General features: G+C 38.7%; 4 protein-coding genes and 1 pseudogene across 14 annotated transcripts; 3 read left to right on the forward strand and 2 right to left on the reverse strand.

Moving 5' to 3' along the window:
- Positions 1-11,666: 11,666 nt before the first annotated feature.
- Positions 11,667-18,671, forward strand: LOC142609385 (protein SIEL). Of its 6 annotated transcripts, none has more exons than XM_075780961.1 (10): positions 11,667-12,336; positions 12,873-12,950; positions 13,651-13,884; positions 14,406-14,597; positions 14,685-14,825; positions 14,914-15,003; positions 15,590-16,134; positions 16,632-17,361; positions 17,438-17,955; positions 18,089-18,671. In XM_075780961.1, the coding sequence occupies exons 1-9, from the start codon at positions 11,707-11,709 to the stop codon at positions 17,501-17,503; spliced, it is 2,706 nt and encodes a 901-aa protein (XP_075637076.1). In that variant the 5' UTR covers positions 11,667-11,706; the 3' UTR covers positions 17,504-17,955; positions 18,089-18,671. The 6 variants fall into 6 exon arrangements, with proteins under 6 accessions (XP_075637076.1, XP_075637075.1, XP_075637072.1 ...); XM_075780960.1 differs by having other exon boundaries at positions 16,632-17,034; positions 17,134-17,955; positions 18,089-18,669; XM_075780957.1 differs by having other exon boundaries at positions 16,632-17,955; positions 18,089-18,291; positions 18,389-18,667.
- Positions 18,672-19,089: 418 nt separating this feature from the next.
- LOC142609659 (uncharacterized) lies at positions 19,090-27,606 on the reverse strand. Of its 6 annotated transcripts, none has more exons than XM_075781311.1 (11): positions 27,373-27,597; positions 26,006-26,157; positions 24,670-24,851; positions 23,856-24,560; positions 23,675-23,752; positions 21,892-22,318; positions 21,605-21,804; positions 21,345-21,421; positions 20,815-20,916; positions 20,014-20,200; positions 19,090-19,486 (listed from the first exon to the last, which is right to left on the reverse strand). In XM_075781311.1, the coding sequence occupies exons 2-11, from the start codon at positions 26,154-26,156 to the stop codon at positions 19,397-19,399; spliced, it is 2,199 nt and encodes a 732-aa protein (XP_075637426.1). In that variant the 5' UTR covers position 26,157; positions 27,373-27,597; the 3' UTR covers positions 19,090-19,396. The 6 variants fall into 6 exon arrangements, 5 of the variants coding, with proteins under 5 accessions (XP_075637426.1, XP_075637427.1, XP_075637424.1 ...); XM_075781312.1 differs by having other exon boundaries at positions 23,856-24,380; positions 26,006-26,164; XM_075781309.1 differs by having other exon boundaries at positions 26,006-26,164.
- A 6,288-nt stretch (positions 27,607-33,894) lies between these two features.
- Positions 33,895-37,078, reverse strand: LOC142610007 (putative FBD-associated F-box protein At3g50710; annotated as a pseudogene).
- A 3,969-nt stretch (positions 37,079-41,047) lies between these two features.
- On the forward strand, positions 41,048-46,184 carry LOC142608836 (uncharacterized). Its single transcript, XM_075780500.1, has 5 exons — positions 41,048-41,317; positions 44,180-44,467; positions 44,675-45,120; positions 45,502-45,632; positions 45,802-46,184. The coding sequence occupies exons 1-5, from the start codon at positions 41,048-41,050 to the stop codon at positions 46,182-46,184; spliced, it is 1,518 nt and encodes a 505-aa protein (XP_075636615.1).
- Positions 46,185-66,828: 20,644 nt separating this feature from the next.
- On the forward strand, positions 66,829-67,866 carry LOC142608838 (uncharacterized). The gene has a single exon (XM_075780501.1). It carries the CDS (start codon positions 66,829-66,831, stop codon positions 67,864-67,866), a length of 1,038 nt encoding a protein of 345 aa, XP_075636616.1.
- The last annotated feature ends 4,223 nt before the right edge of the window (positions 67,867-72,089 follow it).

The following is a 72,089-nucleotide window of genomic DNA, read 5'->3' on the forward strand; positions in this document are numbered from 1 at the left end:
TAAATGGGTCGGGTTTGGGTTGAGGCATTTGGTTGAATACTCCTACCTCGACACGTCATAAACCCGACACGCTAACCCAAATTGACATCCATTATACATGTATGTATTACATGTCATGAAACGCTACTAAACTTTATTGTAATTCAAAATTATCAAGATGATTCCAATGATATGAGTAAATTTTTTTATAATTAAGTTTGGGTATTGGACCATCATATTACTGTGCTAGTAACAATATTGGGCAATTCATGGAAAAGTTTAATAAAAAATATATGATTTTATATATTTATCTAAAAGAATGATGTTTTTTTTTTTGGTCTTATCTTTTAATTAAAAAAATACTTGAAAAAAAATGAAAGTTATCAATACACATTTATTTGATTGTTTATGTATTTAAAATATTAAATATGAATTTTATAATTATGTTAGTTATTAATAGATACTGTGATTTTATTTTTAAATGGAATTTTAATAAATATATAAATATAATAGTTATTAATTAATAGTGTAGGGATAAAGGGTCCATAAGTGTATATTGGGTCGTGGACCTTGTCCGAGGATAAGAAGACGATAGGGAAGAAGTGCGAATCAAAGTGCCATAGACAAACTATGACTAGGAAGGCTTGGGAAGGTAATCCAAGGATGAATGCCTTCTTGGCTAAGCATGGAAAAGGTCAGAAGGTTCGATCTACCATTAAGAGCAACGCTTTGGAAGATTCTACTGGTAAAGATAAACATCAAGGGAGTATAGGACAAAGGGGAGCTAAGAAATGTCTAAGGGAAAGCTGCTACCACCGCATTGAATGCTCTGCAACTACCCCTCTGGCCGCATTAATATGGAAGTGATACCGGAACAATGGTAGTCAGCCTTACAGCTACCCCCAAAGACTTCAAGAAGGTGCTGATGGGACAAAGATAAAAGCCAACAGCTTGCCCTACACGTGGAAGGTGAAGATGAAGAAAAACAGGGTATATAATGAAGAAAGAGGTCCCTTATGTGAAGGACCGGAGATTTGAGAGAAAAAATATTGTAGCAACAATAACTGGATTTGTAACAAATTTCAAAAGATATATATACAAGAACTAGTCTCCTCGGATTGTGCCGATGACGATTTTCTTTAAGGCAAAACCAGTTTTTTTTTTTTTTTTTTTTTCTTGTCATCTAGGCTCACTATAATCACTATCTAATTTATTAAAGCCTAATTTTTTAGCCCACTCTCTACAAATTTATTGTATAAGGTTCTTTGGGCCTAGATCCTTTTCCTTTTGGGCTTAGGCACCAAACTTGGTCCTTACAAATAGTTTCATATTATAATTGTGTTTGTATATGTAACTATTTATTCTATCATTTAAAGAAAAGATGATATTGCGAAATTTCTAATTGAGGCGTTTTTTTGGAGAAGAATTGAAGCTTTAAATATAAAATAAATAAAATATATATATATATATATTAAGGTCTTTTATCTTAACTTTTTATTGATATGTAAAATTGCCAGGCTTTAAAAACTCATTTTGTAAAAATACTAAAATATTATGAGGTCAACAAGAAGTCAAACATTTTTAAATTTATATATGTTATACTTATAGATTACTAACTGACCTTAAAGTTGAGGAAAAAAATTAATTTTAATTTTTTTTAAATTAAAAATTGTTAAAAAATACTAAATAGCAATTACCATAAAACAAAATTAATATGCTCAAACCTTACTGCTGAAAACTGAAAACACTATAGCAAAATAATTTTTAAATGTATGAATAGTGCTGTGAAACTAATTTTTAATAAAAAGTTATTGAATAATGATATTTGTGAATCTCATAAATAGTGTACAGGACCCACTGGTGTGACATAACAGCCACATAATGCGCTTCTAAAAAAAAAAAAAAAAAAAAAAAAAGAAAGAAGAAAACGCAACCTCACCGAAAAGGCGAAAACGACTCCAAAATTGCAATTTGCAATTTTCCAATCTAAAATGCATCACTTGCGGTCCAGTTACCTCAACAAGCCGATTCCTTTGGTGGTCCTCATCATGGACCACACATTATTAATCATTTAAATTGTGCCGTGGTAGTTAGCTTTCTAAATTCTAACGCATGAGAAAGTTTAGACTTTATAGTTGTAATAAATTTTATACAAGCTAGGTGACGTAGCTGATTTTTTTTTTTAGAGAGTTTTATGGTATCCGCTCCTGATGATAAAGAACTATCATTAGACCAAGACACCAATCAATTTTTGGTATAGGCGGGGATTGAACCCCAGATCTCCTATACAACCATCAGATATTTTACTAACAAATTGTTAATAGTAAGTAAAAGAAAAGTAATGTTAGTGGTGAATTTAAATACGAATTAGTAAAATTTTATCGACTATATAATAATAACATTGCTATTGAAATTACGGTAATAACTAGCAACTTCTGTTGATTTAAAACTTAGATATAATATATCAGGTTTTAAAATAAAATTCAAACACAATTGAATTTAATTGTCATTAAAAAATTAAGGGTAAATTATAAATTACACCCCTAAAGTTAGGGGGTGATTAAATTTTACACCCTAAAATTTTAGAATTTGAATTTTACCCCCTAAAGTTTGGTGATGTTTGGATTTTACATCTTAATGTCTTAGAATTTTGATTTTACTCCTATATTTTAGGAGTGTTTGGATTTTACTTTCTAAAGTTTTGGGGTGTTTGGAATTCACACCCTAAAGTTTTAGAATTTGAGGGTATAAATTCTAAAAATTATAAACTTTAGAGAGTAAAATTCAATTTTTGAAACGTCTGGGTGTAAAATCCAAACATTCCAAATTTCCGAGGGTAAATCCAAAATTTAAAATTTTAAGGTATAAAATCTAATCATTAGGGGTGTAATTTACGATTTACCTAAAAATTAAATACTTTGATAAATCTAATATGTTACCCTTGAAAATTTATATTTAAGTTTTGCCTTTTTGGGCGATGTTGAGGGTAGATATTGGGTTATAGACAGAACCTTGTAGTTTTGTTTTGTTTTTTGGTTGGGTGTGACAGGTGAGACAGACATTTTTTGGGTGGATGAAGTTATTTTCTGCATTGAATCGTTGAATTGGATCCACCATGGACCGATGAAAAAGTCTTAAAGTTCGCGCGTCTAATTTGTATGTGGTTGTACTTTTACTTTTTTGCTTTCGTTTGTTCAAAAAGACTTTCAGCTCATCCAAAAAAAAAAAAAAAATGGTTTGCACTTTGGCCCATCCCACGTTAATTAATGCAGTTTAAGTTTACTTTTCTTAAAAGGATTATCACGGGTACTTTTGTTGTACTATATTTTTGAACACAAAGCATTTCAAAAAAAAAGTTAGAGCTAAGTTAAATTTTTTTGTAATTTAGTGATATGGTCCAATTTTCACGCTAACAAAGAATTTGGATTCGAATTCTCCTTTAAAGACAAAAAATGTGTAATCTATTTTAAAGAAGTTGGTTAGGTAAAAAAATCAGCATGACAAAGAGATGTACAAAGGTGCAAAAATGCCCAACTTTTCATGTTCTTTGAATGTAAGTTCTTGGTTGTTTATTGATGGAAATTCTGTCCAATTCACTTGTTTAACGTTCTTGTCCGATGTGTTTTTAGTTCTTTGATTCTTTCCCTTTTTAGAGAATGAGAATGTGCTTTAGCAACAACATCAACATGCGAGTTTGACATCATTCAATTCAATAAATAAATTTTTTTTACCCCAAGAGTCTTATAATATAACTTAATTGGTTGATACTTTCTAATGCTTTTAATGAAAATATCTAGAATTCAAACCCCTTTCTAAAAAAAATACCTTCACAAAAATGTCAAATATAATTTTGTGGTTATGAAAAAGGGCTCAAGTATAATTTTGAATATAAACATAAGTAAAGTAGGTGGAGGTGGTTTGATTTGCTCTATGGGGCTATATTTAGTGGCTTAATGGTAGACAAAGTCCATCAATCTGCCTCACTCTACACAACTTTTACATTTCATTATTTCAATGTTAAAATAATATCACATTGCACTCTTTGTGCAGTGGTCAATTTATAAATATAAGTATTTGCGGGTTGTAGGGGTAAGAGTCGAGGTTTAAGTCTCCGAGAGGGAACATCACACACATAAACACTTAGATTAAAAGATTAGGCTAATGTAAAATTTCTATTTTATATAAAAAAATGCTAAAACAATTAATGTTTATTGGATCATTAAAAGGAGTTCGAATCCTTTTTAATTAATAGGAAAAAGGATGTCCAATGGTCGATGTCATTTTCTGTGCATTTAAAAACCCATCATACTTTAGCAAATTTTTTTTTTAAAAAAATCGACCTAATAATTTAGTTGCTTCCCCACTACTGCAGAAGCAATATTATACCCACCACTTCAGGTTAGCCATCTCTCAATTTGATTGGAAATTTACGACAACAATGGCTGTTCCCATCTTCTTATGCCTGACCCACCCTCCACCAGTTGTCTGACAGGGACTTCCTTCTGGACCTGCTTCCACATTCACCTCAAAGGCTCAAATGTGTTACGAATGCTCAATGTGTGAACAAAAGGGAAAACGAAAGATTGATTTGTGTTTTCTTTTCCTCACCTAATACCATACTTCATGTTTATTTTTCCCCTCCCCTTTTTTTCTTAAAAAAAAGTAAAAAGGAAATATGAAAAATTGTTTTATGTTTTCTTTCCTCACCTAATTCCATACGTTTTTTTTTTCTTAAAACAAAGATGGTAAAGGAGTAAGGTAGGGGCAATTAGGGGCTTCCATCTCAATCCAATTTCCTATAAAGATGAAAAGGATCTTCTCTATTTGAAATGGTTCAATTTCATAGTTTAAATTTAATTTTACACATTTGAAAGTATTCATAGTTACACACAACTATATTATTTAAAATTTTCAAATGACGTGATAGTCTGTCTGTATACTGTTAAATCCAAAAAAAAAAAAAAAAAAAAAAACCATAACTATGAAATTGATGAAATAGACAGTGCTTGAAATGTGGAGGATCTTATTCCCACTTCAAGGTAGGGAAAACTTGCCCTAGGTACGATGGGGGCAAGACAAGTTTGAAGTATTTTTATATTCTTAAGGAGGCGACTTTAACATTAATGTAAGTATAAATGAAAGTGAAAGGGGAAGGACATTCATGAAATTGCAAAAGAGAAGGGGGAAAAAAAAGAAGCAATTAAGGGGATGATAAATAAAATATGTAAAAAATAATAATAATTAGGATATGTGCAAGGCAAGCAAAACCCATCCGAGCCTCATAATCTCTTGAGGAATACCCAATGAACCCTCATTATCTTTTACGTTATGTTTGGAAGTTTTGAGAGAGAGAGGAGAGTAGAGGGAAGGAGAATAGTGGAGAAGAGAATAGAGGAGAATGGTTATCCTCTACTTTGTTTGGATGTTTTTAAAATTAAGGGGCAAAGGAATAATTAGTCTTTTCATTTGTAATTTTGTTAATATAGTAAGGATAAATTTGGTAATTCATTTGGTCAAGCATTTTTATGCTCCACTCTCCCTCCAAATCTCTTCAATTTGGGAGAATTAAAAATGAGGGGTTAGAAGTAGTTCAAATCCCTCCAAATCCCTTCCCTTCCTTCCTTAAAAAACATCCAAATAAGGTAATTGAATTACTCTCCCTCCCTCTACTATACTCCCCATTCTTCTCCTAACATTCAAACATAGTATTAGGCATGATTTATTAGCGTATAGAGAATTTTTACCCCTTTTTTTAGCCGGAAAAAATAATATTATTATAAAAATGTTGCTATTAATAAATATGAATAGGTACATAGTGTTACATTTTTAAAAATTGTTTATATTCTTTCTTATTTAATAAAATGAGATTTCAACTAATGTTGCACCATATACACCTTGGATTCATGAAAAATTGAAACAAATTTTGGAAAAAATATTATTTTACACGTTAAGATTATGGTCGTTTTTAAATAAGTCTATTCACTGTGAAAGCTTGCAATTTACACCAATGAATATTACAGATATATCAATGTGTCCATGTCAATAATCAGTCATAATTTTGTTGTTAAACCGCAAAATAAAGAAGAAGAACAATTTCATTTCAAACGAAAAATAATAAAAACAACAATATTGTGCTTAGGTAAGTTAACAACAAAAACGTTATGGACTTGGATAAAAGGAATACATCGACATAATTATAATAGTTGAATGAGTAAATTCTAATCTTTAAAATATGAGAACCGGTTTAAAAGTAACCTCAGATTTTTTTTTTTGAGAGATAAGTAACCTCAGATTTTTTTTTTGAGAAAAAAGTAACCTTGGATTTAGATGGAGTAAATTAATTTTAACCTTAATTTTTCATAATAAAACATACACTATCCATTTCAGGACATCAATCACGAAGGAAAAAAAAGTTTACAAGATATAATAATTATCCAATGGATTATTATTTAAATTTGGCCCTTGGCATATTATTTAAGCAATTAACCAATTGACATTATGATTATGGAATATGGATGGCTTTTCCTTATACCGTGGGGAGGTCTAAGCCCAACCGTTCCAAATGGGATAGGAATAATATCTTCCCCGATGTGATGAATAAGTGGGACAGGAACAGGGCAGAATAACCTAACTCGAAGGTAGGGCAAGACTAGATTTTAGTTTCTTCTATTTGTGTTTGGCTGAGAAGAAAAAAAATTGGATAGAAAATAAAGTTTGTATAAATTTACTCATATAACCCTATTAGATTTATAATAAAAAAATACACATTAATTTTTTTATTAAAAAATTGTGCATGTATGACACTTCATTGTTTTTTTTTTTTTAAGTACAGGAAATCAAAACAAATTAGGGCAAATTAGGGAAAATAAAAGGATGAAAAAAAGAAGAAGATGAACACCAAAAAAAAAAAAAAGAAGATTGTTGCCCAAGGGACAAAGGAAAGTGACAAGAGCCATATAAGTCCAGGTTGCAAGGGGGACAATTTTGAAAAAAATAGAAGAAGAAGAAGAAAAAATAGGAAGAAAAGCCAAAAAGAAACTGACATGATCATTGCACGTGAAAAATTTGTTCACACTAGAAGTCCTATGTTTTCACTCCATTTTTCTTCCAGTTTTAGGGAGATTATATTTTGGTGGGTTCAAGGATAAAATGCTTAGGCCCATTAGTTTTCTCTCTCACTTTCTCTCCTAACTAAATTATCATATTTTTTCCACTTTTTTCTCTCCCTCTTTCCATTTTCCTTAAAATTCAGCCAGCCAAACACGGAATCTTATCAATTGTCCTTCTCACATTTGTCTTTCCTTGTGTGGGGCTTTATTAATTTTTGTCTTTATTTTTTACTTTTGTGCTAGGATTTTCCAATTAAGCACAAACTCTTTTGAATGAATGAACATCACTAGCGTAGAGTGAGTTATACGGCAAGAAACACACACATGCACCTGATGTGGGACAACACCCAGTGATTTTGGTTGTGGTTGTGGTTGTGGTTGTGGCGTGTGAGTTTAAGGTTTATTGAAAAAATCATTAGGCGTTGTTCCACATCGGGTGCGTGTGTGTGTCGCTCCGCGTAACTAACTGTTGGCATGCAGTTTAAGGTTTATGGTGCGTGTGTGTGTGTGAGTTTAAGATTTTAAAAAAAAAGGAATGGACATCACTAGTTCAATACACGGGATTGGGGATTCATGCCCAATGAAACTAATGGATGACTATGTATGACATCAAATCAATAAACTTCACTGCACATTGTTGGGATTCCATATTCCAACAAATGTAGTGACTCTTTCAAAATAACAATACGTCCTAAGCATAAAATGCTTAAAAGCAATAGTTTATTGACTCTTTCTAACATCGTCTATTATGCTCCCAAACAAATCAACACGCATTTGTGGCCACCAACCAATATGGTCTTATTGGAACTATCCTTCCCCCAAATTGAATCCTCAAATTTTCTTGAGTTTTTATTTAGCCGTAAGATATGTGATATTTAAAAATTAAATAAATACCACCTCATTGCATTTTTAACTAAAAGTTAAAGGATTAATTGGGCGAGAATCATGTCCCATAAAAGTTCTGGTCCTTCTGGATTCTTGATTTGGAGTGACTGTAGGAAAGTGGGTTGGTGGGAATGAGAACATGAATTTGAGTTCGGCAACAACATGACAGTGATGCAACACAATATTTGTTCGATAGGAGGCAGGTTTTGAGGATGTGGAACCCGCCGCTCAGCATGTGATTCGTGCTTTCCATAATCTTCTGTTAGTTTACTCCACCTTTTAGTACTTTAATCGGGTTTTAATGCTCAATCCTCCCCTAATCCCTCTAAAGAGCATCGCTTTATTTTAATGCTAAAGCTGCTTTCCAACTACCGTAATTAGCAATAGTCCTTCTTCCCAACAATTTTGAAGAGTAAAGTATACTTGCACTTCTTCTCACCCAAATATATATATATATATATATAACTTAAAAATTGTAAAGTTTAAAAAATTGTACATAAACAAAATAAGGGTAAATTACAACTTACTTATGGTTTGACTAAAATTTAAATTGCCTACTTGAGGTTTGAAATTTGACACTTTACCTAGGGGTGGCAAAATTGGACATGACCCATTAACTCACACGACACAAAATTAGTAAGTTATGGGTTGAGGCTTAATGGATTCGTGTCATATTCCGGTTGATACGGCTGATCCGTTTAATAAATAGGTTGGGTTAGTGTCTATCACATGGAACCCGTTTGACCCATTTAATTAAATGACATTTTACCAATATACCCTTCAAACCCTAGGTATATAAACTTATTAATTGTTGTGGTTTATTTTCTTTGACATATATGATTCATTATATGTAATATTGAGATATGCTTTAATTTTGAATTATTATTTGTGATGTAGTTACTTTTTAGTTCTAAATTTTATATTAAAATATTTATTTATTTGGTTTTAAATAATTCATTTCAATTTGTTTAATACTAAAATTATTATTATTATTATAATAATAATTATTATTATTATTTATTTTGATAAAATCTGATAAACAGGTCAACATGATTGACTCGTTTAATAAATGAGTTGTGTTAGGGTTGAGGAATCCTGACCCGTTTAATAAATATCTTGAGTTAGGATTGACTCATGTAGTCTAATACTCATGACTCAACATGACACGAACCTGACACGTAAATACGAATTGCCACCCCTAACTTTACCCACTTGAGGTTTGACCAAAATGTAGCCTATCTGTGACTTGAAATCTCATTATGCAAGTATTTCGCTGAATTTTTTTTTTTATCTTATTTGATTTTGTATTTTTGTGTTTTTTTTTTGTGTTTTTGGAGGAGAAATATAAAAGTTGAGTAAAATTACATATTTAGCCATATTTTTAGCAGAAGTGGGTTATGAAACTTTAATTAAGTTAACCTCAAGTGGATAAAATATCAAATTTCAAATAACAGGTAAGCAACTTAAGTTTTGGCCAAACTGTAAATTGTAATTTACCCACAAAATTAACTAAATATTAAATGAAAAAGCTAGTGACAAACAGACATTCACCATGCTAACTAGTTGGTCTATGTAAGAAGTTGCATTGTCTTGGGTTCACTCAAGTTAACTTCCATTCCAGTAGAGTAAGCTTTTTCACTAGTATAAATGGGAGAGGCATTTGAGCTTAAGGATCATCTCATCCTGCCCTTATAACTATCCAGTTTTTCATTTTCAAAACCCATCTTATCATCTTCTTCACCTAAATAATTAAGAGCATTACCAAAAGCCTTTGTTTTCAGTCATAGTAGGATCATGTTTGAAGTAACTCCTGCTTGTAGCATGAGAATTGTACTAATCAATTATCAAACCCCATAAGCATGCATCACTCAAAGTCATGTCCCCATTCTCTAGATACTATCATCCTCAAATTGTCTACAACTGTAGTTTCACCTTACTTTTATCATTTTGTTGTATGTTGGATTTAAATATTGACTTTTTTGCTACTCTACGATTGTCTGGGTTACTTTTCCTGCTTAATTAATTACACTTCATAATTTTGTCAGTTATATTACTCATGAGTTTGATTACATGTCGTGAATCTTGCTTTTAGTATTATTAAACTGCACGCTCGAGGTACTAAATTAGTCTAAGTCGCACTCAACCTGTCAAATCTTGTATTAGTGTTTCGCTTTAATTGATTTAGTGTGAGTTTGGATACTGCTTAAAACAAAAAACAAAAAATAATAAAAAATATATATTTTGGTTACTGTTTACATAAACAGTGCATTGTTCATTTGCCTTGGTGATGTTCACACGGTTTATGGCTTTAAGCAACATCATTAGTAATATTGAAAGTGCTATTATTACTATAAGCACTTCATCATTAGTATTATTGTTGCTATACTTTTGTACATCATCATTAGTATGATTTTTGCTATACTTTTGTTGAGTCACATATAATTTGGATTGTTTAAGTCTGTTCAGTCCACTTCCATCCATTTCGGTCCATTTGGTCCAATTCTGTCAATTTCGGTCAACTTAGATCTAATTCAGTCCACTTTAGTCCATTTACTCTATTGTAGTCCACTTTGTTCCATTTGTTTTATTTTAGTCCATTTTGATCTATTTAGTCATAACATTTGTATCCATTTACCTTGTAATAAAAATTGTATACATTCATAACACTTTTTGGATTTCCAATATTTTTGAATAGGGAAAAAATGTTATTTATTTATAGCGCATATGAGAATTCTTGTGCATAGCTCATATTAACAACTAGTTCAAATAAAAGCCGAAATAAGTTGGATTCATATCCTCTAGATTTCCTAAGGTACTCTACTAAATAGATTTCCTTAAATCTTAACTATTCTTTAATGATTTAATTGTCTAAATTTTACCATGTAAGTATTCTACTAATAATAATATTAATTGTTTTGTTTGTAACATTATTATATTATTTTAAGAGTATTATTAGTGGAATGCTGATATGGTAAAATCTAGACTTTTAAATCATAAGAGAATTTTTAGGATTAAAGAAATTTATTAGTAAAGTACCCTAAAAAATCTAGAGGCAAATACATTTAGGGTGTGTTTGGATATTGCTTATTTTGCTGAAATTGAAAACTTATTACTGAAATTACTATAGATAAAGGTAAAAGTTAGTTGAAACAGTACAGTGAGGCTCATAAAAAATACCAAAAAGTACAGTAGGACCCATGAATAGTAGCAAAAATAAGCTGAATAGTAAAATAAGTTGGCTTTGACTAATGTTAGGGGCAATTAAAATTTACAAACGACCTGTTAGTTTTGAAATGCAAATTAATGAGATATCAATCACACAAGTTCACGCGTCAATTTTGTAAATCTTTTCCCAATAAGTGTGCGTTTAGCTCCAGCTTAAAAATCCAACTTATTTTACTATCCAACTTAAAAATTTTTGGTACTATTCATGAGTTTCTCTGTACTATTTCAGCTAATTTTTATCTTTATGTACAGTACTTTTAGTAAAAAGTTTTCAATTTTAACAAAATAAGTGGATCCTAAACAGACCATAAAATTTGCATTTTGTTGTCCTAAACTTACCATTACTCAAGTGAGCAAGCTACTCACTAAACGACTTGTAGCATAGCTGTTTTATTTGTGACTATTGTTCGCGCTTAAACTCTACCAAACAGTAACCTATTTCAGTTTCAGTTTCAATTTTCAAACCAAAACTCCATAGCCTCTCTCTCTCTCTCTCTCTCAAATCTCAATGGAAGAACTCGTACCGAGCTCGTCTGAATCTCTCTCTCCTCAAACCCTAGCTTCCTTCAGATCCCTCATCCTCAACCCCTCCACTCCTCAATCCAAAATCTCCTCCATCTTCGAAACCCTAACTCGCTCTCTCCAACTCACTCCCGACTCACTCGTTCTCAACCTCCTCTCCGAACTCGCTTCCCGCCACTCCAACCTCTCGCACCTCGTCTTCGACTCGGTCCGCTCCCACTCGCTCCTCTCCTCCGAGTCGACTCGCCTCGCCGCGGAGTCACTCGACGCGCTCGCCTCAATATCAAACACCGAGCCAACACTGTCTTCCGCCATAGACGAGCTCGACGATCGGTTATTCGTTTCCCTCTGCTTCGGTCCCTCAGTGTCCGTACGATCCTGGCTTCTCAGAAATGCAGAGAGGTTCAGAATTAGTCCGTATGTGTTGCTTACTCTGTTTCTAGGGTTTACAAAGGATCCGTACCCTTACGTGAGGAAAATCGCTCTGGATGGACTCGTCGGTGTGAGCCAGTCCGGTATGATCGAAGATCGCAGTATGATCAACGGTTGTTATTGCCGTGCAATTGAGCTTCTCGGTGATATGGAAGATCAAGTGAGATCGGCTGCGATTCGTGCGGTGAGATATTAGTCACTGAATACTCTTATGTTTTGATTTTTTTGTTCAATTTCTTCATTAATATATGTGTATACTGATTTTTTTTTTTTTTTGCTTGAAATGTGAGTTGGTTTTGCGTTCAATGAAATTTGAGAAAGTTATGGTCTTTGAATAGGCATTTTGATATTACTAATTAAAAATGCTCTCAATTTGAACTATTGTTATGGCACATTTTGGAGTTGTACAAATTGATTGAAATTTACAATGTATTAATGTTTTATCTATAACAGTTAATGCTTGGGTACTATTTGAGTTACACTGAGATTATTTAGGATTTTGTATATGGTGAACTAGTTGAAATTTTTGGTTCATTAGCTCATATTATAGGGAAAAGGAAGCAGTATTCTTTTGAGTTTAACCAATGAGAACTAGAGCGCAAGGGCTTATATGTTATTTGTTGAATGGGATTGGTGAAATGGTTGGTTTTTTATATTGTAATATGTTAGACTTGTGGATGAGTTTAATGCTAATGGAGTTTTTCTACTTTGTTGATCCAGGTCAGTGCTTGGGGTCTGATACTTGTAGCATCCAACCCAGAGACAAAACTGTACTGGTCAGATGACTTATTTGTCAAGGTATTGATAAAAAATTTTGTCGTATAATTTATATTATGTTGCGCGTTTCTGCTAATGCAATACATTTGATCGTGTTATTGTTCCTGATGGATCAACGTGTGAATGCTTATGTAACTTTGTTGTAAGTAATTATGTTTTGTGGGATTACTTAACTGTCTTTGTTCATTGTGCTGCAGTAGTTTTATTGTTGCATCTTAAACAAATTGGACTTAATGGTTTGCTAATTTGGTTTTCTCAAAATAGATCAATTTGCAATTCCAGCTTTTGTTTCCATCAAGTAACCTTGTAAAAGTTTGAAGAAACAAAGTCTACTTGTGTTGAGGCAGGTAGACAGGAAGGAACTGTCCATGGTGCTTGTGTAACCTGATCCCGTTTTATAGCATAGGTGCTTGAGTTTTGTCTTAGGCATCTCAGGAGTTTAACTGTATTGTATGATAGATGCTCTTTCTGTCTCTTCTTTCTTAGATTTCTTAATAACTATCCACACCCTTGCAATTTTGATAGTTGCACTAATCTGATTGAGTCAAATTTTATCTAGGAGATCTTCACGGAAATATATTGCACCCTTACCTTCTACGGGTGAATGATAGGACATCCCCTTCCTGTCATTTTGTCTCAATGTGAGTGTACTTTTGTCCAATTATTGAAGCATTCTGTGGAGTTCTTACCATGATATCCTATTCATTGTTTATGCTCGCAGCTCTGTTCTATGGGACGAGATATGAGCATGGAGGTTCGGGTTGAAGCTTTTAATGCCCTTGGGAAGATAAATGTGGTATCTGAGGATATTCTTTTGCAAACCTTATCTAAGAGAGTCCTAGCGATCACAAAGGAAAAGAGATCCCTTGGGCAGTGCCCTGCTGAACAATTTGAAATATTGGCATCCAATGTAGCTGGAGTTTTGGTGCATGGGCTTGAGGATGAATTCTATGAGGTAACTTTTGTTGCCTGAGTTGTTGCACTCTACTCTTTCTATTATGTAGAACTGTGGATGTGGTGTTAATATAGGGGCATCTTTTTTATTTTTAAATCAACATAACCTCAGACCCTATCTTCCTTCTATAGATGCTTTTGTGGCCACTTGCCATGCTATTATGATTTGTGACACCGTTGTCATGTGTGTGTGTTTTTATAATAAATTGATTTTGTTGCCAATGTGCTCTCTGATTGGGTTGGATTCTTCTTTTTACATTTTGTGCAATTATTCTCACCATATGAATATATCTTTTTTTAAGGTAGATAGTGGGGGAGAATATATCTGTTTTTTAGATACATTACTTTTGAAATTATGAGATGATTTCCAGATATATTACTTTAGGAAACTTGTGATATGTGTCAATAGTTTTCTGGCCCAAGCATAGAGATCTTGTTTAAATTTTCTGTTCTATATGGATTAGATCCACTTTCTCTTATGAGTTTTCTTTTGTTATGCTGCTGTTTGTGCTAAATCTGAAGGTTAGAAAGTCTGTCTGTCATTCCTTGCGCACACTTACCATCATCTCTGCTGAGTTTGCTGGTGAAGCATTAAACTTGTTAATGGATGTACTAAATGATGATTCAATGTTTGTCCGGTTAGAAGCATTGGAAACTATGCTGCATATGGCAACCTATGGCCATCTAAAGGTGCAAGGAACGCACATGCACATGGTGAATTTCTGATCCTTCACGACATCCCTGATTAGATTTCCAATTATACTCATATACTATTCTGATCATGTGTATAATGTGTTGCAGTTTCTTGGCACTCTACTGGACAGTAATACGCTCATAAGATCTGCTACTAGGAGAATACTTAAACTGGTGAAGCTGCCAAATATAGAATTGTTTAGATTATCTTTTGATAGCCTCATTGAAAATTTGGAAAAACATCCGCAGGTTTGCTTTGCTGGACTTGTCAAATTTCCATTTTTTCCCCATTCCCTTTTCTGTTATCTCTGGACTGATTCATATCACTTCTTCACAGGATGAAGCTGACATATTCTCTGTTTTGTTTCACACTGGTTGTAATCATGGGAAGTTTGTTGTCTCCACTATCAATGAAGCTTCGGAGGAGGTTAGCATTGTTTTGAATCTTCTTCTGCTGAATTTTTTATCTAGATATTCATGACCATCTGTGCCCCAAGTGGGGTTTTATTTTATTATTATTTTTTTGGGGGGGGGGGGGTGGTGGTGGGTGAGTGGGGAGAGCAGGTGTCTGAACTAAAAACTTAATCATTTTCTGGCAAAGTATTTTAAAAAAACACAGCAATTTTTATCATGTTATACTTTTCCATGCTGAGTACTACTGAAAAGTCCTCTCAGTCAGGTCATTATTATGTCTTATTGGGTTTGAAGTGTGGAATACAACATATTCCATTATTTGTTTTAGTAAAATATGAAAAATTAAGTTAGATAAAGATGGCATTAAACAGCAATGGAAGTAAGCCTAGAATCACAGTTCAAATCTTTCTAGTTTGATCTCGCATTCTTTTTATTATCATTTCTGTTTTCAAGTTTGTTTCTAATCATCAATGGTTTGAATTTCTCAAATGTGTCTTTTTTTGGGGGTAAACCCCTTTTTAGCTCAGCTGCAGACTTTGGTATCTATGAGATAAATTTATTGATTTTTTAATCATAATCCGTCTTTCCTTTTACTTCAGATAGACCAAGCTTCTGAAGGTAAGTTGGGCTTTGACAGCACAAGGGTGGCTGCATTACTAGTTCTGGCCATTTCAGCTCCACTCTCACATGGAGAGCATTTTTGCAGTATCCCACCTAGAATATTTTCTTATGCTGTTACATTGCTAGGAAGGATCTCTCGTGCTTTAACTGATATTATGGATCAAAATGCCCTTTTGGCTTACTTGTCTCAATGCAGTATATCAACAACATTCTCTGCCACAGAGTTAAACATCAGAAGGGGGGAGCCATGCTTACCTGTAGCTAATATTGAGATTCCAAATGACTCTAGCAATGAGATCAATGGTTCTACTAGGACATCATTGCAGCAAGAAAAAGATGGGGCTTCCGAACTTCAGTCTTGGACAATGAGGGAGCCATTGGAATTAGCAGCTCCATTGGGAGGATCCCAGGTCGAGGTTCATGATGAAGTAATGAAGCCCATAAATCTTATCCTTGCAAAGGTCAAAGATATTTGGTCATCAATACATTCAGGGTTCACCAATGAAGTACTAAGGACTCTGAGGTTGTAATATTGTATTTCTTTCTGTTGAAATGTTTTCTGGTTATACATAGGGGCGTTAACATGTTTGTCTTCTTGCATGGGGTAGTGCTTTATATATGGCCTCTAAGTCTCAAACCCTGCTTTTAAAATTTTGCTTAGCCTTCTGTATTTTTAGCTGTATATCATTTTAAGTCTGTGTGGGGAGACATGGGAGATTCTCAGCTTTAGATGTAGATCAATCCGTTATATTGCCCTAAGCTTAGGGTGCTTAATTAAGAAAGAGACATTGGCTGGTTTATGGGATTGAGTGACATCTGTCTTCTTAAAGTGGGTCTTGCATGATTAGCCTTCTGATATGTATGTGGATTTGATTTTAAAAAATTTTGATATCTCAATTTTGAATGGCCAAAAAATTTAAAATGTTTGATATCATGCTCCTTTTCCTATGCATGTCCTTGATTGCCAGATTTGTTTACAACTTTACAATATAATATCCTTTTTCCCACCCTTTAATGCAGGAATTTCAAGGAAGAATTGGCAACATTCACCTCTGACTCAGTTGGGACTATTGGTGCTGTAGCATTTACATTACAGTATCTCCAGGTAATTAAGCAGCTTGCGAAGGTATGGGAACACTTCTTGCCTGCAAAAAAGCTCTGTTCTTCTGGATTGGGAGAACTGGACCTTGTATTGGGAAAACTAGACATGAGGCTTAGAGAACTGAGAAGTAGGTTTACTGGGTTGTCTAAGGAACAGGAGTTGCAAATCTTGGAGCTGGTACTTCTGACCTGTACTCTCAGGTTGTGTAAAGTTGAAATCTGCTGCCATTTTGCTACTTTGAAAAAGCTATCTACTACAGTGTCACGTGTTGAATCCATCCTCAAATCAGCAACTATTGAACCAACCATTTTCATTAGTGAGGTTGGAAAATTGCTCTGCCTAAATGAAACGTCTAGTAGTGAAGCTTCCTGCAATTTATTTATGTTCAAGGAATTGCTTAAACATTTCTCCCTTTCACAGTTTGTGCTTTGCGGAAGACTAGATCAGATAAAGGCTGAACTGACTATTCCTGATAATGACTCTGAAAATCCTCTTCCTTTTGTTTCACGACTACCCGTTGGTATACCATGTGACATTACTCTTCATAATACATCAAATGAGAATAAATTGTGGCTGAAAATGAGTATGGATGATGAGTCAACTCAGTTTGTCTTTTTGGATTTGAACCTCTATGGAAGCAGTGACAAGGTAAGGAAATTCACTTATGTTGTGCCCTTTTACAAAACCCCCAATGCAATTTCTTTCACGTTGAGGGTCTGTATAGGTGTGGAATGCTTGTTTGAGGATGTTTTGTCTGTCAAAAAATACGGGGGTCCAGAACGTGAGTTAACATATCTTTGTCAAGAAAAGGAAGTTCATCTCTCCATGATCAGTGAACACTGAATGGTTAGTTTTATCATGCCATGGCAATTAAAACATTATTCTCTCTCAATCTAAAGCCATCTGCTATCTAAGAATCAATGGATCAAATGACGGTAGACCTTATGATCATTTCACTCATCTGGAAGGCCTGAGAAAGATATTCATCTTGCTAAAATGTCTAGACCAGCTTTATATGGAATAAGGTTAGGCTTATTCTTAACTGGAGATGAGTCATTGATTTTCAAGTACTGGAGAATGGTTGATGTTTGTAAGAAAGCTGAAGATAGAGGAGCCAGCTCATTTATGCATAAACCTCCAATTTTATATCAAGAATCACTTCTTATTACCTCTCCCCTCTTTCAAGTTGTTTGCTTGGCCATGTCATTGAAGTTTGATGCCATGGAAGCATTTATCATAAATGTATGTTTCAACCCTAAAGTTTAAATCTTTTATTTGAATACCTTGTTTCCTCAATCTGCATAACTGTTATTACTTGTTTGCTAGGTTTGTGCATTCTAAAGCCTAAAATGGTGAAATATTCATATATTTTCAGCTGTGGAAATTCACATGGTATGTCAAGTATGAAGTATGGGCTGATGTCTTTTAAGAAGATGATGGAAGAAGTGCTTGTTCCTCTGACTTTGTTCTGAAAATCCTATTTAATATCTGGTCCTCTTAAAGATGCCTGCCTTTGCATTGTTGTTGAATATGAAAGCGTTGGAATCTTCTGGATCAGTGCTTTTGTATTGTGCAGTGGTAAGTTTTGGCCCTTCAAATGTTTTCTCCCCCTTTTTTTTTAATTCGTATTGATAATTTAATCGTTATTTAAGTTTATATGCACTTGGTTTTGAAGGGGAAAACAGGAGTGGGATATAGTCTACTCAACTCGAAAATACCCTTCTTCCTGATGTTGTAAATTATTAAGGCACTCTTTGCATTGCGGCATCCTCTTCACATCTTGTTTAGCATTGTTTAGGAGATTTTGTAAAAAATTAAACCAGCTAAATGAATATGAAAGTGATGTTACTCTAGTTATAATTTGTCACTATAGCCATGAATTAAATAATTGGGAAAAGATGATGATCAATATGAGAAGGGTTAAAACTAAGGAAAAGGACCACTCCATCTCTCTCTCTCTCTCTATATATATATACGTATGTATATGGGAATGTCCAGTCCTAATCATGGTTTATGCCTCTTAACAATTTTTTTATTTTGGTCTTTTTTTGGTATATTATGTTTGATCTTTGGCACAGATAAGCCACACATTGATAATCCATTTGCGCTTCCCTGCGTGTCCTTTGTCTACTAAAACCTACCCAAAAAGTGTATACTGAATTACTGATTACTGAAGCCTGCTGTAAATCGCTGTTAGAGCTTCTTAGAGCCGATGTCATCACACCTAACTGCATTCATGCTGGGATATCTAAAGTCTAGATATTCACAGCTGACCGCTGTACTCATGGTCGCATAATGATATACTCGAATATCAAATTGACAGTGTTTCTTAATATAAAGATTTGGTAGGAAATAAAAATGAAAAACACTTGGAAATAACAAAAGTTGATGACTATGCTATATTTACTAAGATATGATATTCACGCTAAAGCTAGAATATTTTCTGACGTATGTCCATTCATCCCGTGGCCTTACACAAAAACAAAATGGCTGAGACGATTCTATAAAGTGCCTATCTTAATGGCCATCAGGCCCATCACTCAATCAACTTATCGTTCTATAAAAATGAATAGTATCAATACCGTGAAAGTGCCCTAGGTATTGCACCCGGATAGGGTAAATTGCACTAGTTCAATACCTTAGGTATTACACGGGATCTTAATCACTTTCATATATATGATTATTATAGAACAATAGCTGACAGGAAGCACCTTTTCCCAATGGACCTTGTCTGAGTTTCCTGCCAATCCTGACCATCCTTGTAGGTTTCAACCTGTCGTATTGCAATTGAAACTCAGCAGAATATTGATGAGATTTAAAAAAAGAAAAAGGGTAAGTATAACACCATGTGGTACACCCTTAAAACATGAAGTTAATTTGTGCTATATTTTATGATGCTTATTAGTTCCCTCGAGGCATTTTCATAAACTTTAACTAAAATTGATAATGTGGTAAGTGCTAACATTATCTGTTGAAAAAAGAATTATATAAAAATATTTCTAGTTCCCCCTCTTAACTTTCTACTTCAATCCTTATTCGGGGTTTGTGTATTCACACAACTTAAACGTAGAATTATTTTTTTTCCTTTTCTTTTCCTTTTCACTTAAAACTCTTTTTCAATACGTGATGTTGACACTTGTCACATCATCCTAGCTGTAGCTAACCATATGGGAGGTAAGTGTCAAATAATGCATAAAGTAGTTCCATATTTTAATGATATATCACATGAGTGGTATCTGTAATTTGATCTTTAAAATAAAAAATAGAGCACGAGGGAAACCATAGGAAAATGTGACTTACCGTCTCAAGAATGTTTTGGCCAAATTTAATCCCTCCCATTACAAAGATAGATTCGTTGATGACACCAGCAGCAAAATATCCCCTAGGATTTTTCATTGGTTCCCCACTCATCCATGACCCAAGACGGGGATCAAATATTTCAACACTTGAAACCATTCTACTTCCATCAAATCCACCAAGAGCATATCTGGGAAAAAACAGAAGGCGGTTATAGTTAAAACATAAATGTGCTGAGATTAAAATATCAAAATCCAATTGAACGTGTGTAAAAGAAGGCGGTTATGGTGAAGACATAAATGTGCTGTGATTAAAATATCATAATCCAATTGAATGTGATTTAACGTGTGCTTGAAGACCATAATTTCACAATACACTCAAAGTGACATTAAATTCTTTTGCAAAAGTGATTGGTGGATCTTTCCAGAGTTGTCCTGAATCATTATCAGCACATCAAACTGGAATTAGGTATCTCTGATGCATGGAAATTATTTCGCAACTTGGCATTAGTGTAGCTCTCCATATCGGATAAATGTTAAACTATTTATTTCTTGTTTTCTATGTGAAATTTCCTATCATTAAAAAAAAAAATGTTTAAAAGGGTAGTAGCAAACTTAGTAATATGAATTCATCAACTGAAAATTAATACGTATAGCTTCCCAGACAGCTAATGTTGGACAGAATGAGTTGTATCCAATATTCATATCTAATCTAGTACACAAGCATGCATTTCTTTGGACACCTATGTGAGAGGCCATTGATAGGGTTAAAATAAAATAATTAAAAAAAAAAAAAAAAACTTACAACTTTTCATTCAAAACCACCAGGGAATGGCTGCCCCTCTTTGTCTTCATACTCGCAATTTTGGTCCAAGAGTGTTCTCTAGGGTCAAATCTTTCAGCAGACCTGAGTCAGTAGAAAATTTCAATGAACCTTTGATACAGAATGTACATGTAAAAATAAAAAAGGAAAAGATTTCAGATGCAATTGATCTTTTGTTTTATTCTCTCTTTAATGTATTGAAACCTTCTCAAACTATTATGTCTCATTTGGTTTGTGAGTGTGTTTGTGTGTGCATGCCTCCTTTTTTCTCGAGTGCATTCTGCCTACATTTTTTTTTGATAGGTAACATGTGTGTGAGGGATGTGCACCCACAAGTGTTGTTCTGGGAAAAACATATAGATATGTTCTTATGAATATATCTCTAAGTTCATACATGTAGATGTGAACATACAGGTTTAGATAGAAACTGAACCAAAGAAAAGATCATTCCTACATGCAGCCGTGATTTCAAAGTAGTAAGCAGTTTGGTCAGCAAACCAGTGACATCTTACATCAAGTAATCCTTCCCATCATAACCACCAGTAGCATAAAGAGCGCCGTTCAGTTCCACTGCACCAACAGCGAAGCGCTGGAAAAATGAAAGCACATGCGATGAAAAAGTGTTGATAAGTTTGCACAAACATAAATAATTTTTTGAGAAAAAAAAAAAGGATGTACCTTAAGGGAAAGAAACACATAAAAATAAGAATGAGGCTTTGATCTAAGCAACACAAGTGACTGAAAAACAAGTAAGCTAAGCAATCTATAATACCTTTTGTAGCATTGACCGTGTTGTGATCCATCTTCCAATGTCTAAATCAAGCATTTCAACATTTGAAAAGCATTCCACATTGTTCCCCCCACCAATGGCAAATATTTTGTTATCTATAGTAGCTCCAGCTAAACTTCCCTTTTTCTGATTCAGTGAAGGGCGTGAGGTCCACTGATCATTTGCTAGGCTGTATGACTCAACTTCACAGAAAGATAATAAAAACATGTTAGCAAAAATTTAAATTCCAGTAAGAAAAACAGTTTAAAAGACTCAGTCTGAGCTCACACCTGTGTCATACCACTCAGAACCGTCTTGACCTGAACCACCTCCAAATACGTAAAGATCATTATTCAACCGTGCAGCCGAAAAATATGAACGGGCACAGCTCATTGGCTTAAGAGATTTGATCACATCATGAGAAGGAAAATATGAATCTAATGCTGACAACCATGATTTACCATCATATCCTCCTGCTAGAAATACTGACTCATTATGATCCAAATGGAGCTCATCAATAACCTCATTAACTGACTCATTCTGATCCAAATGCAGCTCATCAATCACCTCACTAGCTGACTCATTATGATCCAAATGGAGCTCATCAATCACCTCACTAGCTGTCTCATTTACAAGTGCCACAGAAGGATTGGACACAGGTTCCAACATCATCATACAACAATCTTTCAACTGCTGAATTTCCATTTCAGCCTCCATCTGAATAACCATTAACCATTGTAAAAGGTGTTCATCTACGAAGAGAAGCAAGATAGGGGGGAAAATATATATGTGCAGTATCAAGTTTCAAGAAAAGAGTCATAGCATAAGCTCAAAACTTCTGGCATATGGACTAGTTTAATTTGAAACAAAAAGTCTAGAAAAATGAACTGTACATTACTCAGCACTTATAATAACTGGGTTTTGATCTATGAGACTCTGTTGACAATTATGTTAACATGTACATCCTCTGCCAAATTAAAGATTTCCAGAAGAACATTTTATTTTTAATAGCTCCTCAAAGCTTCTTCTATGTTCAAGGGCCTAAATTTTATTTAACTGCACAATCAACCATTTATAGCCAATTTTTACTATGCTTTTCTTCACGCTGGTACGAGTGTTATCTATACATGGTTTATTAAATTCATTCAACCTTGCAGAAGCATCTATAAAAATATCCTAATATTTTGCAGAATCTATTTAAGTTCTCACTTTCCCATTTGTCTGACATTTTTTGTTCCTATTATGAGTCAAAATTATTGTATACAACAAATGCCTGGTACAAAAAAAAGAAAAAAAAGAAAAAGAAAAAAAAAGAACTCACCATAAACAGGATACAAACACTCAACAACTGACAAGAACAGATCGAACTAAAACCAGAAAACAACCCAGATTGTTAAAACTCAACCCCTTAGACAAAAAAAAAAAAAAAAAAAAAACACAGTAATTCCCACACAAATCCAGCAAAACCTCTCTTCATTACCAAGCTCCTAGCAATTCTCAAGCTGACTTTTCTGATATCCTTCTACCTAAATTTTTATGAACTCTTGAGATTTTTTGTTTATATTATTTATAAACTCCTTATTATAAAAGAATCTCTGTTGCAACTTCTTGTAAAGCCATCATAGAAGAAAAATTCAAATGGTACCATCCATATACATCAAGGTAGCCAGGGAAACATCAAAAAAAAATATTTAACATGCATTTGAACATCCCATGGAAATTAAAAAGAACCATTATTTTATATAACTTCATAGAGAACTCTATCACTCTAATTACCAAAAAAGCAGTCATCAACAACAAAAATATAATAAACTAGAAACAGAAACAATCATGAGAAGTTTGAACAGAAGTCATAACATCACTTTGACTGACAACAGCAGTTCTCAAATGGCCACATACAAGTTCCTTAAAATGCCAATCAGAATAAGATTGAGCCACTAAATTCCCATGGGCTGATCAAACAAACCCTCAATGCTTGTTTTTCATTTTACTCATTTAAACATCCAAGATAAGGGCTAAAAACAATCAAAGAAAATGGAAAATTTTAAAATTAAGAATATGGCAAGGAAGTACCAGCTTCTGCTCCAAAATACTCGTCTTCTGAATTTGTTCTGCTCTAAAGGCCTTTAGTTCTTGCACCTCTTGAATCAACTATGTATAAACACAAGAATATATGAAACGGTGGTAAACAAAACCAGACTAAGATGCCATGAATAGAAGTTATAGAATGTGGACAATTGACATACTCAAATACCTGAGCTATGATCGACTGATCCTCAGATGATGAATGACGACACTCTTCATTCTTCTCTTCTACACCTGTTGGTTCCACTTGAAAACCTTTGTCCTCCAACTGAATACCATTCAGAACAGCAGTATCGTCTACAATACCTGACATTGGAACAGCCAATTCTTTTCTTTCAATTGGTAAGTCACACACTGAACCATTGGGTCTTGAACCTATGACTTGACCCTCCACCTGACTATTACAGGGGAAGGAGGTGCCATTTGAGCTAGAGCTCACTGGCTGAAGTGACAATTCTTTCAATTTCATGAATATAATGTCTTTCTCATCTTGTTTAATTAGCTTTGAGTCCAAGCGAGCTCCCAATGGCTGGTAATTTCCATCAAACGAAGCAGCAACAACTGTAGAATCTGATTTCCGACTTGAGTAATTCGTATGCTCAGTTTCCAAAGAAAGTGGCTTAAACCCTTCACCTTCCTCTCCAGCGTCATTTGGGGGAAGTGCTTGAAAAATAGTTTTCCACTTTGCAGTATTCTGTGGTACAGAAGCAGTTGGAGCAACCACTAAAGATGATAATAATGACATGAGCTTACTTGCTTGAGCATGATCTAGCTCAAACCAGAAATGGTTCTGAGAGTAATAGTTGTCAGAAATTATTGGTTTAAACTGATTTTCAAGTAGTGGTTGGCACCGTAGGCGGACACGAATCTGAACCTTTTAAGTAAAATGCAGTGCAATATCAATACTAGACCCATATCTTCAGCCAAATCCAAAGTATAACTCAAAATAATTAGACCATATATGAGAAAATTTCGTATGATACCTGTGCAGGATATGGTGTCCTCTCTGAACCATCAGTGGTCCAGCCATAGGGGTTAATATTCATTTGGCCATTGCTAGCAGCCTCGAAGATTCCATGAAGTTTTCTATCACTGTAGTTGAATAGGAACAGTGGCAAGCCAGGATCAATATTCTTCACATATGAAAAGTGTTGAGCTGGTAAGCCTGTCAAATGAAGAACATATCTAATTATTATTAGAGCCAAAACTAGGGGTAAAATGACAAATCATCAGTAACCACATTACTCACAAATTAGGAAGATTTATAGCTCATAATTTAAAAAATATGTGCTTCACTTTTCTATAAATCATGGTCCATGCCACCGCCACCACCAGGAAGCAATAAGCTGTGACCTAGTCAGAGCTGAGCTCACAATAGAAACTCCCAAAACTCCCTCATACACCTTCACTCTGCCACTGCCAAACCCAAATCCCCATTGCCACCCAAAACCCAACTCATCACATTACCTTCTCATCCAATCACCTCATCAAAACAAACAAATTTGGACATCGCTAGAATTCTAGGCTCACGGATCCTGTATACAAAATCCCACTCAATGAAAATTATAAAATTGTCCAACCCCCCTCCCCCAGGCGCGCGCAGGTATTGTCTTTGTAGCCAAACTAGGTTTGACCGTTTTGGGAAATTTTAAAGCTAGAATTGCCTTCTATCACCCAATCTATAAGTTTTACTTGCCAATTGCCATTGAGGTCAAGCTCAACTAGAACCTTCTAGCTAGGTAGAGAGTAAAGTCGTGGGTTCAAGACCCATCAAGTTCTTGTGTAACTTACCAATGACAAAAAATAAAAAATAAAATTATTCTGTGTTTAGATAAGAATTTGGGAGCATCTATCACAGTTTGATGCTGTTTTTGTCATTAATTATTGGTGGTTTTGTGAAATTTTGGTCATGGGTTCAACCATGGTGCTTGCATGTGTTATTTTGCTTAATTGTATAAGGTGTGTTGATTAAGGCTCTATTTTGGGCTTTTGTGAACATTCCGAGAGTATGGAGGGAGAGACAGATCTGGTAGTTGTGTGGTTTATTTTGAGATTTTTTTCTGTTTTTTTAAAGGTTGGGGCCACTAGGCAGAGGTAAGTTGCAGAAGCATAACACAATGAACCTTAGTAGGATAAAATGCCACTTTTTAAACCATGGGTAGGCAAGGTGAAACCGCCAAAAACCACATATGGATAAAGTTTAGTTGTCCCTATTAAGAAAGGCTTCACATTGTAAAACAAAAATTGAAAGCTCAAAAATAAAAGCAAATGCAAAATCAGGTTGGTGGACATGCAGCAAAGGCAGATGAGATGACTGACCAAAGAGTTGTTTAAATAAGCATTCTTTCATGGTACTGTTCTTGCAACCAAATATGACACCACCCAGGTGACTCTTCCTCAAATTTCTGATAGCTGTAGAAGGTGCATTTTCATTAACAATAAATGTTTGTGTTTTCCTCCCTGCACCCATTCTGCAATCTAGAGCAAATCTATATAAATAAAATAAAATAAAAAACTCAGATAACAAATGGAGATTACTGATTAATACAGCCATAGGGGACAAAACAACAACTGCCAAACCTTATTCCAAAATTTACAGGTTATTACATTACTCATATTTAATTGATGACAGTGGGATTATTGACTAAAAACCATAGGATACAAAACAACAACGAAAACCAAGCCTTATTCCCAAAATTTTGGGGTTAGCTATAGATATAGATTAATAAATGAACAAGAGTTGAAAAGACATTCATTAATCCAACCACATTGGCTTTCTTTCAATCAGAAGTTGAGAAGTCATTAAACCACATTAATAAGCATCAAAAATTAAATTTAGACAATTCATTACTGGATAGTTTTTCATGTAACTTGTCCAAATTAATTGGCACAAGCCTGAGACATATGACATGCAGTTAATGTAAGCAATAAATATACAATTGGTGTCTTAGCTTGAAGATAACAAGCAACCATCATGGAACGAACATTATCGGTTCAAGATTCAACTCCTATCATATCTATTAAAAGGACCGCTTATTATAAGCTTGAAGCCTAACTCCTTTGTCAAAATAAAAAATAAGCAACATTTTGACTATAACTCGGAAATATCATATAAAATATCAGTGCTGGATACTATAATCCCAATCTTGTTTTCAAATATCATCCACCAGACATTCAGACAATACAAAAAAAAAAAAAAAATGATACTAAAATTAACACAAACAAACAAAGAATCATCGTGTTTTAACAATTAGTAACACATATTCAATATGCTACACAAACAAACACACACCATTCATAAGAAAACCACACAGTCTATAAAAAAAAAATAGCATAAAAAATCTAATGCTGAGCGATTAAACCCTAGACGTACCAAATGGCTATGAAATCAGAAATCGCACAGAGACATATCACAAAGATTTCAACAAGTGATAAACAATTAGCACTAAAATTATTCAGTAATTCGCATAATCCAACAGTTCAAAACCCTAGAAATCCATAAAACTCCGATACTGAAAAGAAATTGAAATTTCAGAAACTAAACTAAACGAAGTTGATCGCATCAATTAGAACCAATCCATTTCAGATGAAAAATATCATAGCATTGTTCATCTTTCTTGTTCAGGAAAAACTTCGAAGCGAAGGGAAGAAAACTTTGAGAGAGAGAGAGAGAGAGAGAGACGTACTGTGAGAGTGAAGGTTTTGCTTGTTTGTTTTTGGAAACGAAAAAAAGCTTCGGAGAGAGTGAGAGAGAGGTCACGCTAAAAGCGCGAAATGATAACCGAGAGTGACTTGTATATATAGCTGTTAAAACTTGAAACTTAAAGACGAAGTGGAAACACAGACAACACAATTGCACAAACGATATACACACGCTGCTCCCGCTTCCTGATTCCTTTTTTTTTTTTTTCTTCTTTTTTTAAAGATTGTCATGTGGTTACCTTATTACCTAAAATGGAAGTTTTGTTAGTATTTAATAGTTAATACCCATTAATTGTAAAGTACTAGTCTACTAGATGGTGGGGGTAGTTGTTGTTATTTAACAACTATTTTTATACTGAAGTTTTGGGAGAATATTATGTACAACTTTACCTAGGTCCTAATCTTTCCTTCTTGTCATTATTTGGTGAGTATGAGATAGAGGATCACGGACGCACATCAAAAGAATAGTTAAACGGTGTTTAATTCGTCGTAATGTTTAATTTGTTGTAATGTTATATTACACCGTAGTATTATAATATTGTAATCTTATGTTAATGTAATCTCAATACAAGAATACAACATTACATTATTTAGCAAGGTGATGAGATTAAAATGATGTAATATATTTTGTAATTTTAAATTATGATAATATTAGAAAAAATAAAATAAACCAAAATTTTTAATATCACATCATCGTAATGTGCATCACATTACAACAAACCAAACGCCCTTTAAGTGTTTTGAGACCATTGTCTTGGAATACACGCAATAGAGATTTATTGAAAACATGAATTGCTATGATTTGTAACTATATAATGTATGTGGTCACAATTTACAATTTGAAAATTCCAAAAAAAATGGTGAAATTTTGCTATTTAATATGGATAAAGTTTAGCTTTAAACTAGCTTGAGGTTACTCTTCCAACTCATTATATAACGATTTACAAAATTATTTATATGTAATTATGTATGATTTATATAAATCACATGACTTATTTATAAAGTTTGTATTAATAAAGCTACACATACATGACTTTTTCAATTGTCACATACTGGGTTAAAAGAAGATAGCTCCAAGCCACATGATGGCACTAATATTTTTATTTAATGCCCATAAATTATTGTAAAGTTTAGATCATTTGCTACAATATAGAAGACCAGAAGAAAGTCTAAGCATTAGTAACCTGAAGAAGATAACTCACCTATAAGCATTGCTAGTATAATACTCTGTAGTGTATCCAATAACAAGTCCAGCCCACAAGCCAATTGCACACAGAAGAAAAGGTGCCTGCAATCACATATCATTTTATGAATGAGACAAAAATATCCTGAGGAATAAACCAACTCTGCCAAAAGAGAGAAAATAGATTGTTTTTAGGGGAAGAGGCATGCCTGTTCTTTACAACCATGTCAGTCCCAAAATTAAAGAAAGTAAACTCTGATGGCAAAGCAAAGAAGCTGACCATGGCGATGCCAGCAGTCATCAAGACAGTTGAGATAAGTTGTCTCCTCAAGGATGGTTCACCCTCACTCACACGCTTAATCTCATAAAGTGTTGTTATTAAGCAAACCATAATCCCCATCGAGCTTGTCTGAGTAGTCATGACCGATACCAAAGGAAAATACTGATGTGAGAGCACCAAGAAAGCGTGTAAATGGTGCTAAAGAAGGCATTTGCCAATGTTGGTTTACATATATTTCCGTTGTTGTAAGTGCAAGGTTCACTTTTGGTGCTGAAGCCTTTAACTAAACAAAGGAAGAGGAAGAATAACAACACCAAGATATCTGTACTCGATAAATAGGAATGAGGTTGCTCCCGAGAACAGGAGATAGATAAAAGTAAGATCAAATACTATATCAGTATTCCCATATGTAAAAACTGGAAAATCTAAATAGAATTGAGAGGATTTCATTGATTGAGAGAGAATTACAAGAAATGGAATGAATGAATGAATACATAACAGTTACTATGTTTTATATATACAGATTAATATAACCACCCTATAATTGGCGCTAAAATTCTATTATTTGAATCTTCTAGAATTTGTACTCGTGGCAAGCTTGAGTAACAAACTCCAGGATCTGTGGAACTAACTCCTTCAATGCTCTTGAATGAAGAATTCGTGATGTGGCATGACCTCAAGTAGTTCCAAGACTTCTGTGCTCATCAAGTCATCTGATGCAAGCCTTGTACTCTGAGCAGTGCACTCCTCATCAGCAAATGCTACATTGCTTGTTGTCTTCATGGCTTGATCAACGCATCTAGCATCAGTAACTACTGCACTACCTGCTACTCTTGTGGCTTGGCTAGTGCATCTCACATCAACAGCTACTGCACCACTAGCTACCTTCGTGGCTTAGGGTATGCAATTCTGCTGTGAGATGTTGCTTGGACTTTTAACACCCCCCCTCAAGAGCACAACTCTTGCCTTTTGCTCTCCCAAGCCTGTATGAGGATACTCCACTATAGAAGCAAAAATATTAATAACACCTAGCCTTCTGATCAACTTTAAAAAACTTTCCACTCCTAATGCCTTGGTGAACACATCTGCCAATTGATTCTTAGTTGATACATAGAAGGTTTTAAGTACACCATCAAGAATCTTGTTTCTTACAATATGGCAATCAACTTCTGTGTTTTGATCTCTCATGAAACACTGGATTTGTTGCTATATGAAGTGCTGCTTGGTTATCACAGTACATCAACACAGGCTTATCATGTTTGACATGTAAATCTTGTAGCAAATGCAAAATCCAAGTCAATTCACAGGTAATTGTTGCCATGGCCCTATATTTAGCCTCTGCACTGGACCTAGACACTATGCTTTGTTTCTTAGACCTCCAAGACACTAATGCATCACCAAGAAACACATAATAACCTGTCAAAGACTTTCTTGTGTCAGGGCATCCTACCCAATCTGCATCACAGTAAGCTTTTAAATGCAGATTAGATTCAGTGGGGAAGAAAACATCTTGACCAGGTGTCCCTTTAATGTATTGAAGAATCCTAGTGGCTGCTTTCATATGTGGTGCTCTAGGCTGTCTGCTTTAATGTACTGAAAAACTCTAAGGTGCTTTAGGACTAGAATTGACTGCCAGCAAGTAAGAATGAAACAAGGCTCCAAATGGGAATAGGTAAGACACTAAGCAAGATCATAACGGGTACTAGCTACAACAATAATACAGGCATAGTCCTGCAAGTAGGTAGGTGGTCTGATGTCCCTAGTTGACTTCCTAAGAGGCACTGGAGGAATTGAAGCAACTGTTGGAAAGGAAGGAGGCACCTGATCAAAACTAGGCACCTAAATAGAACTAGAAGTAGTATTAGAAGGTAAAATAATAGGAACAGGTTGAATAATAGAAGAAGAATCAAAATCCAAGGAAGCAGAATCAGGTATTCTAATGGGAGTAACAAAACCATCAGTACCACCAGAGCAGGGAGCTTTAATAGCAGAAGGGACAAAGGGATCTGCAACATTAGTTGAAACAGAAGCAAAAGGGAAAGAATTTTCATAGAAAACCACATCTTTAGAGATGAACACCCTATTAGAAGACAAATCAAGGACTTTATATCCCAAGAAAACACACCTAACAGCCCTAGGTACAAATTTAGATCTGTGATTAAATAATGTGGAAGCAAATCATAAGCAACCAAATACTTTTAAATGTGCATAACTAGGTGGATGACCAAACAACACTTCAAAAGGAACCTGATTTGATAATGCAGATGATGGGATTCTGTTGATCAAATAAATAGCAGCAAGAATAGCATGACCCCACAAATGCAAAGGTAAATGGGATTGAAACATAAGAGCTCTTGCCACATTCAAGATGTGTTGATGTTTCCTCTCAATAACAGCAATCTATTGTGGGGTTTCAACACAGCTTAAATGATGCAAGATGCCCTTCTTGGAAAAGAAATCTTTCATGAAGAATTCAGTGCCATTATCAGACCCTAAAGGTGTAGAGAAGTTGCTCTTGTCCAGCAAGTAAAGTCCATTACATTCTCTACCCAGACCAAGTGTGCTCCAATGAGCAAGGTCCTGGATAAAGCATAAGTTTCCAAAGAAAATAAGGCAACAGACAGTGGACTTAGCTAGCTGACTGACATAAATAAGATTGAAACTAAATGAGGGAACACATAAAACATTATGAAGTGTAAGATGTTCTGAAATTTTCACAATGCCAACATGGGTGACTGCAGCTACTTCTCCATTAGGCAAGTTAACAAAAGTGTTTAAAGTAGCAGTGATAGTAGTGAAAGATGTAATGGAATGCACCATATGATCGGTAGCCCCTGTGTCTATGACCCAATCAATGGCATGAAAAACCTCTCTATCAACTACTTTGGCAGAAAAATGGAATGCCTTAAGGAATGAATGAAATGGAACAATGAATTGGTACCTGACATGGTGTCAACAAAGGAGGAATTGACACTATCTGAAGATGAAATGGAGGTGGAAGTCACACCAGCTGCAGCTGGTACACTAGGAGCTCCAAAAAGCATGCTAGAGAAAGCACCACTTGTACTAATAGTTGCAACATGGTGATTAAGACCTTGATCAGTTCCAGGATTGAAAAGAGCAAGCAATTGCTCACATTGTGCCTTAGAAATAGGACACTGAGATGCATTGGAAGGGATTTCAACAGCTTGGCCTTGAGGATATGAAACTTGATTAGCATTGGAATTGGGTTTGCCTTTGTGCTTGTAGCCTAGTGGTTAACCATGAAGCTTGTAACACTTGTCCACAGTGTGTCCAAGCATGTTACAATGAGTGCACAAAGGCCTCTCCTTCTTAGGTCCACCTTTGCTCCTCTGGTGATGGCATACATTGCCACTGAATCAGGCTTAGGTGTGAAGGCAGAACCATGACCAATGCCTTTGTGAGATTCTTCTTGGAGAACCAAAGCATACACCTTGCTCATTGATGGAAATGGCTCAAGCATGAGAATATGACTTCTTACAGTCTCAAAATTCTCATTGAGCCCCATCAAAAACCTCATGACATAGGACTTCTCATGAGCAATACTCAGAATTTTCATTGCACCACAAGTACAAGCTGGTAAAGGTTCATAATGAAGCAATTGATCCCAAAGCTTCTTGAACTTCGAGTAATACTCAGTCATTGACAATTGACCCTGAGTTATCTGTGAGATTTCTTGTTGAAGATTATAAACCTTTGGTCCATTTCCTTGAGAAAACACACGCTGCAACTCAAGCCACATCTCCCTCGCAGTCTCACAATACATAATGCTGCTTGAAACATCAACATGCATAAAGTTGATCAACCAAGAAAGCACCGTTGTGTTATAACTTTCCCAATCTTCGTACAAAGGAGAATCAATTTCAGGTTTTGCAATCTTGCCATTCACGAATCCTATCTTTTTCTTGGCAATTAGTGCTTGAACCATAACCCTAGACCAAGATTGATAGTTCTTTATTCCCAAAAGTGGTTGAGTGACCAAGATATTCCACTTGCATTAAGGAAAAATTGATTTAGAGAATTGGTCTCTGTGTTAGACTGAGGGACTTGTTGTGTGGATTGATTATGCATAGGATCAGAGTCACTTCCTTCAGCAAAAGCCATTGATGCAATTCACGAGCTTGAATGAAGCTTCTAATGAAATTGGAAAAGAAAAACAAGAAATTCTTCCAAACCAGTATCAATAAGGATGAATCAAGACTTTGTGAACCAGAATTCAAGAATTTCCTTGAAGAAATTTCTGTTTGGAAGGCGAGAAACTTTTGGAATAAAAAATGAAACTAGGAAATCAGTATGAATTGTGCTAGTTGCTCTGATACCATGTTAAATTACCGATTGTCTCAAAAGCTTAAGCTATTGTAATATGGTAAATTTAATCATTTAACCACATATTTCTAACACTCCCCCTCACATGTGGGTCGAAATTACATTTTAATAGGTGAAACCCAACACGGGAGAATTTAAATGGGAGGTAGAGTGGAGGAGACAAGGATCGAACTCAGGATATCATGCTCTGATATCATGTAAAAACTGGAAAATCTAAATAGAATTGAGAGGATTTCATTGATTGAGAGAGAATTACAAGCAGATGGAATGAATGAATGAATACATAACAGTTACTCTGTTTTATATATACAGAAAAATATAATCACCCTATAGTTGGCGCCAAAATTCTGTTATTTGAATCTTCTAGAATTTGTACTAGTGGCAAGCTTGAGTAACAAACTCCAGGATTTATGGAACTAACTCCTTCAATGCTCTTGAATGAAGAATTCGTGATGTGGCATGGCCTCAGCAACTGTTGCACTGCCTGCTACCCTTGTGGCTTGGCTAGTGCATCTCACATCAGCAGCTGTTGCACCACTGGCTACCTTCGTGGCTTGGAGTATGTAATTCTGCTGTGAGATGTTGCTTGGACTTTTAATACCATAACATCCAATGTACCCTTCAACAGTCATGGCCACGCATTTGGCAAGAACCAACATCATAAACTGTCACATCAAAACCAAAAAATTACATCATATTCACCACCTTAATAATGATATAAAAAATTTCCAAGAGATTAATTCTTGTATTAATTTTTGCAAATTTATATAAAATATTTACAATTGGAGACTTGAAAACAAGTAAAATAAAAAAGAAAGAACAAAATAGCTCATACCAAATCATGAAGGAATAAGTAATAGTAGTTAGCCTGGTTAAGGAGAAAGGACAGCACAGAGAAGACACAAGCAATAGCATTTGCAAAAGCAAAGAACCTGCAAATTGAAGGTTGAATTAAAAGAATCAAGTAATACCTTTGATGTATTCTGGCAAGCGGTAGGTTAAGTATGACCAAAAGAATTTTGATGGGGTTTGGATCCAAGATCAGTATAGATAAAAGGTTTGGCTTTAAAAAGTGATCTAAAGAGCAAAGATTTGTCTGCTATGAAAGGATAACGAGTAAACACACTTTAATGAGCAAGCAGACACCGGGGAAAAATATTTGAAAGTTACCATGAATGCTTTTTTGTCTACCAGTTGCTCACAGTATCTATTTCTTGACATACTGTAAAACATTTGTCCATATTCCGAGAACTAATACCAGCTTTGAAATTTTCCTAGACTTGTATCAAGATATCAACGAGGTGACAAAGAAAGTATGATAGGCAACATTCTGTCGTAGACTCATAGTAGTGAACTTTTTTTTTTTTTTTGAGAAACCTCATAGTAGTGAACATGAATATAGGATATTCAGGAAACATCAATCTTTGTCATCCAACACACTCTACCAAATGGCAATTCATATACCAAAATTTTCTAAACGATAAACAGGAAAGCAAACTATAAATAGTTGGGAGGCACTACAAACTGTTTTATTATGTATAATATTCACTGAAATGTAAATTAGTTGCATCTTTTATTAACCATTGTGTTGTTTTATTCTGACCATTTGAAACCTTGCATGCTGTTAAGTTTTTCTCAACAATAAATAATAGGTCTACAAGGACGGTTAATTCGAGGACAACCAGGCCTACTATGAAGAGCGGAAGAGATAAAGGATGGTTAAGAGAAACAAGTAGTAGTTTGCCTAAATTCTTCTTCATATCTCTCATTATCTCTTACAACTGATTCTAGTCAATTACAACTAACTGTTCCAGCACGACTCATTACAATTCAGCATATGACTCATTACAATTCTAGCACATGAGGCCATATGACCCATTCGAATTCTACATTCTGTCAGCCACGTGTCACAATAGCTTGCATCTTAGTCAACAGCACACTTGCATCTCAGCTAACAACACACTTGGAACATCAGCACACCTGCAACAACAATATCTATATTCTTTTCATAGTGATCCTAACACAGGCTTAATCCAAATGGTGAGCTTGAGTTTTTCAAATTGCAAATTCTAGCAATCGTCAAAAACACCAAGCTCATCGAAAGTGTCAAAAGCTTCTAAATGTCCTTCATCAAATTCTATTTGACAAATATGAGAGCTCCTTTGGAACTTCCTTAATTTCTCGTGAATTCGAAGCTTCTCCTTTGAGTATAGACGACTATCAAGAACGATTTTCATCGTCTTTAACACCCTTGCTGCCTTCAGGATCTGTCTAATAAGTTTCATCTCAACCAGAAAGCCTAAAAATCCATCATAATGACAAGTTGTAAGATGTGATGACAGCCATCCAGGAACATCCGGTGGCTCCTCCAAGAAATCCTTAGGTGGGATATAAGCACATGGAAACTGATACGTCAATTCAAAGGCAAGTATTTGTAGCTTTGGAGCCTGACCAATTAAAATTCGTAATGCATGCCATGCTTAAGCACACGTAAGGTCACCACAAAACTTCAAGGAAGATAAATCATGGAACAATGTAATACCATCAGGTTCAGAAGCATGGAAGAGGAGCTGCACGGCAACATAACAAGCACAAAATTTACATATTCAGCTCTCAATCGATCACAACAATATTATTGAGTAGTATTTAGCTATTTAATTAATATAGTGAATTTAATGCATGAAAAACGTAACATTTCAAAAACTTCCAGCATTACCACTGCGGTGTCTACGCTCAGTTCCAGCGATTTTGCATTACAGAGTGGTCTGATGAAGTCACGTGCGCTGTTTGCATAATCTTCAAGACTCACATCATCCTCTTCAATTCTAACGACTGATTCAACCAAGCTGGGCATGTTTTCCACCACAAAATCCATTTTCAAAGGACCTTTGAAATAAAAGTACTTGAGAGCCGGGGTTTTCATCTTGAGTTTGTATAGTGTACCAAAAGAAATATGGCGATGAAATCTTTTCAGTGTAGTTATGAGCACAACAATATTGAGCTTGCCTTCAAACACGGCGTAGTGATTGTCACTAATGTCAAGGGTCAAATCTTGGAGGACTGGGCAGGCAGCTAGGAATGTGGAGAGAGAGTCTTTGTTTGCATAGAAAACCTTGAGTTTTAGAAGCTTGAGACTTGGGAACTCAGAACCATATCTTGGAGGATTGAAAATAATCGCACCTTCCAATTTGAGAACCACTAGTGTTCTACAAAATAAAACACTATCGGGCAATTCATAACTTGGGTTTAGGTTCAATATGGAGATTGAGTTCTTGCATACCACATTGAATGCGGTCATAGAACCATGTTTCGACAAAGCATAGAAGGCAATTGTGAACCCAACAGAGGCACAACCCACGTAGCGGGTAGGGATTAGTAATGCTGCGTCGATACCAGATCAGGAACACTATATCATCAAATTTGCAACGGCCTGACCTCTTAACAAGTAAGAATTCGTCGAAGTTAAGAACTTGGACGATTGCAGAGAGGCCTCCACCTGCTCGACAAAATGCTTGTTGCAACAGAGTCTTCGGTTGGGAGAAAGGAGAGGATGTGCAAGAGGAGAGAGTCCGGTAGTGTGCTAATAATGTCAGCATTCGTTGGGGACTTTTGTCGAGCATCTGATCGGTAAGTCAAACTATTTGCTCTTTTAATTCTCTCCCTCTCCGTTTCTTCCTCTTGTCGCCGCTTCATGCTCCAATCTGCTTCCGATTCGGTGTGTGTGTGTGTGTGAGAGAGAGAGAATTTCGCTTTGGGATAATTTGAGAGTGAGTTTTCACAAGAAATTGGAAATTTGTTGTGGGAATGGAATGTTGGCAAGTCTAAATTAGCCATAACGAACACTGTTCACTAACACCGTTCTCATTTAACCAAAACAATGCCGTTTGGCCGTGGATTAGAAACTGTGGATCTGTTCAGTGTTTAGTAACGCGACACCGTTTTGAGCTTTAACATTGTAATTAAGAAGTTACTGAAAGAAAAGAGCGAAGAGGTAATCCGTTCTATCCAAAAAAAAAAAAAAAAAATCCCGTAAAAGCAGAAGCTTATCATACGTGTATGGTTAGTGCACACCATGACAAATCACGATTTCAGTTAAATTATGGATTCAAACTTGATTTCGATTTCAGTTACTGAAATTATGAAATGATGGATTCAATGTTAGATTATGGTTTTTTTTTTTTTTTTATAGAATCAAATTTATCATTTATTCAAAAAAAAAGAGTTACGTCTATGGCATTTTTATAATAAATTATAAGTGATTAACTATTATTGATTAATAATTTGAATTTATTATTAAAATTATTTTTATGTTCTACTAATAACAACTTATCACTTAGTATTTATTGTGAAAATGTTGTAGATATAGCATTTTTATTATTCAAATGGCATAATCAAATGTTTGCAATGTATATAATACCATACCTCTCGTATACAAAAATACAATGTGACAAAGAGTTTTTTTTTTAATCATAAAATTTTACTGCACAGCAAACCAGTTTAGGGAAAAAAAATTTGTAACAAGTTTGTGAAAGGCCAATGAAAATGAGATGTTGGTGTAAACTTTGTTTAAGATTCAAGTACAAGAGAACTAATTAATTGTTTCACTCATCTTTCAAGGGTCCAATTACCATGTTTAACAGGACACTTTACAGGTCTAAGCACACAAAAATAAAAATAAATAAATAATTGAAAGTTACCATGAATGCTTTTATGTTGTCTGCCAATTGCTTATAGTATCAATTTCTTGACATACTGTATGTAAACCATTAGACCATATTTTAATACCAGCTTTGAAATTTTCCTAGAATTAATTAAAATATCAATGAGGACTGAGGAGACAAATAAAATATAATAGGCAACATTCTGTCATAGTTGTGACCATGAATATAGATTACATGGGATATTGAGGAAACATGGATCTTTGTGATCCAACACTCTACCAAATGCCAGTTCATACAGCAAGTCTTTCTAAAAGTTAAACAGGAAAACAAACTATATTAGTAATCTGTTTTATTATATATTATATTTCACTGAAGTGTAAATTAGTTGTATCTTTTATTAACCATTGTGCTGTTTTATTCTGGCCATTTGAAGCCTTGCAGGCTGTTAAGTTCTTCCTAACAATGAATAATAGGTCTATTAGGATGGTTGAATTTGAGTACAACCAGGCCTCATAAGAAGAGTGGAAGAGAGAGAATGGTTAAGAGAAACAAGTAGTAGTTTGGCTAAATTCTTCTGCATATCTATCATTACAACCAGGCCCATTTGCTGCTAAATTTCTTCTAGCAAATGGCCCGTTACAATTTTAGCAGCAATGGCACAAAACCCATTACAATATTCTGTTCATAGTGATCTAGATTCCAAAACTCACCCAAATAAATAAATAAATAAGTGCATTAGACAAAAAGAGAAATAAGAAACTTGGACAAAAAGAAAGGAAGTGACTTATACAAATCTTTTTTGTTGATAACCTCATCAATTGAATATTGATTAATATGTAATCGATCGAATACTACGTTAAAAATGAAAACGGCATTTCTGTTCAAAAATGAAATGTTCCAAATGTTCTTAACAGTAAAAAACAACGTTCATTGAAAATGTCAAAACCTTTGGAATGTCCTTTGTCAGATTCTATTTGACAAATCTGAGAGCTCCTTTGGAACTTCTTTAATTTCTTGTGAATTCAAAGCTTATGTTTTGAGTCTATACAACTTTCAAGAATGATTTTCATTATCTTTAACACACTTGCTACATTAAGGATCTGTCTAACAAGTTTCATTTCAACCTTAAACCTTAAAAATCCAAGCAACCCCTAGGTCAGGGAATGCTTGGTGCACTTTGGATGACTTTAGAAAGTTTAAACTTAAATATAACATCTTGTATTGTATTCTGTATGTATGGCTTTTTCTCTCATGTTGGAAATAATCAGATTTAGGTACATTGTTAAAACATAAGAGCATAGATAAGAGGTGGATTAAATATGTGTAGTTACTCAGCTTGCAAAGTACTGGGGTTTTCTCTAAACTCGCTGAGTTCTCATGCGGTATAACTTGTTATTAGTTTGCTTCAAGATTTTAATCATTTTTGTCAATAATATTGTAATTTAACTGATTAGCATCTCATGGTGTCCTTAACATTTACATTCAAATCCTCCACCCCAATTATGTATATAAAAAAAAAAATTTCAATAATTTCCTTGTAAAAAGTGTATTTTTTAGTTATTTTATAGATAAAATAGAAATACCTTAAGAATAATATGGTGATTTGATCATACTATGTGTGTGTGTGTGTGTTTTTATAAATTAGAAATTGCACAATATACTAATTAATATAGAGAGGCATTTCTCAAAAAAAAAAAAAAAAAAAAAAAGATACTCAATATTGTTGAGTCATCCCACATCGGTAAGGTGTAGTATTGAGAAGGGGTTTATCACTTGCTCCGCAACACTAACTGCCACATGCAGTTTTGGTGTTAGCGTGTGAATGTATTCCATTATCTCATCATTCTTCCCCTATATGTGTGTGTGTGTGTGTGTGTGTGTGTGTCTCAAAAAATATATATATATAGATAGGCATGTTTTTTTTAAAGAGAGTTTTAACCTATGACGTCCACCTCTAATGATGCTCTTTATTATCAGACCAAGACACCAATTGGTTTTTGATGTAGGCAGGGATTGAACCCCAGATCTCTTATTCAACCATCAGAGATTTTACCAGTTGAGTTAACTAGAACCCACAGATGGACGTGTTTTATGCCAACTTAAAATTGCAAATATCCTTCAATTATTTTTTATACTCTTGACTGTGTGTTACTAATATATATATATATATATATATATATATATATATATATATATATATATATATATATATATATTCTTTTCCTTTTAGTTGGACTTTGTTTCAATTATTGCAAAAACAACTCAATTTGAACAAGCATATCATATTTTAAATAAATTGTTTCTCAAGTTAAACAAATAAAAAAATCAATTGTTTCTCATATAAATCTTTAAAAAATGACATTAAAATTCACTATGCTTAAAATAATTAATATAACAAAATAAGCATATCTATTATATTATCTTCCTTCCCTTTTCTTCTACTACACAAAATCCATGGATAAAATTATGGAAACTAAAAAAGATAAATCAATTATAAAACATCATTTCATTCGGCCTTAATTTCATTTCTTGTCACTTAATTATGAAGTCTATTTATTTTGATCTTTAGAATTAAAAATAAATAAACAAATGATTTTGGTTCTCAAAATCTTAAAATGTAGAATTTAGTTTTTCCATCTGATGGGACAGATGAAGTTGAACACAGATGAGCCCGCCTCCACAGACGAACCTGACCGACCATCCGTGTCATTGACGAGAACATTAAGGCCATTCAATGCTGCCAATAATGTCCTGGACCGTTACAAGACCAGCTGGACAAACCGGTGGAAACACATTAAAACCCATTACTCCGCCAGAGACGTTATTAGGGGAGACATTAACACCCCAACGGCTATAGTCCACAAGGATATATAAAGCCCTCACAACACCAATACAAGGTACACACAGCATCGCAACATATACTAAGTTATTTTTGATATTTTGACCGCTACCTTCTTTCACACTGACTTGGGCATCGGAGGCGTTGTGGCAGGCACCACACCGGTGACCATTCGAGTAAGTTCTTGCTTCCATAGGTTCGTCAGAGTACAACCGGCACCATCTGGACGAACCCCAAAGCAACCGACGAGATTCTGCTTCATCAGTTTGGCGCCGTCTGTGGGAACGATTTTCTCATACAACGAGAATGCGGTTCCTACCAGCTCCAAATGGAATCCAACCAGGACTCAATGGCCTTGGCACAGCAAGTTCGAACTCTCGCGGCCACCGTCGAAGAACTCACCAGACAGAATCAGGAAATGAGACAAAGGCTACAGCAGGAGGAGAACCGGTCAAGAGCTGTCCAAAACGATGAGAGGGACAGCCATGAAAGGAGTGACCGACGGAGGACCGTTACTCCAGAGGAACAACATTCCGACATCCTCCAAGAAATGAGAAAGGATATGGACGAATTAAGAAATGCCATCAAAGAGAAGACGGATCGAAGCCTAGATAGAATGGTTAGGGCGGCGAACTCCCCTTTTACCATGGCGGTCTTAGAACGACCAGTACCAGCAAAATTTCGGCTGCCTCAGCTCAAGCCTTTTGATGGGCTCAAGGATCCCCAAGATCACCTTAATACTTTCAAGACGACCCTAGGCCTTCAACAGCCCCCTGATGAGATCATGTGTCGTTCCTTCCCTACTACGTTGAAGGAAGCTGGAAGAGAGTGGTTCATGAGACTGCCCACTTCGTCCATCCAAAATTTCGAGCAGTTAAGTAGTGCCTTCCTGCGCCATTTTGTTGGGGGGCAACGTCCCAAGAGACCAGTGGATCACTTACTCACTATTATGCAAGGAGAGAGGGAGACCTTGCGGTCGTACGTGAAACGCTTCACTTGAGAGACCCTAGAGGTGGACGACGCGGACGACAAGGTCCAGCTGACAACATTTAAAGCAGGGCTTAAGTCCAAAGAATTCGTCGTCTTACTAGCAAAAAATCCACCCCGGACAATGGCGGAGATGCTACTGAAAGCCCAAAAATACATGAATGCTGAGGACGCACTGGCAGCCATCGTAGACGAGGAAAGGCCAAAGAAGGAAGGAAGGAAGGAAGGAAGGAAGACGAACGCAGGGGACAAAAGAGGGAACGCCAAAGCCGTCGAGGAGGTGACATTGACAAATGAAGGGACGAGAAAGCTCCACGACCGGTAAAATTCACACCTCTAATTATGCATGTTGACAAGATTTTGACGCAGATCTAGGACCAACGCTACCTACAATGGCCGAGACCCTTGAATTCGTCACCAAACGTGCGCGACAAAAACAAATATTGTCGGTTCCACAAGGATCACGGCCATTACACGGAGGATTGCCGAGACCTGAAAGGACAGATAGAAGAGTTTATACAAAAAGGAAAGCTTCAGAAGTATGTAAAAAAGGGGGAATCCGGCAGGTTCAGGGAGGTCGACAAGAGCCAACGCGAATCCTCGTCCAAAAATGAGATTCGCCCATCCCAACCACAACAGGACGTGATCGGGGAGATAAGCACAATCGCAGGGGGGCCATTCATGGGGGATCATACAAGTCACTCAAGAAAGCATGCCAGAGGCAAGTAAACAGTGTCCATATGGAACCCCTATTGAAGCAAAGACGGACAAACCAAGATATATTCTATAGCGAAGAGGATGCTCGGGGAGTAAGGCAACCCCATAACGACCCCTTGGTTATAACACTCACAATCGAAGGGTTTATTACTAAGAGGATCCTCGTCGACAACAGCAGCTCCGTAGACATCATGTACTTACCGGCTTTCCAACAGTTGAAACTAAATCCTGGTAGATTACGCCCATTCGATTCCCCCCTCGTCAGCTTTAGCAGAGACAGAGTATACCCCAAAGGCATTGTGACGCTAAAAGTCACAATAGGCGCCTACCCTAAGCAGCAGACCCGTCAGTTGGACTTCTTGGTGGTAGATTGCCCCTCCTCATATAATGTGATCATTGGGAGACCCACGCTCAACAGGTGGAAAGCAGCCACGTCCACCTACTGCCTAAAGATAAAATTCCCAACCGAAGACGGAGTCGGCGAGGTAAAAGGAGACCAAGTTTTAGCCAGAGAATGCTACCAGGCCGTGCTGGCTGCAGGGGAAAACCACACATGGACAATCGAGGGAGAAAAAGAAGACAACATGGAAGCCCTGGAAACTAAAACTCGTCGAGGGGGAAACTGCAAAGGTGACGAGGATAGGAACGACCTTAAACCCCGAGATGAGAAATAAACTCGTCCACTTCCTTAAGGGAAACTTGGATGTATTTGCATGGAGTCACGAGGATATGCCCGGTATACCACGCCAAGTAATCCAGCATGAGTTGAAAACAGACCCCGAGAAAAAGCCCGTCCAACAGAGACGACGGGTTTTTGCCCCCGAATGAAACCGAGAAATCACAGACGAAGTTAACAGGTTGTTGCAGGCAGACTTCATCCGAAAGGTTTATTATCCCGAGTGGCTGGCCAACGTCGTGCTGGTGAAAAAAGCAAATGGGAAGTGGAGAATGTGCGTGGACTTTACGGACCTGAACAAGGCCTGCTCGAAGGATAGTTTTCCCCTGTCGAGGATAGATCAACTGGTAGATTCTACGGCTGGACATAAGTTACTAACATTCATGGATGCTTTTTCAGGATACAACCAGATAAAAATGGCTGAGGAAGATCAGGAAAAAATTGCTTTCATCACAAGTCGAGGGCTCTACTGCTACAAGGTGATGCCCTTCGGATTGAAGAACGCAGGAGCAACATACCAAATACTAGTAAACAAGATGTTCAGCAAGCAAATTGGTAGAAACATGGAGGTATGTAGATGATATGCTCGTCAAGAGCAAAGAGGAATTGACACACCTGGACGATCTGAGAGAGACATTTGATACCCTCCGAAAATATCAGATGAAGCAGAATCCCAGTAAGTGCGTGTTGGGGGTAGCTTCAGGGAAGTTCTTGGGGTTCATGGTGTCCCAAAGGGGAATAGAAGCAAACCCGGAGAAGGTATAAGCAATACTCAACATGGCGTCACCAAAGACCGTCAAGGAAGTCCAAAAGCTCATAGGGAGGATCGCTGCACTCAATAGGTTCGTCTCTAAAGCAACAGACAAATGCCTCCCCTTTTTCAAGATATTGAAGCAAGCTTTTTCCTGGACTGACTAATGCGAGGCAGCGTTTCAAGAGCTCAAGCGTTACCTCGGCAGTCCGCCCGTCTTGAGTCCCTCAAAAGCAGGGGAAAACCTTTATTTATACCTGGCAGCATCAGTCACGGCCGTCAGCGCGGTCTTAATTCAAGAGGAGGATAAAAAACAGCTTCTAGTTTACTACATCAGTCAAGCCTTCTAGGGAGCAGAAGCCAGGTATCCCAGGATTGAGAAGATCGCATTCGCCCTAATAGTGGCTTCACGAAAGTTACGACCATACTTCGAAGCACACCCTATCCTTGTAATGACGGACCAACCTATCAGAAAATTCATGAACAAACCTGAAGCAGCTGGGAGAATGGTCCAGTGGGCAATCGAACTTAACCAGTTTGACATCGAATACCATCCCAGAAAGGCCATCAAGGCACAAGCTCTAGCAGACTTCATCGTCGAGTTCACCATTCTAGAAGATGACGACGGCAGAGACGAGGTAAAACAATGGACGATTCAGACTGACGGCTCGTCAGCCCAAAAGAGGGGGGGAGTAGGGGTCATCATAAACACCCCTGATGGAGAAAAACTCAAATATGGAGTCCAATTAAAATTCCCGGCGACCAACAACGAGGCCGAGTACGAAGGGATACTGACGGGACTAAGACTCGGCAAGGCCCTTGGGATTAAGAACCTGCTTATTTAGAGCGACTTCAAGCTGGCAATAGGGCAGATCAGGGAAGAGTATGAGGCAAAAGAAGAGAGAATGCAAAAGTACCTCAAGCTGATGAAACATTTAGCTCGTGGGTTCGATAAGTTGGACTTCGTTCGGATCCTAAGAAACCAGAATATGGCGGCAGATGAGGTTGCCAAAATGGCCTCGTCTGAAGAAGAACCAACGAACAGTGAGCTTCTCATGGAGATTCAGAAACACCCCAGCATCGAAGAAGTCCCAATATTCTCCATTCAGAGCGTAGGTGGTTGGATGGCCTCGATCGTCTCATTCCTTCAAGATGGGCATCTCCCTCGTGATTCAATGGAAGCCAGGAAGATTAAAGCAAGAGCGGCCAGATTTACGATTTTGAATGATACCTTATACAAAAGAGGCTTCTCCCTGCCCTATTTGAAGTGTGTCGACGTGGAAGAAGCCAAGTACGTCCTTCGTGAAATCCACGAAGGGATTTGTGGAGACCATGCCGAGCCTAGATCTCTGGTAAGCAAAGTTGTTAGAATAGGATATTTCTGGCCAACCATGCAGGTAGACGCTACGGAGCTCGTCAAGAGGTGCGATAAGTGCCAAAGTTTCGAGAATGTCCAGAGACTGCCAGCAGAAAAGATGACGACGATTACCTCCCCGTGGCCATTCGCACAATGGGGGATTGATATCGTCGGCCCATTGCCCCAAGGAAGAGGGTAGGTAAGGTTCCTACTCGTCGCTATCGACTACTTTACAAAATGGGTCGAAGCAGAAGCGATAGGGACGATCACAGAGGCGAGAATCCATAGCTTCGTGTGGAGAAATATAATTTGCAGGTTCAAGATTCCAAGAACGATTATTTCAGATAATGGTCGACAGTTCGACAACCAGGGATTTAGAGACTTTTGCTCAGGACTAGGTATCAGGCACAAGTTCTTGTCACCTGGACACCCACAGGCAAACAGAAGTAACTAATCGAACACTGCTCAGAATCATCAAAGCCTGACTAGACGAGGCAAAGGGCGCGTGGCCCGAAGAATTGCCCAATGTTTTGTGGGCCTACAGAACAACAGCAAGAACCCCAACGGGAGAGACGCCTTTCAGGCTCACTTATGGCACTGAGGCGATAATCCCAGTCGAGGTGGGTGTGGCCAGCACCAGGCGAGAAGTATTCCGCGAGGAGAGCAACGACGACCAACTTCGAATTAATCTGGACTGCTTAGACGAAGTAAGAGACAAGGCCTCGAGCATGACGATGAAGTACCAACAGAAGATGACTGAGTACTATAACAAAAGGGTCAAGCTCAGAAGACTTGAAAATGGCGACCTCGTCCTACGCAAGGTGACTACTGCAACTAAAAACTCCGCCCACAGGAAGCTTGGTCCCACATGGGAGGGACCTTACAGAGTCGTGCACTACTCCCGGCAGGGCAGCTATTATTTGGAGACCCTAGACGAGCAGAAGCTCCTGCGACCCTGGAACATTGAACACTTGAAGAAGTACCATCAACAGATGTAGCCCAAGAATGTACCCAATTAATGAAATAACGATTCAAACAATGTGTTCATACAGGTATCATCAGTAGAAAATTCTGGAAACCCACCACGGCCTAGAAGGATGTACATTATTGACGAAGGCAAAAAATCAAGAAAAATGCCTAAGTAATAAGATTCCGCATAGACGGATGTACATTACTGACGAAGGCAAAAACATAAAGAGAAATGCCTAAGTAATAAGATTCCGCGTAGACGGATGTATATTACTGACGAAGGCAAAAACATAAAGAAAAATGCCTAAGTAATAAGATTCCGCGTAGACGGATGTACATTACTGACGAAGGCAAAAACATCAAGAAAAGTGCCTAAGTAATAACGTTCCGCCCAGATGGGTGTACATTACTGACGGATAGGAAGAAATTGACGAGCTTATATGGATATACAGAAGAACAACATGTGTAAGTAAATACGATATTATAAAAGCCTAGAAACCAAAGGTAATCACCATTGTTCACATTTAAAAACCCATAAACACTAGGCTAAAGATATGCTTAACAAAAAATTTAAAGCTGTTCTGGAAGTGGAGCCTCAAACATGTCAGGCGCCTTAAAAAAAAAAAAAAAAAAAGAGAAAGGACACGCGAAGGAATTTAATCCTAGCACACCTATGTAAAAAAAAAATATATATATATATATATATACATCACCTAAAACGAGCAGGGTACCTGGACGAGCTTATGGAGATGACGACTCATCAACTCATTTGGGGTCAAGCCCGAGAACACCTTTAGGTCTTCTGTAGTCACGACCCCATGAGCCCGGTCCGTTGCCAACTTCTCGTCGTCCCAAATGGTGGACGAGCAAGCAGCCTCCTTCCCTCTATCTGATGTACGAGGCCTTTTGGAAGCAGGTGTTGGGATCTCTTCAACCGAGGTGGCCGAAGAAGCCGTCCTCGTCGTCTCGGCGCCGGAAATCACGAGAGTAGCCAAAGCAGTCGGGGTGACGGAAGAGACTTTCCCTTTGACACGGACCACCTTCTTCCCGAGGTTGGACAGAGGTTCGTCCTTCTTAGATCGCATCTTCTCGTACATGCCCTTGTTGAATTTAGTCATCACCTCTGCGAAAGAGGAAAATTTTATAAAGGAGCCAGTCAAATAAATACGGCTACAGGATCGAGCCTGACGAACTCAAGTGCTTACTCTTCTTTCCCTCAATATCAAGACTCCGCAGGACGTAGGGGGACGGATCGAGGCCGAAATTGTAAAAGGCAAGTGTCCGCAGATCTACTAAGTCGTCCCAGTTTTCGATGGTCTTGGAATACGCAATGGTCGCCTCAACACGCTCCTTGTACCTACTTTTCAGCTTTGGCCTCCTTTTAACTGCACAGGAACGAAAGAAGTTAGTGACGGTAACATCGGGTCCAACAGAGAAAAAAAAAAACGAGAAGGGAGACTGACGCACCTAAGGTCGGGGTTCCCCACCGACGAAGCAACCTGGGGATCTCACCCCAGTCCTGGCTAGAGGGGGTCTCAAAATCGTCCCCAGACACAAACACAAATCTGGACTTCCAGTACCTGAAGGACGAGGGTAAGCCCTTGACGATCCTGGTTCTTCTCTCCCAAGGTACTAGCTCATAATACCCGTACTCTTTGGACTCTTTTAAATGATATAAATAGACAAGCTCGTTTACCTTGATCATGTCCCCGTTAGCAGCCAACCATATTTCTATATAGTTGACCACTATTCTCCATGCATTGGGCATAAGCTGCCCAGGAGCGATCCCCAAATAGGCTAAGAGCTCCATCATAAACGGATGGATGGGAAGCCTAAGTCCACAAGTAAAAGCGGCCTTATAAAAGCACACTTCACCTGGGAAAAACTGACAAGCCCTCTCCTCGTCAGTAGGCCAACGAACACGAACCCGTTCTGGAAACTGGAACCTATCCCTAAACCTACCCACGGCGTTAGAATCTAACCCACACGCCTCCACGAGGGCATGAAAAGCCCTAACCTCTCTAAAGGTCGACACGGCTGTGTCCCCTTCCATAGGGTCGCCACTAGACAACAACCCAGTCTCGAGGTCGCTAGACCTAACCTCAGACATCGACTGTAGCTCCCTCGCCAAACCTTCGAACCAATCAACTGACTTTCGGAGCAATGGGAACAAATCGCCTAAAACAACGCCTAAGCTACTGCCCTCAAAAACAAAACCCCCCAAATTGGGAAAAACACGTAAGGACCCCCCTAAGCGAGCAAAGAGAAAGGAAATCGAAGGACAAGCTTCTCTAACCTCTAAATTACTGACCATGGACTCCCAGGCAAAGTACAGGCAAATAGGAAAGTGCTAAAATTCCCACAAAAAAGAAACAAACAAAAACACAGAGAAAACCAAGAAGCAGAAACTGAAAAGAAATCAGATATTTGCAAAGAGAAAAGGAAAAAAGAAAGAAGAAGAGAAAGCATACCTCAAGGAAGAGAAGCAAGAAGCCCAGCAACCAAACACGAACCAACTCAGAGAAAAATGAAGAAATAGATGAAGAAGATGCTCAAAGGGATAAACTAAAATTTGGAAGAAAGGAAGAAAAACCGAAAATCTGCGGGAAACCCAAGGGTCATGAGGACATAGGCCTTCTCCAACCACATCATGCCATGTGGCCACAACCCACGTAACGCCGCCACTACGCATTCAATGCGGCACGAAATCCCAAAGGTCAAAAAAAAAAAAAAAGGAGAGGAAAAACTTTTCGTCTCCCACGGCCGTCAGGAAACTCACTGACGACCATGGAACCAGGGGGCAGCTGATGGGACTGACGAAGTTGAACACAGACGAGCCCGCCTCCACAGACGAACCTGACCGATCATCCGTGTCATTGACGAGAACATTAAGGCCATTCAATGCTGCCAATAATGTCCCGGACCATTACAGGACCAGCTGGACGAACCGGTGGAAACGCATTTGATGTGGGATGAAAACGCTCAAACCGTCCCTGGACGGTCATCACCTTGGCAGCCGTCCAGGAGTTATCCTTAGGATGAGGGTAATAGACAAGGCCGTCCTGAGGATGATAGCGAAGCTACATCCCTCGTCCATGGGATGCGCACAGCCTGTCCCGAGAGGACTCGTCCACATAAAGATTCGTGGACGAGGATGCTACACTTGGAATTATCAGGCACACTCGACGAAGGAATTCCAGGATGAGGATATCATACTTAGGAGAATCTCCAAATATAATGTGACAATCCCTTATCCCACGCATAACTATCATGTATCCGTTGTGAAATAGAAGTATAACTCCTAAACGGTTATGGCAGTTACGTTTAATCCTCCTTGAATCCAGGGGAGGTTCCAGTATTCGATAACCATCTATGGGAACACTATATAAACACTGATTCGGACAAAGTAAATGTACGTTGAACAGTTTTTGTCAAAAGATTGGAATTCCATATACCAAGAGAAAACTGACTTTACCATCGGAGGGTTCTTGGCCGGCAGCCCCAGTCACCTTTGATTCGCTTTTCTTTTTTCTTCAGGCCGCAGAGAGAGCAAGTGGTCCTTTCAAGTCCGAAGCATCCAGCTTACTGATCTTCTTTGCATCATTAGTTGGCGCCGTCTGTGGGAAAGAACAGTGTTCTTCTCGTTCGGTTATTTGTTCTGTTTTCATCGATTAGCCTTTCCCAGAAAAAAGGCTGAATGGTTCGAACAAGATCAAGGGCTACAAGCCCAGGCCACCAGGAGAGTAGGGATGCTTCTAGCAACCCCCTTCGCGATCGCAGGTCAGCGCCTGTCATGCAACCACCCTCCATTCAACATATACAATCCATGGCCGCCGCTATGGCAGAACTGACACGTCAAAACCAGAAGTTGAATAGGGAGATCAACCTCAGGAGGCAGCGCCAAGATGGGCACGCGGATAGACGGGCACCGAGTCAGGAAGGTGGAGGAGAAAACGTCGAGTCCGAAGATCAAACAAGGGGTACCGCTTCAAGAAGGGTGCCACACTTGGAAAAAGAGATGTACCAGATGAGAAAAGCCATGGATGAAATGAGGGAAAACATGAGGCGAGCGAACCTAGTGGATGATATGGTTCACCGAACGGACTCCCCCTTCACGGCTTCCATCAGCAATCACCCCCTACCTCCAAAATTCAAAATGCCTTCTCTGGACTCATATGATGGAAATCACGACCCTTGCGATCATATTGTAACTTTCAAGACGACCATGCACCTACAAGGAGTCCCGGACGAGATTATGTGCAGAGCTTTTCCCACCACACTTAAGGGACCAGCGCGAGTGTGGTTCGGTAAGATACCCCCAAACTCGGTGGGATCCTTTGAAGAGTTGAGTAAGTTGTTTGTCAACAATTTCATTGGAGGACAGCGTCACAAGCGTTCCTCCTCCAGCCTACTGACCATAGAGCAAGGGGAAAACGAGAGTTTGCGATCCTTTATCACCCGGTTTAATAGGGAGGCCCTGACGGTGGACGAGATGGATGACAAGTTATTACTGGCCGCTTTCCACAATGGGGTTAATTCCAACTTGTTCATTCATAAGCTCTACGAGCAGGAACCACAGACCATGGCCGATCTCATCCATTCGGCCCAGAATTTTATGAACGCTGAGGACGCTATCATAGCCAAGAAAAGAAAAAGGGCAAAACGTTCGGAAGCGGGTCACCATCGTTATTCGGATCAAGGACCTCGTCCAAAGAAAGCTCGGGTAGACGAGAGGAAAGATAAGGATGGTAAGAAGGCCAGTTCCTCCGCAAGGAATCAGCAATACACGCCCCTGACTATGCCACTGGAGCAAGTTCTTATGCAGATCAAGGACGATCCGTCCTTGAAATGGCCGGATAAAATGAAGGGAGACCCCAACAAACGTAATAGGAGCAAGTACTGCCGCTTTCACAGAGACCACGGGCATGACACGGACGAGTGCTTTGACTTGAAGCAGCAGATAGAAAATTTCATTAGACAAGGAAAATTGAGGAACTTCCTTGGACGAGACTAGAGGGATGAGAAAATGAAAGCCAAGGTGGAAGAATCATCACGTCCCCCACTAGGAGAAATAAGGGTAATTATACGAGGAAACTCGACGGCGCAGTCGTCCAAGTCAAGGAAGACATACCTGAAGGTGGTGCAGAACATCCAGCTGTCCAACGACCTACTAAGACGAGAGAAGTAGACCTACAGGCCGTTACGTTCACAGACGAGGAAGCAAAACGACTTCATCACCCACACGATGACGCGATCGTCATCACCCTACTCATCTCTGACTACATGACCAGAAGGGTGTTGATAGACAATGGCAGCTCTGCGGACATTCTCTACTACCCCGCATTCCAACAAATGAGGCTAGGACGAGATCAGCTTCGACCAGTGAACTCGCCGTTGGTAGGATTCGGAGGAATGAAGGTGCAACCAGTGGGCACCATCACATTACCAGTGGTCGTTGGAACACATCCACAGCAAATAACCAAGGAGGTAAATTTCCTCGTTGTCGATTGTGCATCGTCATATAACGCCATCATTGGAAGACAAACACTGAATAGCTGGAAGGCGGTAACCTCTACCTACCACTTGTCCATCAAATTTCCAACCGAGTACGGAGTAGGCCAAGTACAAGGAGATCAGTTGGCCGCCAGAGAATGCTATTTAGCTATACTGGCAATGGACGAGCACATGCAGGCAATGAGTATAGACGAGAGAAGAATCGCGGTGGAACCCACTGAAGTATTAGAGGACGTCCCTTTGGACGATAACCAGCCTGGGAAGTATACTAGAGTAGGGGCGAGCATGGATGAGGGGACAAAGCGCACTTTGGTCCGGTTTCTAAGGAAAAGCCTCGATGTCTTTGCATGGAGTCATGAGGACATGCTTGGCATTGATCCGAGTGTCATTACCCATAGCCTAAGCGTGTATCCCTATTCGAAACCAGTGCGTCAGAAGAAAAGAGTTTTCTTTCCCGAGCGAGACAGTGCCATTAAGGAAGAGGTGCAGAAGTTGGTCGCCGCGAAGTTCATCCGAGAAGTCCATTACCCAGATTGGTTGGCGAACGTGGTCATGGTCAAGAAAGCTAATGGCAAGTGGCGAATGTGCGTGGACTTCATTGATTTAAACAAAGCATGCCCCAAGGATAGCTACCCATTGCCACACATTGATCAGTTAGTGGACTCGACGACAGGTCACAAGATACTTAGCTTCATGGACGCTTTCTCAAGATACAACCAGATACAGATGAATGAAGCGGATTAGGAGAAGACCTCATTCATCACAAGCCAAGGGTTGTATTGCTACAAGGTAATGCCCTTCGGTTTGAAGAATGCGGAAGCAACCTACCAAAGGCTGGTTAACCATATGTTCCGTCCTCAAATCGGGCGAAATGTGGAGGTTTATGTAGACGACATGCTGGTAAAGAGTCAAGACAAGGATAGACATCTGGACGACCTTCAAGAAACTTTTGATACGTTGCGGCGGTACAACATGAAATTAAATCCAAGCAAGTGTGCGTTCGGGGTTTCATTGGGGAAATTCTTGGGGTTTATGGTGTCGCACAGAGGAATTGAGGCGAATTCGAATAAAATCCAGGCAATACTGAACATGGAGCCACCGAAAAATATCAAGGAAGTCCAGTCTCTTACTGGACAAGTCGCCGCCCTCAACAGGTTTGTATTGAAAGCTACTGACAAATGTTTACCATTCTTTAAAGTCCTTAGGAAGGCTTTTGAATGGACGGACGAGTGTCAGCAGGCCTTCCAAGACTTGAAGACGTATCTCATGACGGCACCACTGTTGAGTCCGTCTATACCTGGGGAAGAGTTGTACTTGTATTTGGCAGTGTCCCCACACGCAGTAAGCTCAGCGTTAGTCAGAGAAGAGGGGAGAGTCCAGAAACCAGTCTATTACACAAGCCACGCGATGAGAGGGGCGGAAGGACGATACCCGATGATTGAGAAACTAGCCTTCGCATTAATCACGGCTTCCAGGAAGCTGAGACATTATTTTCAGGCACACGTCATCAATGTCCTAACAGACCATCCCATAAAAAAGGCGATAAGCAAGTTGGAAGCTGCTGGACGGCTAGTACAATGGGCTGTTGAGCTCAGCGAATTTGATGTCAGATACCTCCCAAGGAGTACGATAAAGGTGCAGACGTTGGTAGATTTCATCGCAGAATTTACCCCCAGCCAGGATGACCTGAACAAGGACGAAGGAAATGAAATGTGGGTGATTAATGTAGACGGATCGTCCACACTGTATGCAGGAGGGATTGGAATTGTACTGAAGTCCCTTGAGGGTGACAGGCTGGAGTATGCGGCCCGTCTGCAGTATCAAACTACCAACAACGAGGCTGAATACGAGGCTCTACTCAAGGGATTAGAATTAGCCAAGTCCTTAGGGGCAGAGTCGTTAACAATCAGAGGAGACTCTCAACTGGTCATTAACCAAGTAAATGGGATGTGTGATGCTAAGGAAGATCGAATGAAGAAATACCTCAATAAAGTGAAACGCCTTGCACGAAAATTTTCAGCCATAAGTTTTATTCAACTTCCCAAGGAGGAAAATGCGGAAGCAGATGCCTTGGCAAAAGCCGCTTCGGCAGGGGTCATAGACGAGTGCGACGACATCCAATATATGCCGAGCATAGACATTCCTGACATACAGCAGATAGGAGGAGGGGAGAATTGGATGAGTCCGATAATGATTTATCTCAAAGATGGAAGGCTTCCACAAGATAAGGATGAAGCGAGAAAGTTAAGGGTCAGGTCAGCCAAGTATGTCCTTATAAATTAAGTGTTGTACAAGCGAGGTTTTTCCCAACCTTACTTAAGATGCTTGGCTCCTGATGAGTCAAACTATGTTCTAAGGGAAGTTCATGAACGATCGTGTGGAAATCATTCAGGAGCAAGGTCGCTAGTCCATAAAATCGTCAGTGCCGGCTACTATTGGCCTACAATGCAGGCGAATGCTAAAGCTTATGTCAAGATATGTGACCAATGCCAGCGCTATAGCAATGTGCCTAGACAGCCGTCAGAATACCAAACCCCAATGATGGCCCCATGGCCCTTCGCACAGTGGGGACTGGATATCCTAGGCCCTTTTCCCATGGGAATCAGGCAAATGAAGTTTTTGGTGGTGGGAATTGACTACTTTACCAAGTGGGTAGAAGCCGAGCCTCTTGCAGCAATCACTCAGCAGAACGTGAAAAATTTTGTATGGAAGAATATTCTATGTAGGTTCGGGGTACCCAGGGTATTAGTATCCGACAACAGACGTCAATTTGACAACGCACCCTTCAGGGACTTTTGCAATCATTTCAGTATCAAGAATCACTATTCCTCACCCTCCCATCCACAGGCAAATGGACAAGCAGAAGTAGCAAACCGATCCCTGTTGAAAATCATCAAGACTCGGCTCGCGGGGGCAAAAGGGATATGGCCAGACGAGCTACCAGGTGTTCTTTGGGCCTATAGGACGACTGCACGAACTCCGACAGGAGAGACCCCTTTTAAACTAGCCTATGGGAGTGAAGCTGTCATACCAGCGGAGGTTCATATGGCAATTCATCGAGTGATGGAGTACCAGGAGAAAGACAATGGGGAACAACTTCGCCTTGACCTCGATCTTGTTGACGAGGTAAGAATGAATGCGGAGCAAATGACGGCAAGGTACAAAAATCTTATAGCCAGACAGCATGATGCCATGGTAAAACCCAGACGGTTCGGTGTGGGGGACCTTGTTCTCAAAAGGGTCTCCTTGGCGACTAGGAATCCAGCTCATGGAAAACTGGGACCCAATTGGGAAGGACCCTACAGGGTAATCAACTGCAAGAGGCAAGGGTCTTACTACCTGGAAGCCCTGGACGGGCGGAAGTTAGAGCATCCCTGGAATGTGGAACATCTGAGAAGGTACTATCGATGATAAGCAGGGACGAGGGAAGTCAGTGGCAAAGTTACAGCTATGATTTCCGTGTTTGCTTATATTTACTGCTGTGTTTTTACTACTATTATGGTGTGTTACGAATAAAAGTGCATTAGTTCTTAAACTTTTGCACTACTTACAGACCAGCTTACAAAAGATGAGGCTATGTACTTTTTAAGTATCTTAATAAGGCACTAGCTTATAGGCATGCGCCACCTTTGTGAACAATGTTCATGTAATAATATGGTTGAATTTCTTATGTATTTGATGCATAGATTTAGTTTCCATAATACCCACAGAAGGGGCAAAAGCCTAAGACGAATTGAAAACTTCGGACGCAGAAACACTCGTCCAAAGCTTTCCTTTAAAAAGGATAAAGCAAAGAGAAAGAAGCCAAGGCCTGCTAGTCCAAAACTTTCCTTTAAAAAGGAAAAAGCGGAGAAAGAAGCCAAGGCCTTCTTGTCCAAAGCTTTCCCTTAGAAAGGATAAAGCAAGAAAAAGAAGCCTAAGAATACTCGTCCAAGGTTTCCCTTTAAAAAGGATAAAAAAAAAAAAACTAAGGCATGCTCACCTAAGACTTTCCTTCAAATGAGCATAAAGCAAAAGGAAAAAAGGCCAAGGCCCACTCGTCTAAGAAAGAAAAGTAAGCATTAAGGTATAGCATTCCAAAGACGAGCATTTGTCAAGACGAGGAAACATGAACGTTATGAACTTCTTGCGAGAAGGCGAGTAATAACGGCCTAAAGGACAAGCAAAAGTAATGCAGTCATCGTCATCGTCCTAAGTGGGTCGTCCACAAAAAGATTATGTAGACGATCATTCAACACTTAGAGCATTGTTTGAAAGACAATTGCATAAATGATAATATATAAGCTCGTCCATACAATAGATAACAAATAAAGAAGATATTCTTTAGCCTAAAGAGGGTAGACGGCAACCGTCCAAAAACCCTTATAAAACAAGCATTAAAACGCATTGTTCATAAACTTGTCCAGAACACTCTAGACGAGGTAATTGTACTTGAATACATTTCAAATTCTTGAATACATTTTAAATAGAAAAGAAAGAAAAGAAAGCTAAACAACAATAACAATTGGTTAAAAAGAAACATTTTCTTCAAGAGGAAGGGGCATCAATGTTGGGGTCGTCCTGAGCTGGTTTGGTGGAAGCGTCGTCCTCGATGTTGACATCGTCTGAGCCTGTGTGGACGAGAGAACTTGTAGCAGCAGCAAGGTTGAGTTTAATGGTGCTACAGTCAACTTCAGGAAAGTTGTCCATAGCGTCCATCTTAAAATCCTCAAACCCTGCTGCGTAGTTCGTATCCATCAGGTCAGTGAACTCTTTGGACGCTTTGAATTCCTCCACTGCCTCGTCTTTAGCTTTCTTAAGAAGTAGACTCAGCTCGTCATTCTCCCTTTGAAGAAGTTCAAGACAATCGTCCTTCTTGGCAGCGTCGGACTTCAGCTCCCCTACCAAAGCCTTCAACTCCTCAGCCTCGTCCTTGGCCTTGTTCGCCACCTCCGCCCACGTCCTACAGTCGTTCTTGATCTCTTCTATTCTTTTTTCTAGAAGGGTCCTCGTCCTGTCCATCTCTATAGCCTGCCTGGACGTAGCTATGAACTTTGACATTGCCTACATGGAAGAATAGAAAGTTCAGAAGATAGAAATAACATTGGGTAAACATGGATAAACCAAGACGAGGCAAAAATGGTCACCTTGAAGAGATCGTGGACGCCAGAGTGCTCGAACTCTTTCAAGGACATGTCGTAGCACGTAGCTACATCCTCGCCTTTCACAGCCTCTTGGAATCGTTCCCAAGCCAGATCCTCGTTCTCCAATAAATTAGTAGAAATCCTTTGAGGAGGTTGGGACGAGTCAGGAGTAGGGGACTTGGACGGAGTGATACTAAGGGGCGTGGACGAGTCTACATCAACGACCAGGACGGGCGGCTGGGAAGGAAGTCCAGGCCTAGCAGTTTCAGGCCTGGATGACCCAGACTTAGCCTTCTTCCCCCGACGACTTGGCAAGCTAGCCAAGTCCACATGCTTGGACAAGCTTTTCCTTTTTTCTCCAGAAGCAGGACGAGGCTGGGGCTGAGGTTCAGGTCTAGCTGCCTCGTCGATCACTTCCTTCCCCTTGTTTCCCTTCATGGTTGCCATTCCTAAAAAAAAAATGAAAAATGAAAAAGTGCGAACACATACATACAAATAAATAATAATAATAAAACAAAAATGAAAAACGCATATCTTAAGAGGAGCACTCACGTCTACGGGTAGTTAGTTTGTGTGCTAAAGCTTCGACGGACGGTTCGGGGCCAAGTCCCCACCTGTGTAGACGCTGAAGGGTCACCAACGAATGAAAGTCTCGTTCAGAATGTAGACGGGCCCTGTGGACACGATCACGGTGGAACTTGCTCAAAGAGGGGTGTCCAACGGCTGGAAAGGGAAGAAGGAAGTTAAGGTTAGACCATCGTCCAAAGATAAAATATAACAAAAAAGAAACAAAAAAAGAAGAAGAGCATAACATACCTTCTGGACGAAGGTTCCCTAAGTCTCCAGTATAAGGAGCAAACGAGTCTCTACCAACCTCAACGGGATGCCCCGCCCAGAAACCAGAGACGAAGAAAAATTCCGTCTTCCAGTTTTTGTTAGACGAGGGCAAAGACTTAATCAGTCTACAGTCATTGCCCCTGGCTGTGAACTGATGGAAGCCTCGAGATTGACTTATCTCGGAGGGTTTATAGCAGTACAAGAACTCGTCCACGGTGATAGGACGGTCCCCGTCAAACACCTCCATCCATAAGACTTGCATGGAGACAATTAGTCTCCATGCGTTGGGGTTAAGCTAACACACTCCCAAGCCCAGCCTAGTGAGTAATTCCCTAGCAAAGACATTCAAAGGAAGTCTAAGCCCCCCTAACAGATAAGCTTCATAAACACATATTCCAAAACGAGGCTGGCAACACCATTCACCTCGGACAGCTAACCTAGGGTTTAGATCATCAGGAATTTGAAACTAACTCCTAAGGGCATCTAACCTTCTCTCGTCCGTCCTAGAAGGAACCTCTAGAGCACAACTATATACGGTTTCCCGTTCGTCCAAAGGGGAGGACGGCGGGGAGCTCGTCGAGGTGTCAGCCCTTGAGGCTGTCCTCGTTCTAATACTCTCTTGAAAGGTTTCTACAGGAATTCCAGGAACACCAGATGTGTATTCCTCAGTTGTGTGACCACTACTACTACTGACATTACTGGAGGTGTCATAACTAGAGTCGTTGTGATACTCGTCTATGGCCTTGACCACACTGTCGCTAGACGAGCAGGAGGCCATTGAAAACGTCCTAACACTTAAAAAGGAAAGCTAGAATAAGTGTAGAGAGATTACCTGGCTTTAGACGAGGGACACTAAGGACACTGAGGATATTCTTAGACGAAGCGACGGACAAGAGTGTCAAAGCAGAAAATTTGAAAAAGTGAAAGGGGCATGAAAGAGAAACCACTATTTATAGGCAGAAAAGTCTCGGTAACCGCAACGACGGAACCAATTAGAAGGCGACACGTGGCGCATGCCTCGAAGGAGTAAACTAGTTGACTAACCCGCTATGGATGTGCGACACGTAGTGCGTTTAAAAAAAAAAAAAAAAAAAAAAAAGGGATAGACTCGTCCTAAAATCTATCGATACGTTGCATAACTCCTGGACAAGGGGCAACTGATGTGGGATGAAAATGCTCAGACCATCCCTGGACGGTCATCACCTCGGCAGCCGTCCAGGAGTTATCCTCAGGACGAGGGTAACGGACAAGGCCGTCCTGAGGATGATAGCGAAGCTACATCCCTCGTCCATGGGATGTGCACAGCCTGTCCCGAGAGGACTCGTCCACATAAAGATTCGTGGACGAGGATGCTACACTTGGAATTATCAGGCACACTCGACGAAGGAATTTCAGGACGAGGATATCATACTTAGGAGAATCTCCGAATATAATGTGACAATCCCTTATCCCACGCATAACTGTCATGTATCTGTTGTGAAATAGAAGTATAACTCCTAAACGGTTATGGCAGTTACGTTTAATCCTCCTTGAATCCAGGGGAGGTTCCAGTATTCGATAACCGTCTATGGGAACACTATATAAACACTGATTCGGACAAAGCAAAGGTACGTTGAACAATTTTTGTCAAAAGATTGGAATTCCATATACCAAGAGAAAACTGACTTTACCATCGGAGGGTTCTTGGCCGGCAGCCCCGGTCACCTTTGATTCACTTTTCTTTTTTCTTCAGGCCGCAGAGAGAGCAAGTGGTCCTTTCAAGTCCGAAGCATCCAGCCTACTGATCTTCTTTGCATCATCAGCATTAAAACCCATTACTCCGCCAGAGACGTTATCAGGGGAGACATTAACACCCCAGCGGCTATAGTCCACAAGGATATATATAAAGCCCTCACAACACCAATACAAGGTACACACAGCATCACAACATATACTAAGTTATTTTTGATATTTTGACCGCTACCTTCTTTCACACTGACTTGGGCATCGGAGGCGTTGTGGCAGGCACCACACCGGTGACCATTCGAGTAAGTTCTTGCTTCCATAGGTTCGTCAGAGTACAACCGGCACCATATGGACGAACCCCAAAGCAACCGACGAGATTCTGCTTCATCACCATCTATTTTTCATTTATGTCTACTAGAGGAATGTTAAGACGCCACATATTTAAGAGACTAAAATTGGAAAGAGAAGAAACGACGCTATTAAGTGATTAAGTCAACAATTTGGAAATTTCCTCTCCTCTTGCTAGGAGTTTTCTTTCTCATGTAGAGTGAGACTCTTTTCTTCCTATCCTATAGTGTGGGTCACAGAACAAACTCTCCTCCACTGCTAGGTGTAGGTTTTGTCTTTTCATCATTGTTTTTTTATCTCCCTTTCCTCAAACATGGACTCGGAGTTCATTGAATGTTTACAAAAGATTAAGTTGACAGCAGATGAATGCAAGGTGATTACAATACGTGCCGAAAATTGGGAGAAAGCATTAGAGGACTGTTTACAAGGTCATACCTCTAATAATATAAATTTTACAGCTGCAAAAAACCTCCTCAAGTCGGTATGGAAGATGGGGAAGAATATGACAATTACAGAGGTGGGGAATGGGCTGTTCCAATTTAATTTTGCGATGGAGAGCCAACTGAAGTGGGTTTCGAATAATGGACCATGGAGCTTCGAAAATCACATCCTACTGTTGCGACAGTGGGAAAAAGGAATGACTGCCTTCTCAGTGAGTTTTGAAACAATTCCCATCTGGGTGCAAGTATGGGGGCTGCCTTTCGACTTGTTCAATGAGGAAGCTGGAAGGGACATTAGAAAGGGAATTGGGAGAGTCATCGAGGTCAACAACAAAGCCATGGCAGCAGACCAAGCTAAATTCCTACGTATCGGAGTCGATATGCCGCTGGACAAACCGATTCGCCGTGGGGAGATACGGTATGGGTGGCTTTCCAATATAGAGGCTGCTGGGATTATGTTTTCGGTGTGGACTGTTGGGGCATGAAGCAAAGGTGTGCTCAAGTCCGGTTGTAAGTGAGGGGGAAGAGTTGCCCTATGGAGATTGGCTACGGGCTGGAGGTCGAAGGCAGAGAGAGCGGACAAGTAAGGAGGCACCAAGCCCACCCCGGCGGCAGCCAACGGACCACCAACCTCCACGGACAACTGATGCACCAGTGGTTGCACACGCTAGGTTCTTTACAAGCATGGAAAGAGACAATAATGAAGGAGTTACGGATTCAATAATGGCAGTCAATGCACAGCACAACCATGATTTGATCTAGGGCTGTCCAGTGACCCGTGACATCCGACCCGCCTGACCATACCCGCCTGACCCGAAGGTCCACGGGCGAATCCGAGTGCAAGTACGGGTCGGTCACGGTTGCTATTTAAAGAGGAACCGAATAATCGGTTCGAGTTTCGGGTTACACATTAAAAAATCCAAAAAACCCGACCTAACCGAATATTTGGTAAAATAAGTTACTCCACTCAGCCTCAAGCAGTCAACTGTTAAGCACTCACATGATCACGTAAGTCAAGTCACATCATCAGCTTTGGTTAGTGGGTAATGTGTAAGAGTAAAACCTAATCAACCTGAGCAAAAGGTGTAGTGGGCAGTGGGTAACGTGTAGTGTAGACTGTAGTGGGCAGTGGGCACAAATTCCTAATTGCAAATCCAGCCATTTAATTTAATTCAATTTCAAATCAACGGTAAGGATTAAACTCTACCACCAAACACATCATATCACTTACTTAAACTCTACAGCCCTAGCATTTAGAAATCAACCGTTAAAATTAAATTGATATCACAATCAAGTGATCAACGATCAAAGCTAATCACTCACCAAGTCCACAACCGTACGGGCTGGTCACAATTTCAGGCACACAGACACAGTCACACGGAATCTTCGCTCTCTCTCACTCTTCTTCACCGAATCAAGTTGATCATGATGAGTAGATTTACATCAACGGCCATAATCTCTCTTCACTCTTCAGTCTTCACCTAATCACTCACCAAGTCAACAGCCTCAACAGTCAGCTCAAAGTCTCAAACCTCACTCTCTCTAATCTCAATCTCATATCTCTCCCTCTCACTCTCTCAAGCGTTCTCTCTCTCTGTCTCTCTATCTCAGTCTCAAATCCTCAAAACTTCAAATCTCTTCACCAAATCCTCAAATCTATTCACCAATTTCATATGAAACCTCAAATCTTCATCGCTTCATCAGTCTTCAATCTTCACTCTTTAAAAGCAACCTATTTTCAATCTTCTTACCAATGAACAGACCAAACTCTCAAACTCTCAGTTCTCACTTTGCCTCTTTTTACTCCAAGGTCCAAACCCTAACATCTCACTACAAGTTCTTCACAACTAGCCGCCGCCGCTGCCGCCTCCACCACCAGCCACTCCTCTCTCAGCCGCCGATCATATGGGTTGAACCCAGGGTATGTGCTCTCCCTTTCTCATCTCTCTTTTTTCAGTCTCTCATTGATTATATATGTTATGAAAATCTACTATTAAAATTAAATAACCCCAAAGTTTTTTAATTTGAAACCCTAACTAGAAATAGTTGAAACCTTAACCATTTACTTTTGTTTTTGGTTCATTTGTTTGATTAACTTTGTTCCTATTTAAATTTTATTCAGGAATTGAAAGTTGTACAAGTGGGGTTTTCAGTCTTCAAACTTGAAATTAACACCCATGGTTTTTTAAGGTATGATTTCTATTTCCCTTTGTTTTTTGTGTTCAAAGTTGGGATTTTGTTCTTTTTTTGTTAAGAGACTTAGAGTTGATGCATGTAACTTAAGCTACTGTGGATGTGTTCAACGTTTTCGCTTTTATTATATAGTAAAATTTATACTGTTAAAAATCAAATAAGCTTTATAATTTGAAACACTAACTAAAAAAAAATTGAAATCCTAAACTTTTTTACTTTTTTTTTTCTTTGTTTATTTATTTGATTAATTTTGTTCCTATTTTAATTTTACTCAGAAATTGAAAGTTGGCCAAGTGGGGTTTTCAGTCTTCAAATTCAAAACTCCAACACCCCTGGTTTCGTTAAGGTATGATTTTTTTTTCCCTTAGTGTTTTGTGTTAAAAGTTGGGATTTCATTGGGATTTTGTTAGAGTTGATGAATATCTTACTTTGTTGTTCTTGTTTGCTAACTTCTATATTTGATTTTTTTAGGTCATGGATTCCTCCACTAATGCTCCCTCTGATTCTACACAAGCTGACGGTTCTACCGCTACCCAACTTGATGGTTCTACCACTACCCAAGCTGATGGTGCTACTACCACTGCCACCCAAGAGGTTGCTGCTGCAACCCAAGCTAAAGCTACTGATGGTGAGTTGCCCCCAGTTCCACCAAGCGTAGTGAGTAAGACTGGTAATGGTAGGAAAAAGTATTTAGCTTGGAATCATTTTGAAAAAGTAAAGGTAGATGAGGGTGTTACTATAGCTGTATGTAATTATTGTAAAAAATCATATCATGCTAATAGTAAGAGTTGTGGTACTAGTAATTTGTTGGCTCATGTGACAATCTGTCCCAAGAACCCTAATAGAGAAGATAAAGGGCAAAAAACCTTAGCTTTTGAACCCAAAAATGATGGAGATGAAGGGTTCAAACTTGTGCCAACAACTTTTTCTGTTGAGGCTTCTAGAAAGGCATTAGCTGAAATGATTATAATTGATGAGTTGCCTTTTAGGTGTGTTGAGGGGTATGGGTTTAAGAAATATGTAACTACCTTACAATCTAAGCTCCGTCTAAAGGATATTCCATCTCGTCAAACTGTGGCTAGACATGTGACTGGGATTTATAATTGTGAGAGAGAGAAGCTAAGGAAATCCTTGAAGGGTTGTAGGGTGTGTCTTACTACGGACACATGGACTTCTATACAAAATTTGAATTATATGTGTCTCACATGTCACTTTATTGATGATGCTTGGAAGTTACATAAGAGAATTTTAAATTTTTGTCAAGTTGAAGATCATAAGGGGGAGACTATAGATAGAAAAATTGAGATGTCTTTGCGTGAGTGGGGTATTAATGGCATATTCACTTTGACAGTAGATAATGCTAGCTCTAATTTAACCACTATTAAATTTTTGCAAAGGGTAACAAACGATTGGAATGGGACAGTTTTAGAAAATGAGTTCATGCACATGAGGTGTTATGCCCATATCCTAAATCTCATTGTTGGTGAGGGTTTAAAAGAAATTGATGCATCTGTTGCTAGGGTGCGGGAAGCTGTGAGATAAGTCCTCACCCAATAGAAATCAGACTTTAGGAATTTTATGGAGAGGTTAGGTATGGAGTCCAAGAGTCTTCTTTGTCTAGATGTACCTACTAGATGGAACTCAACTTACCTTATGTTAGAAACTGCTGAAAAATTCAAGAAAGTATTCCTTAGGATGGACTTTGAAGATGATGGTTATTCATCATACTTTAGGAGCAAGGAAGATAGTGGTGGTTTAGGATCTTCTTGTATGAGTGATTTCCAAAATTGTAGGGCATTTGTGACTTTCTTGAGGCTTTTTTACAATGTAACAAAGAAGTTCTCTGGCTCTTTATATATTACCTCAAATTCTTTTTTTGACGAGATCTTTGTTATTCAGAGTATTTCTCAGTTAGTTAAATCCCAAAACACCCTCTTGAAAAACACAGCCACAAACATGCAAACTAAATTTGAAAAGTATTGGGGGGAAGGTGATAAAATTAATCCTCTTTTGTATGTGGCAGTGATTCTTGATCCACGAAAAAAATTGAGGTTTTTGAAGTTTTCTTTTTCTAAAATTTGTGGGAATGAAGTGGGGAAAGTGATGGTTGATAAGGTGAAAGATCTTTTGATGAAGTTGTATACTTTTTACTGCTCTATTAATTCCCCAAATGTGCAAGAACCAAGTGGAAGTGAGAGGACCCAAATGGTAGGTGATGCTAGTGATCCATATGTGATGGTTCACTCTCGATATGAGCTTTTCTTAGAAGCTGAGCAATCTATAGGTTGTAGTAATGAGGTTGAAAAGTATTTGGCTAAAAATTGTGATGGTAGAAGGGATGTGAATTTTGAGGTACTAGGGTGGTGGAAGGACAATTGTAGTTGGTACCCAATGTTGTTCAAAGTGGCGAAAGATGTGCTGGCTGTACCAGTTTCGACTGTTGCATCTGAGTCAGCATTTAGCACCAGAGGCCGCATTGTTGATCCTTTTCGAAGTTCTCTCTCTCCTCTCATGGTTCAAAACCTTATATGTGCACAAAATTGGCTTCAAGCCACAGTACCAATTTCTCATCGCCAATCAAAGGATGAGGTTGAGGCATTGGAGGAGGAATTTCATGATTTAGGTAATATGTTTAAATTCTGGAACTTAGTCTATTAATTATTATTGAATGTCTCATGTTCAAAAAAAATTTAATATGTTGTATTTGTTTCCTTTTCTTTTTTAGTTTTAAATCAACAATCATCATCAAGTGCATCAGCAAGTACCAGCTCTAACTTGGGTTCTAGCTCAGGCAAACGACCCTTAATTAGGGTTGAAAATTGATAACTGACTTGGTATGTTACTGCCTTTGGCCTCTTACTGTTATAAACTTGCTACTCTTTATATTTGGTCTTCTATTTGGTAGTAATGTATAACTTGTTAAATATTTTCTTGCCTTTTGTAGGTGGAATCAATTATTTTGTAGAGGTAGCCTTTTGGGAACATTTTGGAAGCTTTTTTGTAAATTGCTTTTCTAACAATACTAGTCTTAATACTTATAGAAAAGAAATCCTAGGAATCATATAGGTTTTCTTTTCTATTAGTTATAAGCTTGAGTATTTGTCATTTAATGCTTGGGGAAAGCTATTTTTTTTGGAAATACCTGTGGTATTTTATAGTTGTAATTAATTATAATGCTGGGAACATTTTATAGCCAGCTTGGTTACTGCCTTCTTATGATTTATTGCCCTGCAGTAATCTATTTGCTTCTCAGCCTAGATGTGTGTATTACAATATAAATCTGTAGATTATGCTTGCTATGGTTGGCTTATTTGTTGTTGGAAATTCTACTTGTTGTGTGGTTGTTGGAAATACACATGTTGTGTATTGTTTTGCTATTTTGTTGAGGTTATTTGTTGAGGTTATTTGTTGTGTTAATTTTTGGTTTGTCAATGTGGCTGACTAGCTGTTTAAGAAGTCACGTGGTGAAAATAGGATTTTGTGTTACTGGTGTTGTGCTCTTTGTCCAGGTACCAGGTTTTACAATATATATTGCGTTTAGTTTTCGTGGTCATTGTATGCATGCTTAACAGATGTAAAAATAGGTTTATTTTGTGTTGTGGTGAGGTATTTTTTCTAGGAAGTTTTTGTTCTGAAGGCCCAATATATTTATTATAAGTGAAGTAGCTTAATTTAAGTTTGGTTGAAGGCCCATTTAAAAAAAATAAGGAAAACAGAGGCCCAATCTGTATTAAATGTTTATTCAGAAAGTATGACACCCAAATAATTTTTTAAATTGACAAACTCCTTAATTTGGGCTAAAAGAGCTAAAAAATTTGAACAAAAAAAATCTGGGCCCATTAATGGCCCAAACTTGCCTAACAGACAACTCCGACCCGCCCAACCTGCGGCCCGAAACACCAAGTCCGACCTGAATTTCGGTCGAATGCGGGTCTAAGATCTTGCCACCTGATTCAAACGGGTCAGGTTCGGTCCAGGCCCAAACCCGAACCGACCCGACCCATGGACAGGCCTAATCTGATCAAAAATACCGTGGTGAAGAGCATTAATTCGGATTTTATGGAGGAAATTACTACAGGATTTATGAGAGAAATAAATCCGGATAATAATGAGTGTTCAAACGGTAAGGAAATAAATAGGAAGGAGAAGAACGTGGATGTACAAGTTGAGGATTTTATTACAGTTCCAATAATGTACGTGGGCAATATGGGAAAATCAAGAATAAATTCTCAAAGTGAAGCCCTAGTTCCACACGTTTCTAAGAGGAGATCATGTGCTCCAATCAAAACCCCACAACCTAAGACTCCTAAGTGGACTAAAATTGCTAGGGAAACCTCAGGTAATGCCACAACACCCACGGGCAGAACAGAAATAGGGAAGAAAAGATCACAGGAGGGGAAAGCACATGATAAATCTAGGAAAAAATCAAGGGCAGCGGCAAAAAATTTTGAAATCAAAACGATGGAGGCTGATGATCAGCCCCGTCAAGCACAATGATCGTCCTAAGCTGGAACCGCTGGGGGCTTGGGAACCTCCGTGCAGGCACTGTACTCTCTCATTTGGTGAGAGGGAAAGCTCCCGATATTTTGTTTCTTATGGAGACAAAACAGACAATTGAAGAGATGAAAACCATTCAAGCTGACTTACACTATGATTCTATGCTAGCAATTCCATGTGTCCGTAGAGTGGGTGGCCTTGCAATGATGTGGAAACCAGGTGTTCACTTGCAGGTGCAAACTTTTTCGTTGAACCATATTGACGCCCAAATCATGAATAATTCACCTACACCTTGGAGAATAACAGGTTTCTATGGAAGACCTAAGGCATATCGAAAACATGAGTCTTGGGAGCTATTAAGGCATCTACACTCTAGAGACTCTATGTTGTGGCTTTATGTGGGTGACTACAACGAGATATTGTCATCAGATGAAAAACAAGGTGGCCCCCCAAGACCACCTAGGCAAATGGAGGACTTTCGCCAAGCACTATTACATTGTGGGTTGAGCGATCTTGGCTTCATTGGAAATATATTTACCTGGAGGAATGGGAGACCGGGAAGGGCTTTTGTTCAAGAGAGGTTGGACCGGGCATGTGCAAATACTGAATGGAGGGAAATCTATCCTTTTGCAAGAGTGCATCATCTCCATGCGGCATACTCTGATCATGAGCCAATTTTGATTACCACACAAGAAGTCACACAGGTTACAAGAAGGAGAAGAAAGCCAAAGAGGTTCAAAGAGAAGTGGGCATCAGATCCCGCTTGTGAGGGGGTGATCCGTGGGGCATGGGAAGGAGTGCACCTCACGGGTAGTCCTATGTACAAATTGTTTGAAAAAATAAAAGCTTGCCGCATGGCTTTGGTGAGGTGGAGTCAAACTTTGGGCAATTCGAAGGAGCAAATTGACTTGAAGTATGCAGAATTGGAAACACTAACATCTATGAACCTAGCTGAAAACCAAGACCAGATTCACAAAGTTCGGGATGAGATCAATTGTTTGCTCTTACAGGATGAATTGTTTTGGAGGCAGTGATCTAGGGCTATTTGGCTTCTTGCAGGAGACAAAAATACAAGATACTTTCATCAGAGAGCCAGCCAACGAAGACGAAAGAACCATATCCATGGCTTCTTGGATGAGCATGAACAATGGAGTACATCAGATGCTGACATAGCTAGAGTGGTGGAAAATTATTGTCAGACCTTGTTCACAACATCAAACCTAGCAAATTTGGAGTCGGTCTTGGACTCGGTGGATAAGGTGGTCCACCCATATATGAACCATACATTTCTTCAACCCTACACACCGAAAGAGGTTAGAAATGCTCTGTTCAGCATGCACCCCTCAAAATCTCCAGGACCCGATGGTATGTCCCCGTTCTTTTTTCAAAAATTCTGGCATATAGTAGGTGATGATGTAACAAGTGCTGTCTTATCTGTTCTACATTCGGGCCACTTTCGGCATAAGATGAATTACACACACATTGTCCTTATTCCAAAAATTAATGAGCCAAAAAATGTATCTGATTACCGGCCTATTAGTTTAGGAAATGTTGTGTCTAGAATTGTCTCTAAAGTGATAGCAAATCACTTGAAATTAATTCTGCCCAATGTAATATCAATTCACAAAGTGCTTTTGTTCCTAACCGGTTGATGATCGATAATACAACTGTAGCTTTTGAGGTGTTACACAAGATGAAGAATACAAGAACAGGGAAGAAAGGGTAGATTGCAATCAAACTAGATATCAGCAAAGCATATGATCGAGTTGAGTGGTCTTTCCTCCAGCAAATTATGCTAAAATTGGGCTTTGATGGAAGATGGGTGCAATTGGTTATGGTGACTGTGCATACAGTAACATACTCGGCGCTCATAAATGGAGAACCAAAGGGGTACATCTCACCCTCCCGGGGCCTAAAACAAGGAGACCCTTTATCCCCCTATTTATTTTTACTATGTGCGGAGGGCCTTTCTTCCCTTATTAGAAAGGCTATGGAGGCAAAACACTTACATGGGATTTTATCTTCTAAAAATGGAGTATGCATTTCTCACTTGTTGTTCGCAGATGATAGCTTCATTTTTTGTCAAGCCACAAGGCAGGAAGGGCAGCACCTTTTAAACATTCTTGGGAGGTATGAAGCTGCTTCGGGACAAGCTATAAATAGACACAAAACATCCATTTTCTTTAGCGGAAATACAAGGGATTCAGTCAAGGCAGAAGTCCAGGCACCATTGGGAGGCAGAACTATGGAAGATTGTGAACCATACCTAAGATTGCCCATGACCGGAGGATGATTAAAGGTTAACACTTTCAAAGGCCTGCAAGAGAAAATTACAAAGAAAGTGACGGGGTGGAAGGAGAAATTTATTTCAAAAGCCGAAAGGGAGATACTCATCAAAACAATGGTCCAAGCCATCCCCACATACACTATGGGAATTTTTAAAATCCCAAATGCCTTATGTGATACTCTCAACTCTACATTGTCTAAATATTGGTGGGGCCAAACAAAGGATGAAAAGAAAATTCATTGGATCAATTGGGAGAAGCTTTGCCGCCTGAAAGCAAGAGGTGGGATGGGGTTTCAAGACATATAAGCTTTCAAATTAGCTTCGCTAGCAAAACAAGCGTGGCAGTTTATCCATAACACTCACTCACTTTTCTATCGGGTGTACAAATCAAGGTATTTCCCTAACTGCTCTTTTATGGATGCTGGATTGGGAAATAATCCATCCTATGTATGGAGGAGCTTACTTGCAACAAGAAACATCATACAGGCAGGGTCCAAATGGAAGGTGGGAGATGGTCGAACTATCAGAGTCAGTACACATAGCTAGCTTCCCCATGAACTGGTTTTTCTAGGTGAATAACAACAGGGGATGATGGTAAAGGGCCTGATAGATGGACACACGAAACAATGGGATAGGGAGAAAAATTTCGACCTCTTTGCATACTGGACAAGGATGGAGATTCTGGCTACTGCATTGCCACAGGATGTGAGCCGAGACACCCTGATATGGAAAGAGACAAAATCAGGTGTTATTTCGGTGAAGTCTGCTTACAAGGTAGCTTTAAGGATAAGGGACACGGTTCAGGTGGAGCACTCAGAAGCCAGAAGAGACGGATCTTTTTGGAGGAGGTTATGGAGGTTGAACGTGCCACCAAAGGTCTGTATGTTCCTCTGGAGGGCATGCTCAAATATATTGCCCACCAGAGAAAATTTAAACAAGAGAAGAGTGCAGGTAGACCCTATGTGTGGTATATGCTGTCAGAAACTCGAATCAATTGGTCATTTATTGTGGGAATGCCCCCTAGCGAGAAACGTTTGGGCTCTTTGTAGTGGAAGAATTCAAAAATGCCCCAATACAGATTGTGATTTCTTTATGCTTCTCAAAAGGATGGTGAATAAATTAGAAGTGCACGACGTGGAGAAGTGGGCAGTCACGGCTTGGGCAATTTGGAACGCGAGGAATAAATGGTACTTCGAACAGGTCCAACTCCATCCACGAGACATACTGAGGGGGCAAACAGTTTCTTGCAAGAATACTAGCGATTCATGCAGGCACAGCAACAAGACAGAGAGGCCGAGGGTCAATAGTTGAAAAACAGGGAGACTAAATAGAATTGGGATCTTTCATTGATTGAGAGAGTCAATTACAATGAGAGTGAATGAATTACAAATTGAAATGAACTGAATGAATAATAATCTACACTATTCTCTGTTTATATACAAAAGGTAAGATAACTAACTTTACAAGTTGGTGCCAAAAATCTGTTATTTTAAAACTTCCAGAAGCTATACACGTGGCAAGTCCAAGTAACTAACTCCTAGATTTGTGGAATTAACTGTCTCAACATTCCTAGATGCAGAACTTATGATGTGGCATAGACTCAATCAATTCCAAGACTGCTGAGCTAACTCTGTTCTCTGATGCAAGCTTCACTGCTTGAGTAGGGCACACCTCATCAGTAAAAGCTGTGTTGCTTGCTGCCCTCGTGGCCTGTCTAATGCTCTTAGCATCAGTAGCAGATGCACTAACTGCTGTACCACTAGCTAATTGTGTGCAAGACTTCTTTGCAGTCTTAATACTCCCCCTCAAGAGTATATCTCTTGCCTTTTGATCAGTTACATCAGTATGGGGATATTCAACCTTAGAAGCAAAAATATTGATAATTCCCAACCTTTTTATCAACCTTAAGAAACTTTCCACTCCCAAGGCCTTGGTAAAAACATCTGCTAGTTGGTTTTTAGTTGAAACATAGAAGGTTTTGAGTGTACCATCAAGGATCCTATTCCTCACAGTATGGCAGTCAGCTTCTATGTGTTTTGATCTTTCATGAAACACTGGATTTGCTGCTATATGAATTGCTGCCTGGTTGTCACAGTACATCAGAGCAGGCTTATCATGGTTGACATGTAAATCTTGTAGCAAATGCAAAATCCAAGTCAATTCACAGGTGGTTGTTGCCATGGCCCTGTATTCAGCCTCTGCACTGGATCGAGACACAATGCTTTGTTTCTTAGATCTCCAAGACACTAAAGCATCTCCAAGGAACACACAATAGCCTGTTAGAGACTTCCTTGTGTCAGGGCACCCTGCCCAGTCAGCATCACAGTATGCTTTTAGATGTAGATCAGATTTAGTGGGGAAGAAAACTCCTTGACCAGGTGTTCCTTTGATGTATTGAAGGATTCTAGAGGTTGCTTTCATGTGTGGTGCTCTAGGCTGTGCCAAGAATTGGCTAAGCCTATGCACTGCATATGTTATATCCGGCCTGCTCAAGGTCAAGTACATAAGCTTGCCTATAAGCCTTCTATACTGCCCTGGATTAGAAAGCAAGTCTCCACTGTCCTTAGATAACTTCAGTTGCTGTTCCATTGGGCTTTGGACTGGTTTACATCCTGTCATACCAGTTTCCTCAAGGACTTCCAAGGCATATTTCCTTTGGCTTAAGCTGATCCCAGTCTTGTTTCTTGCAATTTCCAAACCCAAGAAATACTTGAGTACCCTAAATACTTAATACCAAACTTCTGATCCAAAACAGATTTGAGAGAAGCAACACAAGTGAGATCATTGCCAGTGATTACCATATCATCAACATATACAAGTAGAGCAGTGAACAAAGATCCTTTGCTATGGACAAATAGAGAATGATCAGCTTGTGATTGAACAAAACCAAGCTCCTTGATTGTTGCTGACAGCTTAGTGTACCACTGCCTTGAAGCTTGCCTCAATCCATAAAGGGACTTAACCAATTTA

The sequence above is a fragment of the Castanea sativa genome, chromosome 9 (assembly GCF_040712315.1).
Source record: "Castanea sativa cultivar Marrone di Chiusa Pesio chromosome 9, ASM4071231v1".
NCBI lineage: Eukaryota > Viridiplantae > Streptophyta > Magnoliopsida > Fagales > Fagaceae > Castanea > Castanea sativa.

Coding starts and splice junctions, on each gene's coding strand:
- LOC142609385 (XM_075780958.1), top strand. CDS start 11,707: ATGGAAGAACTCGTACCGAGCTCGTCTGAATCTCTCTCTCCTCAAACC. Junction 12,337..12,872: donor GATCGGCTGCGATTCGTGCG/GTGAGATATTAG, acceptor TTGTTGATCCAG/GTCAGTGCTTGGGGTCTGAT. Junction 14,826..14,913: donor ATTTGGAAAAACATCCGCAG/GTTTGCTTTGCT, acceptor ACTTCTTCACAG/GATGAAGCTGACATATTCTC.
- LOC142609659 (XM_075781311.1), bottom strand. CDS start 26,156: ATGGGTGCAGGGAGGAAAACACAAACATTTATTGTTAATGAAAATGCA. Junction 21,805..21,891: donor TTCTGAGTGGTATGACACAG/GTGTGAGCTCAG, acceptor CTTTCTGTGAAG/TTGAGTCATACAGCCTAGCA. Junction 20,201..20,814: donor GTGGTTTTGAATGAAAAGTT/GTAAGTTTTTTT, acceptor GTTTTTTCCCAG/ATATGCTCTTGGTGGATTTG.
- LOC142608836 (XM_075780500.1), top strand. CDS start 41,048: ATGGCCTTGGCACAGCAAGTTCGAACTCTCGCGGCCACCGTCGAAGAA. Junction 44,468..44,674: donor ATGACGACGGCAGAGACGAG/GTAAAACAATGG, acceptor CTGCTTATTTAG/AGCGACTTCAAGCTGGCAAT. Junction 45,121..45,501: donor GTCGACGTGGAAGAAGCCAA/GTACGTCCTTCG, acceptor TATAATTTGCAG/GTTCAAGATTCCAAGAACGA.
- LOC142608838 (XM_075780501.1), top strand. CDS start 66,829: ATGATCGTCCTAAGCTGGAACCGCTGGGGGCTTGGGAACCTCCGTGCA.